The sequence below is a fragment of the Mesoplodon densirostris genome, chromosome 3 (genome assembly GCF_025265405.1).
Source record: "Mesoplodon densirostris isolate mMesDen1 chromosome 3, mMesDen1 primary haplotype, whole genome shotgun sequence".
Lineage (NCBI taxonomy): Eukaryota > Metazoa > Chordata > Mammalia > Artiodactyla > Ziphiidae > Mesoplodon > Mesoplodon densirostris.
Window position 1 is genome coordinate 79,484,138 of NC_082663.1, and position 72,089 is coordinate 79,556,226.

Below are 72,089 nucleotides of genomic sequence, written 5' to 3' on the forward strand. Positions count from 1 at the left end.
TAATAATTTATGCTTGGACAACAGAGATAAACTGAGCTGTACTCAACAAATTGGGACGATGCCCACTCTATCTATTATGGACATGAGTGACTGGGTAGGTTCCCTCTTTTTTTCTCCCATCTCACTTGTCTCCCCTCATGAAGATGAGTTCCAGCTCTCCCCAGGGATCACTGTGGGTAGGCTCTGACTCATCTCCTCATTGATAACAGTTGGCACACGTTTTCTGTCAGCTGATGGGTGCTGTAGCACTTTGTACTGAGGCAAGGAGAAGGCATGAGCTGTAGAGTCTCAGAAAGAATCAGGCATGTGGTGATTGTAAGCCGTACCTCTGATAGAACCCAGAATCATGCTGGGAAAGTATTAACTGGAAGTAGTGTGCTGGAAGGTCATGTCTCCCCAAGTGAGCTGAGAGAACACTGGTCCTGGAAGATGGTCCAGGAAAAAGGGATTCTGTCTGGAGGAGTACATCTGCCTCTTGAAGAGTTAGAATGCACAGCATGGTATTGAGAGGACTTCTGAGAACTCCTACAATAAGGGAATACAAAAAAACTCAGTTTTTCATGCACTGTTTCACAACTGTACATGACCAGGGAATCCCTTTTTAACACACACAGACACACACACACACACGCCACTGATTAATATGCTGAAGAATACACTTTCAGGGAAAAAGGGTACATCAGCATCAAGGCAGGAAGGGCAAATAAAATGGCCCAACATAGTAGAAAAGTCCTAGAGATCATGCCCAGACCAATAACATCCATTTTCAATATGTTTTGGCAGCCCTTGGGCTGGACTACACATAAATTCATGTGGAGTTGATTCTTGATCCAAAGGATGCCTGAGTTATTGGATTGGACTGTTGCTCTCTTAAGAGAAGAGCTTTGGTTCATTTCAAGATAGGTCATAGAGTGATTACTGATAAAGACAACTGCCTCTCCCAGTTTTAAATTTATTGAGATTTGAAAATTTGAAGTAAAGAAGCAGTATAAAATCTATCTAGTTGTTTCTGGAAGCATAAGATTGTCTATTGAGGCATCAGTTTGAAAGTTGGAAGTACAACCGAAAAGTTAAACAGGATGGCATAGTGAAAAGATGGGGTCAGATAGACCAGTTTTAAAATTTTGGCTTAGCTGTGTGACCTTGGGTCAGTGACTTAACCTCTCTGAATCTCATTTTCAATATCTGGAAAAACATTTCCCTTGTAGCATAATGCAGGCATTAGAAATAGTACATCCATTCTCATGAATTATTATCTCATCATTGTGAAAATATAGAACCTATGTGCTTATCATGTAGTAAATGTTCACTTAAAGCTATTTCTATTAATTCTAATAGAAAAGAACTAAGACACATACTATTCACTTGATTCCCATACTATAAATATTTTCTCAAATCTATGTCACCTTTTTGTCTTTCTAATATAAGGCATAGCCTGGGGTCTAGAATTACTGCCAGGTTAAAATCTCAGCTCTACTACTTGTTATCTATGTGACCTTGAACAAACCACAGTACCTCTCTCTGCCTCAATTCTCTAATCTACAAAACAAGGACACTCATATTATCTATCTCCTATTTCTTTTACAATTTTTGTGAGAATTCAACTAAACAATGCACTGTGCTGCAGATATAGTTTTTCATTGTTGTTAGTATCAACATTTCTCAATGCTTTATAAAATGTTTGCATTTGAAAACTCTGACTCATTGCACACAGAAAAAGTGATTGGACATAAGACAAAATGTAGCAAATGATTTCTTTATTTCTTCATCTCCTTTCTCTTCACATGTCACCTGTGGCTTTCCTTGGCCTTGGGTAACCGCTGTCTGAGTCTTAACTGTCACTTTGACACTGACTTCTCATTGCAGTCCAGTCTTCGTTGGCTACAATTAAATGGTTTCCAATATTGCCTTAGGAGAAGAAGCTTCCCATTGGAATGACAATTTCCAAGGCAACATCACCTTGACCAGTAATAATTTACCATATTTCCATCTTCTTCATTGATTCTAATTTTTTCTCCTTTCTTGAATTTGTAGGTAAGAGCTGCAAATTCAAATCTATTTGGCTTTAATGTCCATTTTCTTTTCACAACACCACAGTAATAATAAGAGTAACAGTCTCACTAATTATAAAAACTAAAATTTATTGAATATTTATTAGGTCAAGAACCATACTAAATTATTTATCTCCATTATCTTATTTAATTCTAACAGTGAACCTATGAGCAGTAGACTTCATTGTCATACATGAAGAAACAAGAGCCAGAGAGGTGAAGTAACCTTCTCAAGGGCACACAGCTGGGACATTGTAGAGCCAGAATTCAAATTCACTTGTGGCTGACTCAAGAACCTATACCTTTAGCCACTTTGTGTTGCTGTTGCATTTTCAGACTTTTCTTGCCCTTTAATAATGATGATGCCAGAACTAACTCTAAAGGATTGAAGGCAGAACCAGATATAAAGGCTTCTCTCCTCACATCAAAGCAGCATCTAGATTTATAAATCATCTGCTGTTAGGGCTACTAGGGACAGGGATAAAGGAAATGACGATGGAAGGGAATAGTCATGACAGTACTGCAGGAATAGACCTGAGAATGTTTCCCCCTACCTTCTCCTATGAAAAAGACCCTTTTTGAGACTGTGGCCCCTTCCCCAGGTAAATATTCAGTGAAAATACCTACAATATGGGCTTCTGTGGAAGTGGAGGGTATGTGGGTGTGGATGAGAGTGAAAGTCCTTTGTGGAGTTCCAGGCAAGTTGTCTGGAAGGAGCACGTATCATAGAGATCCCGTATAGAAAGTGATTTTTGCCTCCCTTGCACATGCCCTGAGAATGGTGGACACATAATGACCATAGTCACCTCTTTGTCCATACACTGATGATAGATTAGTGCTTACCTAATATCTACATGTAGCAATACACAGGCAACACAAATTGTACAGATGTACAAATTGCAAGCCAAAACCCAAGTGAGCAAAAGTTACTTCATTTTTTTTTTTTGTAACAGAACTTTGTTTTTGTTGAAAGTTGCCTTTCTAATAAGTGGTGTCAACTTGATCTCAGCCAATCAAGTTTTCTTCCCTTATGCTGGGGTTGCTTCTGAGAGCAGCTGGTGGACAATGAAGGCATTGGATGGGGTAGGGATGGGGGAGAGAGGGGAGCATAGGTGTCTCCTCTGAGCTACCTTCTACCAATGCCATTGTTAGCTGAAACATCCATCCTAGTCTTTGGGAAGTCTTGTGCTGATCAGTGTTACTCCATGCTCCTTGGGAGTTATGTGAGAGTCATTTTTGCTCTTGACTATTACCTCCTAAATGACTACCTGTATGCAGTTGTTCATTATCTGAGGCTCTGCTTCCAGGTGGAGCTAAGCTTGGGCAGGGTCTTTGTTTATCTATTGGATCAGCATTAAGAGGTGCATGGCTTAATACTGGCTCTTTTTTTGTACTCTAGGCTCAAGAAGGCACAATTTGAAAGGGATGGTATTGGTAGTGGAATGAACAAATGGAACTTTTATTAGTTTTGTTGATATAGTAAGGCTGTGTAATCAACTACCTGAAGACTCAGTTGCTTACAACAAGCATTTATTCTCAATTCAACTTGCCAAGGTGACAAGTTCAGTTTATTTAGGCTGCACTCATCTGTACAGCTCTGGTTCATGCTGTGAGATGGCTGGGTTTTGTTCCAGAATGTGGATCTGCTCCATATACATCTGTTCTGGAAACAGGCTGAAGGGGCAATAGCTCCCAGGAACATACTCTTCTCATAGCACTGAACCACTGAAAAGTAAGTGCCAAGCCAAACTGTGAGCAGATTTAGGGCCCTTACTTGCACCACGTTCACTAATATTTCTTTGACCAAAGCAGATCAAGCTTAGCATCCATAGGCCAGGAAAGTACACTCTGTCCACTGAGGCAGAAAGAGTAGAGTGAATAATCATCATCGTGTGTATTAGTGCTATATAGCCTTGTAAAATTATGAGGCAGTTAGGAAAACATTACTCTTCCTCCTTATGGGTTTACATTTATATTTAAGAATTAATGTCTGTCCTTGAGTCATGTGTGTGTATTTGTGTTTGTACTCACAACCTGCACATGGTTAGTCCAATAGTTACCAAATGGGCATTCAAAAGAAAACAGAGATATATCTTCAACCCTCCTGGTGGGAAGACTTTGAAGATGGCTGGATATGGAGGACAAAAGCCAGTTGAACAATCCTCTGGAATTCTTGAAAAACTATTTTAGTTTTACTGAGTATTGATAACTTAGGGGGAAGGAATGGGGTCTGGGGGAAAACCAACACTCCCCCTCCCACCCCCCAGTAGGAAGAGGTCAGATTCTGAAATGGTGGGTGGAAATTCCTGGGATGAAGGTTTGAAGCAGGAGAGAAAAATGGGCCTGAGAATAGGATATCAGAGTTAGGAATTGGGGGCTTCTAATGAGGGGCCCTCTGGGAAGGAGTTAATGCTTAGTTGCTGTAATCTGGCCTATAAACAATGTCATGATTAGTGAACTGTTGCAAATGACTTCTCTCACATGCAGTCCCTGTAGTTTGGGGTTTTTGTTTTTTTGTTTTCTGTTTTTCCCTCAACACTTCAGTTAATGCTCAATCATACAACTCACAGAGTGAAAGACGGGGCTATAAAGGAAAATGAAATATACCTATTTAAGCAGATTCTTAAATTACCGTCAAGAAAGCCCATTTAGGGACTTCCCTGGTGGTTTAGTGGTTGAGACTCTATGCGCTTCCACTGCAGGGGGCTTGGGTTCAATCCCTGGTCAGGGAACTAAGATCCCACATGCCCTGTGGTGAAGCCAAAAAATAAAGAAGAGTAATTAATAAAAAAGGAAAGAAAGCCCATTTAACTTCTTAATGTAAACCTTCACCTTTTCCTTTTTACAGTTCATTTGGGAAATATAATAAGTAAGAGAAGGAGGTCCTGTTTTTGTTGGAAACATAAGCTTTTTTTTTTTTGACTTTGTGAGAAACCATTTATTCTTTTGATTTATAAGCATATTGTACATATTCTAGTTAATACATCAAGTATATAATGTGGGAGTTCCTTTAAAAATGCTAAGATCATACATGTTAAACTCAGCTACACATTATATTAGGCTACTAGACAAATGTCATTTTTAATACCACAACACGTATATATTACACTTTTTTTTTTCACTGACAGAGGAACATGCCTTTCAAAAATATTTTATTGGATGAAACTCTCTTATTCTCAGGAAAATTTTGTTTTATGATATAATTTATTATGCCTTTTAAAATTCTGTTTGATAAAAGCATTTGGTAAAGCATTATAAATACCTGTAAAGAAAATATAGTTTAAAATTCTGAGGGAAATATTATATAAGTTTCCTTTTCTACATTTTCACAAAAATCCACACAGGCAGTAAGAAAGACTGACAAAAATATTTTATGTCTGACCAGTATGTTCCAGGTTGGAAACATTCAAACATGACTTTATTTAAACATTAAAGCTTCTCTTGATTGAAACTTTGGCTACAATCCAATGGTTGGTTGGGGTTTTAACCAGGAAAAGATACTGTCAGAAGAATGAAAAAGAAAGCTTCATACAATTAGCACTAGGTTAGGAATGGGGATAGGATGAGTTTTCATTTTTTACTGTTAATTGGCCTCTCTGGGCCTTAGCTTTATTTTTTTAGTTGAAAATTGATCTAGTAACTCTCTGGTACTTTTCAGCTTTATTTAATACTTTTTGATGTGCAGAAATTTTCAAAATTCTATCTAACACTATGTATCAAACAACATGTGATACTTCCAAGGACAGAGTGATACTGCAATTCTTTCAGGAGAACATCCTAGATGCATCATGGATATTGCTCTGGAAATACCCTCATTCTTCACAAATTCAAATGGTAGAATTGAGGGTGAAAGTTTGTCTTACCAAACACACTTTAAAGCAAGTGACAGACTCTAGGGTTCTTTTCCTGATCTAGTTCAATGTAGTTCTCTTCCTGGTCCAGTGCATGTGTGGCCTTATGAAGTTCAGACTTCATGGAAGAATTGCAAACAGCAAACTCAGTGGGAGAATGCCAGTATTGTAGGTGACTGGAACCTTTGTGAGCATATAGGGAGTGGGAAGTGAGGGGATTGGCAGTTAATGAATTAGTATAAATGAGCATCTGGGTAAGGTGAGATTAAACACATAAGTCAAACAAGATTTCAGAGCTACTTTCAGGGGTCTCAAATACCTTTTTTTTTGCCTATAAATTAGATCATGACAGATTCTTATAATTATTGATTATTATACAGGTCCTACCTGAAAGAAGTTGGGGATATTTCTTTCCTAATGCATTTACACTTTGTACATGTTCATTAGTGCAGGAAAGGGTAAAATCAAATGCCTGTTGAATGCTGACCTGTAAGGTGCCCATGATAAGCAGCACAGAACAGGGTATCATGGGGGCATGTGTTCAAGTCTAGCTGGGCAGCTGCTACTCAGCTCCAACCAACTGTTGCAATGAGGGAAGATGGGTCTGAGAATTAGGTTTGATGTGAAATCTCATATTTTCAATAATCACTCACATATTTAAAACATTTAACATGCCAAACAAAATCTAGCCTTTGGGCTGCCAGCTTGTGTCCTCTGAGTTGAAGCTTGGAAACAATTTGGTGAGAATTTGGATACTATCATCTATAAGACTGGAGAAGGGCCTTTAGTGTCAAGGAATGAACACTGAGTTTCAAAGATCCAGAAAAATCTGCTCTAATGAACATAATTTAAAAAACAAATGAAACCTCCCACTGGCTCTCCTTATTATGAATATTTTCCTGTTATTGGTTTTCCATGTTATGAGTGGTTTCCTATTATGACTATTAAAAATATTATGATTAGGAATTTGCCAAGTCCCAAGTATAAGTTTGTTCTAAGAAAGTGGTATCAGTAGCTCTCTCAGTATTTAGTTTGTGGCTGAGAAAGGAGAAAGTAATGAGGAAGAGAGGAAGGCCAGAGCTCACAGCATGAGTCACAGTCACCTTTAGATCCATGGAGGCCTCTCCATGGCACACCAAGCAACAAAAAATGATCTAAAACTGCTCAAACCAGAAAATGCAGGGTTTGAGGCCTGTTTCTGGATCTAAATAACCCAGCCTTTCCCCAGAATGATCTAATGGCCACTTCCTGAATGAGCAGTACTTTGGAGTAGAAAGACCCAGGGTGTGAGTCTGATTGTGAACTCCTTCATTAGAGACTTTCCAAACCTTTCTTTGGCATCAAAATTTGAATCACCACATGGCAAAGACAGAGGACAAGCTGTTAAGAATAGTCTTCCTTCCTCTTATTTTTTGCAGATTACTTTTTCAAATTAACTGTTGCCCAGGTTATGCCTTTTCTTTTCAGACATGCAATGGGAGGCCTGAGGAGGCATTCTCATGTGGTATGAGGACCACGTGTGAACCGTGGCTCCAGAAAGAACAAAACATTTGACTTGTGCAGGCAGGGAAGATGTGTTTTGAAAGAGCTATAATCAATTCAGGAAGTTGGATTTACTGCTTGAGCTCATAGCTTTCAACTATCCAGGTTGGAGAGAAAAAGAAAAAGTACCGCAAAGGATATTACAAGCAGAAGAATCAGTGACAACAAGCACTTCAGACACAGGCAATATCTAACGGGAAGGAAAAAGCATGACTATTTCCAACTTAGGACCACCACTCATTTTAATTTTCCTTCCTCAAAATGTCCACCAGAGCTTGCAGCAGCCGGTCATCCCTGTGCTTATAAGGTTTCGTGTTATAGAAAACATCAACGTAGTCATTATACAGACTATCCTCAGAGTCTTTAAGCTGGGAAGGTTTGTTCAGCCTTTCCAGGGCTTCATAGAAATTTTCGTAGGGGATGTTGAGCTTTGCACTTGGAGACTTCTTTGGTGATTGCTTTGGGGGTGAGTTTTTGCTGAAAGCGCTTTGTAGGAGTTGTAGCATGGCCTCAGAAGGGGCTCCCTCTGCCAGCTCATCCCTTCTGCCCCCCACACCGCTGCTGCTGGGGCTTTTGGATGCCAGAGTGTTCACATTCAGGTTCTCTTGTGTGGGCTGTTCCTGAAACACAGAAAGCCACCGGCAAAGGGGAGAAGGCTCATTATTTAGGAGCAGGCAAGCCAGCTGCAGCACACGCCCACTGCCTGCCCCTCGAGAGGCAGTCTGGGGAGCAGAGAGATCACAAGGCTTGGAATCACACTATCTCGGAGTTCAATCCTCATTTTCTCATTTACTGAGGCACCTTTGGCACCTTTTTAATCTCCGTGAACTTCTCCTGTAAAATGGCAATAAGAATCCCTCTATTTCTGGTGGTTTTGAAGACTGAACGAGATGATGTATGTAAGCGCTCATACCTATTTGTCTCCTTCACTTGTCAGCCTGCTGTAGTAGAATTCAAGTTAGGGAATTTAACAATATTGAATTCATTAATTTTAATGTCTGAATTCTGGATGAAAAAATGAATTTTAAAAGATAGTAGGGGGCTTCCCTGGTGGCACAGTGGTTGAGAGTCCGCCTGCCGATGCAGGGGACACAGGCTCGTGCCCTGGTCCGGGAAGATCCCACATGCCACGGAGTGGCTGGGCCCGTGAGCCATGGCCGCTGAGCCTGCGCGTCCGGAGCCTGTGCTCCGCAACGGGAGAGGCCACAGCAGTGAGAGGCCCACGTACCGCAAAAAAAAAAAAAAAAAAAAAAATAGTAGGGTTTCATCCTATGGAAAAGAATCAGTTTACCACTCCCACTCCCTTTCCTCCCACCCATGTTTTGGGAAGGAGCTGATATTAAAATAGGTAATAACTCGTACAGAGGCACCAACAGTGCTGTCGTGTGGGAATAGCTTTCTAGAGGCCTCTTGCTCTGTCAGGAGCTTCCCTTTCAGCCTCTGAGTTGTCAGAAGGGCCTGGGGAGAGACTGGGGTGGTGGGCGGGGAAGGGGGGAACTGGAGAAATCAGAGAAGTGGCTCTTTGTCAACGGTTGTGGAAGCATTTCAGTATTTTAACAGCCAAATGGTCCTGTTAATACCCCTTAAGGAATCTTGGAGGAAGAAATACCCACAAGGTCCACCTGCCTCCAGAATTGGGAAGAGGAGGCCTCCAAGGTGGAGTCCCAGAGGAAAGCTGTTCTGCAGAACGTAAATGGGGCTATAATATGAGCTGAGGCCTTCTCACAGCTAGTTTATAAATTTCTTGAGTAAATAATGTCTTTGTACCTTCCAAAACACCTGTCACAGAGCCAGACCTATTCAGGAAAGGACATTCTGGAAATTCTGATAACCTACCTACTACATCTGAGGCACTGTGCTAGAGGCCTGGGGGATACAGAGATAAAGAAAATGTGCTTTCTTCCCACCATCTGATAAGGGAGAAGCCAGCAGCCTCAGTAGGCTGAGACCTAGAATGTAACTGACTGACTTTAGCTTTCCTTGGCAATTTTCTGAGAGAAACTGTGATTCTATAGCTCCCCTTGGAGTTGCCAAGAAGTGTCAGTTAAGGAATTAGTAAAGAGAAGCCTGCATGATTTGGTCAGTTGAGTCTTGGTCTTCTTTCTGTAAAATGGACATAGTGAGGTCTATCCATTCTAGGTTACAAGGATTATAAGTTAAATGAGACAATGTGAAAAATGCTTACAAACTAGGTGCAATACAAATGTTGGCTATATGTGATCACACAAAAAGACAGCTCTCTTTAAAATTTGATATTGTTATAAATGGAGAAAATTCATGTTAGAGAACTGAATAATTTTGAATTCATTCATTTTAATTTCTAACTTTCAGATAAAAGAATAAATGAATGAAGCAATTTCCTGTGGAAAATAAACAGTTTACTCCTACTCCCTTTCCTCCCAACCCATGTTTGATTCACTTCCTGCCTAAAAGTTAGGGGCAGCTTCACCCACTACATTGTCTACTACAGTTCACAAAAGAACATGCCAGTAAGAACAGAGCCACACAGACCTCCCCCGAATCCACCATCTTCTCCACCCCTCTTCGGTCATTCTGAACGGTGTTGTAGGATGTGTACACTCGGGGCTCTTTCATGTGTTCTGGTTGAGAAGAGGTCCCATGCAGAATTAGCTTCCAGTTCACGATTCTTCCTTCATTTTGCATTCTTCCAGACTAATGAGTAAGCATACATAATTTTAGTGTATATTCTGAGCAATATAAACTCCTTCAAAATAGCTAAATTTTATAGTTTAATTTTAAAATTCTGTGCATTTTATGTGTAGAGCTCTCGGTACAAAGACAAAAATCACTGGACTCACTCTTCCTATGAAAATAGATAGTTGACAGGTTCAAAGATTTAAAAACTGATTAATTGCCTTCAATTAAAAAAGGAGAACTCTACGTGAACCTTCTTTTCTATACTGGGTGTGTCCTTGAAAAGTTGGCTGTATCTTATATAATGTGAATTATATTTATCAATTATCAACTTGTAGAAACATTCCATTGGGGGAAAAAAAAAGTCTGCAGAGTCATATAAATAGCCTTCAGCCTTAAGCAGTCCTTAAGAACTGTATATTTATGTGAAGAGTAATAATTTTCACAGGCTCAACAATTATGTTAAAAATAATGCTGAAATCTAAAATATCTTTAAAAAAATCTAAAATATCTTAAAAAAAATCTAAAATTGTAGAGTCAGATTTTGCAGACTTGGTATAAAATAGTCCCATCTTGGTAAACAGATTTTCTTAGTTTCCTTATGGTGAAACTGAGTTAAAGAATGGAAGCCAAGGTCAGGAACAGGACCATAAACTAAGAATGTTTTCTTGTTCTCCCTATGAGAGCAGAAATTTTTACAACTTCCAGTGCTAAATCACAATTTTAGCAGTCTTTAGCTGAAAGCTATTCTCAGAGAAAAAAAAGTAACAATGACTGTAGAATTTTTATTAATTTAATTAACATCTCCAGGAATTTAAAATCATTTATTTTAAAAAAGTTATCTAGACATTGAATCTGGTGCTACTGGTACTTATAACACTGCTAACTCAGAATAACTTGGACCTGAAAAACCATTCATTTATATGCTCACCTATAGAAAATGCTGGAGAAATGATATAAAAATAAATAATTCAACTGTATTTGGCTTTTTGCTCAGACACTTTATTTTTGGGACAGTGTGTTACAATTATAGAAGAAAATCAGAGTGTTAGCAAACAGAAAGAAAACTGAGAAATGCTTTTGTTTCATAACTGAAACAAAACCAAAAAAGTCATATTAAATAAGATATGTTATCTAACAAGTAAGCTACTTTTAAATAGCCACTGCAGTAAATATTGGTAAGAGTTCTGTCATATGACCCCAGCAGAGTGTCATAGCAAAGTTGGTGTAGCATTTAACTATGGTTGAGAATACAGCTGATTCTGGTGGCTGAGTAGGTCATGTGGCTGGCTGTGTTCTGACATGGGTATACCTGGATTTGCACCACAGTCTGTCACATTGTGTATCAAAATATCTTTTCTCCCTTCTTATATGGCTGGTGCCTAATTTTTTAAAATTTATTTTCTATATAGCCAAGTGGGCAGAGCTTGAAACACTAAACTTTCTCCTTACCTCCATAAGGAGTGATCAAATTTCCTTTGGGCCCTTTCTTATGCACTAACTTTAAAACAGCTTCAGAGTGTTTAAAAGTGAGCTTGTGGTTCTATGTCCTTTCATTCATACTTACAATGTCTGTAATTCCCAAAGTCCAAGTGCCTATGGGATTCTCTCCCCACGTGTGAACAGACATGAAATCCCAATTCTTAAAGCCATTAGGAGATGTATCCCGCTCTCTTTCAGCCAACAGTACGGTGCTGGTTCCTGTTTTCATGCAAGAATCACAAATTAACAAGTGTCCTAACAGATCTGATTGTAGGCACACTTTAGCATTTGATAACTGAAAATGGAAGCCGGGAAAAACTAGCCCTCTTAATTTTCCCTTTGAGTATAATACTAGGATGGAGACATTCTCAGGAAATAAAAAAGTTTTTATTCACAGTACTTAGTGCATTGCCTGACATATAATAAGTTGTCAATAAATATTGTAGAAAAATAAATAATGGATGAATATATTGAGTAAGATTTATCTGAATAAGGAGAACTCAGAGAACTATGTTTATGAACTACATTAAAGAAGAGCATCAAAGACCTAACATACATATTAATGGAACTATCATTTTGAAATTTAAGAGGAAGTTTTGAAAATTTAATAGGTGCCTGAGTCTATAATGTAGCATAGACATAATAAAATAAAGCCATATATAATTTAATCTCTTGTCATATAAAAGCTACTATTAAGAGTAGTTTACTAGTAAGAGTAGTTACTCTAAATTTTCAAATCCAAGTTCTATAGATCAATAAATAATATTTTTAAGAGAAAGTATCAAATGAACTATAGGGCCATTAATGAAAAAGCATTCTGCCAATATTTCCAGCCAATTCCAAGGTATTAAGGAAGTGTAATTCCAGAATTAACAGAACTTACTCCAAACCTCTAGGAAGTTCATATCCTGGAAGGGCATTATAGAGATAGTTCATCTTTCTCATACATCACTTATGGGAATTAAATTTAGTCAGTTGAATCCTACTAAAACATGAAAAAGGATTAGGACAGCTTCTCCTGGTTGGATCGTGGTTTATGTTTCACAAGCTCTTTACCATCTATGATCTTGTCTGACTTAGTAACCTTTCAGGAAAGGACAAATGTCCATATATCATATCATATGCCTCAATCATATAATTGTGGAAAAATTTGTTAGTCTCCTCAACTCTCTTTCATGGATCAGAATTCTCTGTTTTTCCACTTAATTCCTTGGATGAGACTGATATATCTGTAGGCTTAATTATTAGAGTAACTTTCACTAATGTGTTACCTGAGAGAAATGAATGATAGATAAGTGACCTGGGATAATGAGCACAGTTTGAAAATGCATAACTCAGAAGGGTTTATTAATTGGTATTATTTGAATAGGCCTCATTCTTTGCTTATCTAAGGATCAGTTTGAATGAACAGAGCAGAGTTCTGATGCAAAACAAACAAACAAACAAACATATATTTTAAGACCTGAAAGTATCTATGGGAAGGCTTAGGTCTATATATAAAGAAAAATCAATCACTGATTTGAAATCATTTAATTTATACTGAAAAATTTAAACACATAATTTAGAAGAAATTGAATTTTGTTTTTTGTGGTTTTTTTTTTTTTTTTTTGAAATTTACCAGCAGCAGAAGTGAGGGTGACATGAAGGTCTCCTCTGCGGGAATATTCAATTGTTGCTTCAAATTGCACATGTTCCAGTGACTTGATAGCATTTTCTTGTCCTTCACAAGCTCTTGTTGGAATTTCTATGATAACTTCTCCATTAGCTTTCAGGGCTCTAAATACATTAAAGAATCATCACTGAACAAAGTGTATCTCTTCTTCCTTGCATTTTATGGAAATACATACACAACACTCTTAAGGAGATACTCAGCTAGGCTTGTTGTCTCTCTCTATTATGAGTAGAAATCAATTCAGGATTAGGTATAAAGTAATTTTAATGCACAAGAAAATGATAAGGTTTTTGTGGAAATAGAAAAAAACAATTCTACAATTTATATGGAACCACAAAAGACTATAAATAGCCAAATCAACCCCAAGAAAGAAGATCAAAGCTGGAGGAATCACACTTCCTAATTTCAAAATATAATACAAAGCTACAGCAATCAAAACAGTATGGTACTGAAGGGGAAAAAAGCACTAATTTGAAAAGATACATGCACTCCAGTGTTCATAGCACCATTATTTACAATTGCTAAGATATGGAAGCAGCTTAAGTGTCCCATCAACAGATAAATGGATAAAGACGATGTGATATACACACACCCATATGATGGAATACTAACCAGCCATAAACAAAATGAAATTTTGCCTTTTGCAACAACATGGCTGGACTTGGTGAGTACTATGCTAAGTGAAATAAGTCAGAGAAAAACAAATGCTGTATGATATCACTTATATGTGGAATCTAAAATACACAACAAACTAGTAAATATAACAAAAAAGAAACAGACTCACAGATATAGAGAACAAATTAGTGGTTACCAGTGTGGAGAGGGAAGTGGAGGGGCAATACAGGGGTAGGGGATTAAGAGGTATAAACTCTTAGGTATAAAATAAGGTATAAGGGTATATTGTACAACACAGGGAATATAACCAATATTTTATAATAATTATAAATGGAGTATAAACTTAAAAAATTGTAAATCACTATAGTTTACATCTGTAACTTATATAATATTGTACATCAACTATACTTCAAAAGAAAAAAAGTATAGTACTGGCATAAAGACAGAAATACAAGCCAATAGAACAGAATAGAGATCCCAGAAATAAACGCACCCATTAGACCTGAAACTGTAAAACTCCTAGAAGAAAACATAGGGAAAAAGCTTCATGACATTGGTCTTGGCAGTGATTTAATGCATATGACATTAAATCACAGGCAGCATACACACAAAAAATAAACGAGTAGGACTACATCAAACTAAAAAGCCTCTGCACAGCAAAGGAAACAATCAAACTGAAATGGCAACCTGCAGAATGGTAGACAATATCTGATAAAGGGTTAATCTCTAAAATATATAAGAACTCCTACAACTCAATAGCAAAAAAAACCAACAACCTGATTCAAAAATGAGCCAAGGACCTAAATCAACATTTCTCCAAAGAGGGCATACAAATGACCAACAGGTATGTGAAAAAAAAAAAAAAGTTTACCATCATTAATCATCAGGGAAATGCAAATCAAAACCCACATCAAAACACCTGTCAAGGGACTTCCCTTGTGGCACAGTGGTTGAGAGTCCGCCTGCTGATGCAGGGGACACAGGTTCGTGCCCCGGGAAGATCCCACATGCCGTGGAGCGGCTGGGTCTCTGAGCCATGGCTGCTGAGCCTGTGCATCTGGAGCCTGTGCTCCGCAACGGGAGAGGCCACAACAGTGAGAGGCCCGCGCACCGCAAAAACAACAAACAAAAAAAAAACACCTGTCAAGAGTCAGATGACTATTACTTAAAAAAAAAAAAAAAAAAAAAAGACAACTGTTGATGAGCATGTGGAGAAATTGGAGCCCTTGCACAACTGTTGGGAGTGCAAAATGGTACAGCCACTATGGAAAACAGTATGAAGTTTTGTAAAAAAAAAAAAAAAAACTGCCATATGATCCAGCAGTCTCACTTATGGATATTTATCAAAAGAATTGAAACCAGGATCTCAAAGAGATATTAGCACTCCCATGTTCATTGTAGTATTATTCACAGTAGCCAACACCTGGAAACAACCTAGAAATTCATCAACACATGAATGGATAAAGAATATGTAATATTCCATACATACAATGGAATATTAGCTTTAAAAAAGAAGGAAATTCTGCTTTATGTGACAATATGGATACAACTTGAGGACATTGTGCTGAGTGAATAAAGCAGTCAGAGGTAGATAAATATTGCATGATTCTACTTATATGAGGTATCTAAAATAGTCAAATTCATAGAGTCAAAGAGTGGAATGTTGGTTGCCTGAGGCTTGTGGGGGGAATGGAGAGTTCCTAATCACTGGGCATAAAGTTTAAGTTAAGCAAGATAAATAAGTTCTAGAGATCAGTTGTACATTGTACTTATAGTTAACAATTATGTATTGTACACTTAAAATTTAAGAGGGTAGATCTCATGTTAAGACTTCTTAACACAATAAAATAAAAAGGGAAAAAAGGAAAAAAAATGTTAAGGAAGACACAGATACTTAAATACAAGCTATTTGCCGTGGCATTGAATTCAAGCAGATTTGCCTTATAGCCATCAAAAAGTGGTCCAATACTGAAATATACCCTCTTAAGAAATGATTTTCTCTCCCTAATGCAGGCCCTCCAAGCCTCCCACCCTTGGATATTTTGTGTGAGTGGGTCTTCAGTACAATTGCAGTTGCCTTGATACGAGATTCTGCTTCCGTAGCTAGATGTAGTGGGAGAGGTGTAGTCTAATTGAAAGCCATATGATAAAAGATCCTTCACGGAAGGAAAGTCATGAATCACAAAGCACTGTGGCATGAAGCGAGGTTCTTTTGGAAATAGGTTTGGGGTAACACTGGTTGGCAAGTACTGCATTTCATCATTTCTAAGATGCATTAAAAAAACCATTTTAACATCTTTGAATTTGGAATGAATATTAAAGAACTGATGGTTGGTAATAGTTTAACTGGCAATGATTTTTCTTAGTGATATATAAATCAATTGTGCACATTAACTTACTGCTATCTGGTTGGTAGGCTATGAGAGGAAAATACAAACATGTTAACAGGATTTGCAAATCTTTGATCTCTGTGATTCCTCATGGACACACAGGGAACACTGACAAATGCCATCTCCATCTACTTCAGAAGGGTAGGTGAGAAAAATTAGGCAGAGTGACAAACGTCATACTCAAATAGTGCCTTGGGCACACATTTGTTTAAAATTCCTGGAGACGCTTACCTGGGCTCAAAGTCATTGTCCTTTACAACACACTCCTTCTTCTCAGACACACTGCTCCAGGTCCTGGGATCAGCTAAATCCACCAGAGCTTTGGCATTTAGCAACCCAAATCCAAATCGACTATTCACCATCAAGCCTGCTCCATTCTTTTTCCATCCAGGGTTATTGGCCAGTGGGTCATACTCAGAGGTCCAGACAACCAAGTGCTGCATATCTCGCCAGGTGAGATTTGGACTGGAGAGGAAGTGACCCAAAGAATCTTTCAGGGACAAAAAGAAGTTTCCTTGCAAAATCAAGTGCTAAAAACAATCATCTCCATTCAGAGATGATGACGTATCTTTTGCAACTGTACTTATGTAATTTTTGTGTGTATCACTATTGTTATGTCTTTCATTCATAATTAAAAATACAGTCTTGAAAACTTCTCCTCATACTGCATAAGTTACGATCTTAGCATGAGTAAAATTCGTTTTCAGCATTGTAGAAAAGTAGAACTTGGTCCCTGATTCCTATGTACTTACATTTAACTGGAGCAAAATTTAAAATGTTAGCACTTCCTTTGTGCCCTCCAATCTTCTGCTGTTCATTAACAGTCTTAGTATTTTCAGCATTATGAACCCACAGTTCCTTCTTAGGAAGACTCAGATTTAGACATGGGCTGGCTACCTACTCTTAAATTTTTTTTTTTTTTTTCTGTACATGGGGCTCTCACTGTTGTGGCCTCTCCCATTGCGGAGCACAGGCTCCGGACACGCAGGCTCAGCGGCCATGGCTCACGGGCCCAGCCACTCCGCGACATGTGGGGTCTTCCCGGACTGGACACGAACCCGTGTCGCCTGCATCGGCAGGCAGGCTCTCAACCACTGCGCCACCAGGGAAGCCCAACTCTTAAATATTTTTTAACTCTTTTCTTTATATAGCAAAAGTGTCAAGAAGCTCTTAGCTACTTGAGATCATTCTTACAAGGCACCATGCTGAATAGTGTGGGGATATTCAAGGAGGTAGTTCATGTTTTTAAGAAGTGTACAATCAAGTAAAGGAACTAAGTCTTTCAATAACTATAATATATCTGTTGAATGCTGTATTCATAGCATAATGTATTGTAGAACTTTGAAGAGAAAGAATTCTTTTGGGATGGAAAGATCTAGGAAGGCTTTTCTAGGAGGAAATATTTGAGTTGATTTTTAAAGGGTGGGTAGAATGTCAAAAAGTTGAAAGAGAGAGAACAGGGGATGAGACAATGGGTCAAAACCTCTGACAGGGGAAGGATAGGATGTGGCCAGAGTACAGTGAATAGTCTGGTTTACTGAAGCAAGGAAGAGGTGGGCAGGAGTACTGAGCCAGATGGTGAGGACCTTGAACGCCAGGAAAAGGAGCTTATACTTTATCGTTTGGGCAAGGGGGAGCCATTGAGGATTTTTGAGCAAGGGAATGGTATAATGAGGAGTCTTGGCAAAATTAATTTAGCAGCAATATAAAGATAAATCAGAGATGCATGGGATTATCAGGTCTGTTATAATGAATATGAAACCTTCCCTGATCACCCTATTTTTTTTTTTTTTTTTTTTGCTGTACGCGGGCCTCTCACTGCTGTGGCCTCTCCCGTTGCGGAGCACAGGCTCCGGACACACAGGCTCCGCGGCCATGGCTCGCGGGCCCAGCCGCTCCGCGGCATGTGGGATCATCCGTGATCGGGGCACGAACCCGTGTCCCCTGCATCGGCAGGCGGACTCTCAACCACTGCGCCACCAGGGAAGCCCCTGATCACCCTATTTAAGATTTCAATTCTCCCCAAATACTCCTGAGCTCTCTTACCTTGCTATACTTTTTTTTTCTTTTATAGTGCTTATCATCTTCTAACATACTGAGCAACTCATTTGTTTTGTGTATTATTAATATCTGTCTCCCCTGCTAGAATCAGCGGGGAGAAGGGCTGAGATTTTTATCCATCTTGTTCTCTGATGTGTACCAAGCACTCAGAAGAATGCCAGGCACAGGGTATATATGCTGGGTAAATATCGGTTGGTTGGATGATTGAATGTGTGTAAGTGTTAACTAGCCTTAAATACAATTTTAAAACTTACTGCTATTAGTCATTAGAGTCTTTCATGATCTCAAGCTTTTCCTGAGCTTTAAGACCTGCATTGTTTCTATCAAGCCAATCAAGCATTATTTATTAAATAATAAATGCCTAAGTTTTGAGTCTTCAAGGTTTCTATCTTACCACTTGGTTGTGAAACAACCATCAGGGGAATCTGGCTCAACTTGCTATTTTCTCCCCAGAGCCCATAATGGACTGGTTTAACAACCCCCTGGTGACAAGTAAGAGGCAATACATTCCTAAACACTGAAGAGTCTGTTGCTGGCTAAAATCCTAGTCCTCATCATAAGCATTGCAAAGGCTCTATCTGGTGGGCCTCATGGGGAAGCTGTCCTCTCTCCACACCAGTTTGAGTGCACAGCCCGTGCATCACCATCTCTGAAGGGAGCTGCAGTCAAGGACTCAGGCCTTCCTCCCCCATCAAGCTCTTCCCATATTTACATTCCTAGGCCCTGTGCCTTCATTCCTAGGTATCCTTATCTGAGGCCTTGGGCAAAGCTCTTCTTCAGGCGCCTCAGCCAAGGCCTCCTAATGGGGGGAGGAGAAGGAACCTTGAAGATACTTCTCCCCACTCTGACTCAGTACCCAGTACTTCTCCACTCTGAGCCTTCCCCCTCACCCCACCCCACCCCAGAGTCCATAAAACTACCAGAGCCTTCTGTTGGGGCTTCCTCAACAGTGAGACAACCCCCATGTCCATGCTTTCACCTGACCATCAGCTGGTGCACCTTTCCATGGGGGAAAATGGAATAGGGAGAGTCAGTGTTTTCTCTGGTTTTAGACTCTGGCCTTTACCATCACAGTAAGTGATGAAAGGCTTAACTCTTTCATTTTTGGTCTGTTGCTTTAAAGCTACTTTGACCCCTGGCAGCTCAATATGCTTTCTCTCTGCTCAGCTGAGCTCCTGACAAACAACAGAGAGTGACTGATAAAGGCCTAAACCCACTGAATCAAAATATCTGAGGGTAGGGCATGATTTTGTATGTATATTTGAAAAAAAACTGTCTAGGCAGTTTTATGTTATACCTAAATAATAGGAGTTGGAAGAAAGAATACAAGAATATAACTAATTAAGACAATTAGGGGTCAGAATAGGGAGTAACAGAAGGCACATTAAATTATATTCTACTGCCAAAGACCTGTGTGACCTTAAGCAAACCAATTCATCTCCCTGGGCCTGAGTGGACTCATCTATAAGATGAGTGGTTGAGTATGACAATCTAGAAAATTCCATATTATTCAGAACTCCAATCTGCCCATATCATATATACTTCATTGTAGATCTTGTTTCCACATTGGCCATCCCACACTGAGGAATAATTAACTAGCTGAGCAGAAATGGCTTATTTTCTGAATGTGGAAACTAGTTCTGGCCTATATGGCTCTTTATTGAAATTCTTGCTTCCAGTCTTTTAAAGGGAGTTTTAGGTAAAAGCCTCTTATCAAGGGGGTCTCTGGGCAACACACCAATTTCCCACTTGGACTCTCAGTGTGGGCAGGTGTGTGTGTGTGTGTGTGTGTAGGTTGGGATGAGGATATGTAGTAAGGAGGCATGGTCTTGATAATCATGATAATCAAACACAAAGCAGATTTTCTACATTTCTATAGTTAGAGAATTATGTTTTATTTAGTTGAAGATTTTATTGTTTTTTAATTTTCTTTTACCTATTCTTTGCAAAATATTCAAAGAGCTTCATTGTCATGCAATTAGGAAAATTAAGCCTATTTTTCATTTGAGTGATTGCATTTCATAAATGAAAAGGAGCTTCTAACAATAGTGCTTCTCATTCCTGACAGTCTTCCTCTGTTAATTAGCATCTCACTCCTCAATGGCATCCAGAATAATTAAAATTTTTAAAACTACATTGGGTTGCTAATTAAGGATGTGTTTATAGAAAATAAGGGCTTTGGAATTAAACACTGAAATTAAGCATTGCTTCTAACTAGAAGAGTGTAGGTAAAGTAATCTGGAGACAAAATTCTAAGGTGAAAAATCTTAAAGGCTACATGGTTTAGCCTCTAATCACAATTAGATAAGCCTAAATGTTGAAGATTTTCTAACCTAGAGATTTTCCAACATTTCACAGTCCACTGAGTCAAGGATTTCTTTGATGTGATTTATCCAAAGGTTTCATGCAACTTTGAAAGTCCGTTTCCCATCCTCTAACCTTTAATGAAAACAGAAGATTGGTTCATCTGTTTGTTTAATACCTCCAAAGGTGTGAAGGGATTCAATGTTTCACTTTTTGCTCTTTATTAAAAATTATTCTGATTCTTTGCTCTCCCCTCAAAAGACAGGTTACTGTCTGCCATCTTTCTTAAGTATAATAGTACCACAGGCATTTATCCAAGGAATTCCTGTCTCTCTTAGTGTGTGTGTGTGTGTGTGTGTGTGTGTGTGTGTATTTTATATATATATATATATATATATATATATATATATATATATATTTCCAGGATATGCCTATTAAGTATCCTAATGGGCATCTTCACAGTCACAGCCCAATGAGGTTGTAGGAAAATAGAGTTGTAAGGTAACCCTTCATAGCAGCTGTTTCTCAAATTTTGGTTAAGGTAACTACCAGCATAAACATTGCCTGGGATATCAGAAACTTCTGAATCTGAGTCGCTGGCATTTGGTCCCGGGAATCTGCAAACTAAATAAACACCCAAGGTGATGACTGTATGCTGGTGTTTGAGAAACTTTCTTCTAGGGAAGGAAAGTATTCCTCTATACATTTGATCCAGAAACTATTCTTTGAGCCAGAAATCATTTTTCTCCTTCCCTCTTCTCTTCCCATTCCCCAGAGTCCCATATTTAATGCAGCGTAGTAAGTAGTCTGCATGACAGGAGCCTTTTATTCAGAACTCATAAATATGAGTTAAGATGTTTCTTTATCAGTCTCAATCTTCTTAACTCCTCTTTCTTTGAGGGGATGAAATTTCCCCTCCCTCACAGGACTATAGGAGGCAGTGTCCTGTAGCTGCTGGTAGTACAGGCTTTGGGGTCAGACAGACCTAAGTTTGAATCTTTTGTGGGATCTTGGTTACATTTCTCAACCTCTCTAAGTCTCAGTTTGTTCCTTAGTAAAATGCAATTAATAATTTCTGTGTCACAAGACTGTTGTAAGGATTAGAGTTGGTCTTGTATATAAAGAGGTTAGCACAGTGTCTGGCCATGGTAAGAGCCTGATAAATACTGAATGTTATTATTCTTGATAAATTTAGCCCAGAGTTGTTCTTCAGTCTCCATAGTTGTTCCTTGAGGAGAAACACATGGTAAAATGATTCTTCCAATCTTGATTGTCTAGGGACTCTTCTAGAAATTCTGGCATTCAGATTTTCTGAAATAGTCATTTGGGTATAGACAATTGAATGGAGCTAAGAAAACTGCCCAGTTGAGAACAGACATCCCAATAATCTGTATGTACTTTGGCAGGAAGGTTATAAATGTTAAGATAGATTATGGCCATCTTACTGATGATTGAATCAAAATGAAAAGAATTAAATTCTTATTACATGCACCAGGGAGATCATAGACTCTTAATGTCTCTTAAATCATGAGCAGTGTGAGAATCTGATGGAACCTACAAACCATTCCCCCCAAAATGCCAGACACGCACTCTCAAACATTTCTGCATCTAGTTTCAAAGAAGTTCATGGACCCCATGTATTTCATAACAATCCATGCAGCCCCTGCTTTATAAATAGTCCATTAGGAATTAACTGAGATTAATGAGGCTAGATCATTCTTAGATCACTTTCTCCTTATACAGAAATAGAAGGTTTGAAACTTTAGAAGTCAGACATTACACTTTTAAAATTTCAGTTCTTAGTCAAAATAATATTACATCTGTTCAGCTAGATGGGTGTTTCTACTATTCTGGTCACTAGACAAGGATGGGCTAGGTCTGGCTAGTTACATTTGCATGCATCTGATAGGTGTTGGGTAGGGAAGACAAGATTTTACGGAGGGTTTTCTTTTATTTATTTATTTATTTATTTATTTATTTTATTTTTTTCTGCGGTTCGCGGGCCTCTCACTGTTGTGGCCTCTCCCGTTGCGGAGCACAGGCTCCGGACGCGCAGGCTCAGCGGCCATGGCTCACGGGCCTAGCTGCTCCGCGGCATGTGGGATCCTCCCAGACCGGGGCACGAACCCATGTCCCCTGCATCGGCAGGCGGACTCTCAACCACTGCACCACCAGGGAGGCCCCCGGATGGTTTTCTTTTAAAAGCTCCCTGGAGCTAAAAGCTTATATCTTAAAATCATAAATATCATGATCTTGTTTCACTACCTGTGTGTAACTACTTGCCTTTAGAGGACCTTATTTCTTTCACTCTGGACCTCTTACCACCAACCTCAGCAATTCATGTTAGATGATCTATATATGCTGATACCTTCAGTTTCAAACTGGAGGATTTTATAAAGGGAAAAGTTTTAAAAAAAAGATCTGATCTGACCCCTCCATTCTATAGATGATAAATTGAGCCCTCTTAATTTGCCTAAGGTCACATAGCTAGTGATACGCCTAGAACTTGAAGCCAGGTGTTCCTTGCACTTTTCACTGCTTAGATTATCTTTCCTCAAATTTGATTTGGGTCTGCTGATGCCAGTCAAAGCTTGTGTCTTTAGACTTTGCCCTCTGTCCATCCCCTTCCTGTTACAACTGGACTCAGATTCTGAACATAGCTTTTCTGTTGGATTCAAGAGCTTCAGATTTCCCTGTTTCTGACTGGGCATCTGGATTTGCTCTTCCTTTATCAGTATCTTTCCAGCCCCTCCAAGTAGGTAGACTCTTGATACAAGCCTTACTAGGCCTATCTTTCTTAGCCGCTGTGGCCGTTTCATAGCTGAGATACCAGGGACTAAACCACAACTCCACAGGTGGCTCCAGGGCTCCTGAAACAATGCTGGACTCTCCTCAGCAGCTGCAGGGCTTTTCCAGCTATGGCCCAGGCCAAGGAGTTCTGTTCTTCTACTACTGTGAACCTCAACTCATCTACTGAACATGACATGAAGGAACTGCTTTGTCCTCTCTGTAGAGAATATGGATGTTCTTCTAAGATAACTTCCTTATTAGGAAGGATAATAGTAATTTACAAGTTTTAACACGTCCTCTATCATTGCAACCATAGCACCTGACTTAACATTTAAAGATTTCTCACCACACAACATCGGAACATTTTTTCCCTCTGTATTAAGTATTAGACTGTTGAATAACTATTATGAAGGGGAAAATGTTGCTAAATCTCTTTTTGGTAACATACACTAAAATAAATTCCAGGGGGATTTAGAGCATAAATATGGTAAAGGAACCATAATAAAAGACATATAAATAAATGTGTATATAATTTGGAGTTGTAAAGATTTTTCTGAGCATAAAAAGGAAAAAAATCCTTAAAGAGACTGACAAAGATAACTGTATACATATTAACTTCATTACATCAAAAATTACATGTAAGTAAAATTAAAAGGTAAATGTCAGACTAACCAAGCATTAGTAGCTTTTCTAACTAAGGCCATAAAACAAAATCAAGGTCATAAACAATCACAGATGATAAATGGCAAAAGAATATAAAATATTGAACTTCATTAGTAATGAAATAAAAGCATATAGAGATGAGATGCCATTTTCACCTATCAAAGTAGCAAACATTTTAAAAGATAATAAAAGTAGGTTTGATAAGGGTTTAGGAAACTGGCACTCTCACACATATACCGCTGGTGGGAATACAAAATGGTACCCGTCTTTATCGACAGTAACTTGTCAATATGTATCAAAATCATTAAAACATGCATGCCCTTTGACCCAAAAATTCCAATCGTAAGGGTTTAATCTTAAGGAAATTATCAGGAATGATAACTGATATCTATGGACAAGGGTGTTGAGCATGAAATGGCCTTAATAAAATTTGCATTTATATAATGGTATACTACAAAAAGATAAAAGTCCTGTTTTTAATTCTCATGTCCCCTGATGTGTTATATCAGCTCTAGGGTGGGGCTTATATAATCTAAAAAAAAAGGATGTTTTTTAAACTTATTATTCCTAACACTACCCACAGGAAATTATCTGGACAATTATCTGGACAATCTGGTGGGAATAAACAGAAGTGAGAAGGCCTTATAGCTGAGTGGTAGGAGGACTGGAGGGGACTGAGTGGGAGGAGAGCATGAGTTTTTAAAAGTCAAGGAAGATTGATTTAGATATGAGAAAGTGCTTTAATATAGGTAGATTTAAAAAATTACAAAATAGTGTGTGAATTAAGATTCCAATTTTGCAAGATAAGTGTGTGTATTAAATCTACATTGAGATGTTGACAGGAAGAGAGCTTATTTTTTATTATTTTTTGTAGTTTTCCACTGTAACCATATATTCAGAAAAAAATATATGCTATGAAAAAGAAGGAGAAACAGCTTTTTACAGGTGATTAGATGGTTTCTGGGCCTTACTTTGCTTCCAGGGCCAGAGCGAAGATGCCAGCAGCCAGGGGTGCTGAGGCAGAGGTGCCTGTGTGGGTCTCTGTGCAGTCGTTGTGCAGGTCAGCACTCGTCTGAGGGGCACCAGGAAAGAAAGAAACATGGGAGAACATGTGAGGAGTGTGATCCTGTCCCCGGGGGTTAACCCTACCGAGGGCTGCATCTGTTAGGATCAGGAAGCCCAGCTGATTCGATTCCCTACTTCCTCCTCTAAACTACAGGCGGATGTTTGCCATCTGCTGATATTTTAGCTCACTCTCCTCTATATGCAACTTGTCTATAATTCTGGCATCAGAATGCCTTTTCTGGGGATGAAGTCCTCCCACTATGAATTTTTTTTTTCTCTTCTGAGATTCCCAAATGAAACGCTGTCTGTAAAAAAGGGACTATTTCAAAATCACTGAATCATGCTGGCCCATTAATCATCAGGTCCATTGTGTTTGGCCTGGCATATTTAGAAATTTTGCCTCATGCACAATTCCCTTTTGCCTTCAGATTGACATTTGACTGCCTCTTCAGCACGAGGAGGGAAAGCCATCCTGATTTGGGCCACTTGAACTATTTGCACAAAATGTGTTTAGTGTGTAGTTTGCACTCACTGTTGATGTAATCTGATGGCCATGAGTTAGTGTCACATTTGTACTTCGATGAACATGGCGAGTTTTTCAAATGAAAATGTGCTGGACTTAGATCCGGGCTCAAATTCTAAACCTGCCACTCAGTAGATGTGTCCCACGGGCAAGTCACTTGGTTTCCCCATCTGTCAAATGAGGTTGATATTTCTTGACTCATATTCTGAGGCTGAAATGAGATCCTGTCTGTGAAAGCATTTTCACACAATGTGATTGCACATAAGGAATTACCCAGGCTAATTTTAGCCTAGTGAAGAGGTTGCTGAGATGAAGGGAAGAAACCAAAGAGACTTCCGATTAGTCTGACTTGAGGACCACAGTGTTATTGGTTGAACAAGTACTTGGGCCAAAGGATTACTAACAAGACTCCCACCCAGGCTCTCACACTATGATTTTTAGCTAGAGATTTCAAGGTGTGGGAGGGAGGTGCAAAAAAACAGTTAATTCTATTATCACCTCCTTTGGCTTCCCACTTGGAGTCGCTGAATATCTCAAGTTCTGGTGGCCCTGTTCCTCTGGGGGCTGCAGAAGCAAGGTTGCCCTTTTTACCTGTTGACGCAAGTAAGCCCCAGAGATGACTGTGCTGAGGAAGAGGTTTGCGTAAGACAAAGTCTATGTTAGTGCAATTGTCTCAAATAGAATCCACCAGCTGTCTCTTCTATGGCTCATTTACCTACGGAGCGATCTTTACAAAGATGGAAATTCTTCCTCCTGCTTCACAGCAGAGTGGCTCAGATGAGAGACCGTCTGTGAAATGGTGACTCTGAAATGGACCACAGGCCATTTTTTGAAAAGCCACTCTGAACACCCACAGGGTCATCAAGAGCCAGGGGCTGTGAATGCAAGTGGGGCACATGTCTGGTAGGCTCCTTTACAGCAGGGTATAAGATATACCTGCCGTAAAGAACCCCTAGGTAGAATGTTACTGTCTCTTTGAGTAATTGAAGATATGGGCATGAGAGGTAGGCCAGAGTTTCTAAGTTGAGACCATAGTTTTACTGTCTAAACTAGAACAGGCAGTTCCAGAAGAGTGATCCTGCATGAAGATCGTAGTTCTGACAGTTTTGTTGAGATGCCATTAATATGAATTTTACACACATTCCAAAGACTAATTATTAGGCAGGTTACCCACAATCTAATTGGATCATGACCTGGTCTTTTATTGAGATTAGGATCTACATACTTTAGCCGGTTGGTTCTTTCTGTGTCAGGAGTTAAGTTTGAGGCTTTCAATTTTTAAATTAAAAGAAGTGCCTCTCTTTGTTCTCAAAGCCCCTGAATGGGCCTTCATCATCATGCCCTTGAAGGGAAATCCAATAATTGCCCTTGGCAGTCTGACTCATGGAAGTGAAGGCACAGTCAAGCGGGGGCTGGAGATGTTCTCTGAGCATATAACCTTCCTAAGCTGCTTATTCGGATGCTGAAAAGTTCACCTCAGGGGAAATTTAGACTGTTATTTTCCTGTAGGTCGTCCATCCTTAGGAGACATAGCTGGTGTATGCTCTGTATTTTTATCATCTGCTAAAGGGCAACTCAGACATTTTCCCTGCTATTAAAGGATCAACAAGTACAAGGGTGATAAAGCTCCAACAACCCTAAAATCTCCTTTAAGGCTGTTTTCAGGGAGGCATCACACAAGCTGAACAGACATTTGGAGTCTCGGCCATATGTAATGACAGATTGGTGGCTTCTCAGGGCTGAGTTTAAAAATGACTGAGAGGTGACATCATTTTGGCAGAAGCATCATTATCCCTGGGAGAGAAAGCTTCCCAATATATACCCACCCTTCAAGTGAGCAAAGCGTGAGTCTCCCCAACTGAGAAGTGAAGCTTAAGCAAATCGGTGTGACCAAAGGATCCTTCTGAAGGCAAGCCGTGTTCTCCTACCTAAGCAGAGAGAGTTAGACAAAAGCAACCTACGATTCGCTGGTCGGTGTAATCCCCGCTGCTGTACGAGGTGGCCAGCGTAGAGGAGCACTTCTCAGCGTACCAGGGGGATAAGCCTTGCTGCGAGGCACTGCTGATGGAGATGGTGTAGATACTGTCCGTGTACCCATCACAGTCACAGTTATCTCCCTGACGCCCCCCATTCCCAGAAGCCCAGACGAAGATAGAGCCCTTTCCTTGTCTCCCCTAAAGGAAAAGCCAAAACATATCACGTCTATTAGCATCACTGGGGTCACTGTCACATCCCAATAAAATCCCCAACAAATATATAAATACACGCATGAAGTTCTCAGAAACAGTAATTTGGAGTCTGTTTCCACTCCAGGTCCTCCAGCGTCGATGTTGGAACTCTCACGAGACTGTATGTTATAAGCCACTGAGCTCTGGTGCTGCCAACCCTCCTTCATCTGGGCCCTCTCTGGGATGGCGCTGAGTGAGGACTTTTCTTTCTTTTCTTTATTATGTGGATTCATAATCTGGCCTTCAGCACTCAATTTTTTTCACTGTTCCCTTGGCTTATGTCACTACGCTTGAATCTTTGAACTTCCTCTCTTTCTTTCTGCTTGAATCTTCTGGCTGACTGATAGAATGACAAAATCAGGCATTATTCAGATCTGCTTTGCAGCTGCATTAAAAGGGACTCTTCAATTGAATGGAACTCGTCAAGGCTACCCTTTCTATGATTTTTCAATTTGTGCTCTCCAAAATTTCTACTTTTGTTTCATCCTGTGCCGAACGAGGCCTTAGAATCCTGGCAAGAATGCACTAAACCCCAGTGACAGAGCAACACAACCAAGGCACAAGTATTCATCAGGCACGTGCAGAGAGGGAGGTGGCACGTTGCTATATTTAAGGCTGCATTTTCAGAGTATTTGAAAGAAGTCTGGGTGTAGTTTACCTCGTGTAGAAATCCAAAAGCAGCAGGAAAATGAGAAAGGACATATCCAGAGTATTTTTGAAAGTAAATATTCTAAGACTAATGAATATCTGTTGAATGTCAGACCCAAATGGGGAAAACTTTCTTAACCCTTAACTTCCATCCCTCTGAAGAACGATTTGGCTCTCTAAATGCACTTCAAACATAACCAATAACAAGAAGTTCACAACCATTTCTTTGCATATAAACTAAGTGTTCTTCCCTTCTCCTCATATTCAAATGGTCAGGTTTCATTTCAAGTGGGTCTGTGTTAAGCATCTCACCTGTTTGACACCGTATTCAAAAGCCTTCTGGGCTAGTCGGCCAGGCCCCTCCACAGTTTTCCCATCATCATTAGGGCCCCAGCTCGCACTGTAAATATCCACATGTCCAGGATTAAATCCAATTGAGCTGGCTTCAATAGCATCCGTCACAATGCCGTCGAGCATTCTTATCCCTGAACAGCAAAACAGACAAATAACGTATGTTGATGTCAGTGTGTACATGTAGAATGCACGATGCTCTTAATATTCATTTTTTTAAAGGACTCCCAAAAGAGTCAAAAGTAGGTAACCAGTGTATGTCCCAAATGACTGTGACCCAGCTGCTAAAAGCACAGCAGGATGATCAAGTCACCGCCTCCATAAGCTTCCTTATGTGCTGTGCTGTGCTGTGGCCATGGTTGTTGTCGCTTACAAAATGTCTCCCCTCCCTCTGCTGCCCTGATAACCTGAAAATGACAGGATAGCTTTCAGAAAGAGGCATCAAACAGCTCTCTCTCAACATGGCTGCTCGTGACTATACCACGAATGGCTGTGGCCCAGTCAGTGCCTTACAAAGGACTCTGTATGGGAAACCGTGTAACTTGAAAAGATCTACTTACAATAGGAAACTCACAAATAGGGAAAAAACTCTTGTTTCTAAGCACTGATGAAAACTAACCCAGAGGCCATTCTTTTATGTGTTTGCTAAGAAACATTTTCAAGGAACATGCTTCCTTTTCTTCTAAATAATCTCAAGGATGAAATCATTGCCATGGATTTTACTCCTGAGGGGGAATCCGTTTTCATCAGGAGAAGGCAGATGCAGTGACTCTTTATGCTTTCCAACAGGCTGTCACCCATCATCAGACTCATGTATTCAAGAGCCAGGAAGGCAAAAGCAATTTAGACAGATACAGGCAGCTACCTGGTTATTCCTGGCTTCAGGCTAATGATGCAATGGAGTGCACAGCTTTATATTTTCACACTATTATTTATTATGGAGCTTGGGTAAAAAAACATGTAGTTGACATGACTAGTAGAAGTTATATTTATTTTTTTTAATTGTTTAAAATGCATTTGGGAAAAAAAATCCCAGCTCTGCTATTTACTAGCTCTGTGATCTTGGGCAAGCCACTTAACTTCTATGTGCCTCAGTTTCTTCAGCTGTAAAATGCAGATGATAACAGCTCGTGGGCATTGAGGATATACTATATGCAGCTACCATTGTACAGGCCTTAAACATATGGACTCATTTATCCTTATGACAACCATCTGAGGTGGGTGCTGTAATTCTCCCCATTTCACAGGGAGAGAGACTGCGGCCAGAGAGGGACAGGGACTTGACCAAGGCCACACAACTTGCAGCTGGGAAGCTGGGACTTGAATCCCAGAAATCTGGCACTCAAATCCATCCTGTTCACTTCCAGGATGTGGATAATGTCTTGGAAGGTAAATGATGGACATACAGTGGGTGTGTTTTGGTTTCCTTGAGAATCTTGCTTCTGATTCCTCCTCTATAAAATGAAGGGATGAGATGATTCTCCCACAGACTATAGCTACTTAGTTCATCATTACTTAAAAAGTGCATTCTTTTTCTAGGTGATTATGTAATTTGTGCTCCTGCCTCCATTTTCTTTAAATTAACATGGCATTTTGACGATGCTGGTATAAAGGAATCAAGAATGACCCTTAAAATCTAGGAGTGTGGTGTAATAGTGAGAGATGCATTCTATATGCTAGGATGTATACTTATTTGATTTCTGAAACGGAATACAAAGCCAGATTCAGGGTATACTCAGGTAGAACTTAAAGGAGTTTTCCTGTCATTGCCATGTTCTACAGTGAATCGTTTTTGTTGTGGTTTTAGAAAACAAACTAAATGCAAGGTTCATAGTATAACCATGAAAGCCTGAGGCAGGGCTAGTGTGAAGAGGAGCGACAAGTGTTTTATTCTCTGTGAGCCCCTGCAGATCCACTCTGCACCCTGCTTCACGGAAACGTGGATGGCAACAGTGGGTTCTTTTGTCTTCCCATTGGTTTCAGCCAACTGAAACAGCAGCAGGAGGTTTGGGGGTGAGAGGAGAGTGAGGTACTCATTCCTGGATCCCCCCTGCTTAGAAGCAGCTCCGTTGTTGTACTCAGGGCCACAGCTCCTGTCCAGTGGCTGTCTCACGTGGTCACAGCTTTCTGTCTCCAGTTTCCATGACTACTCCCTCCCCTTGCTCCATTAAGTCTAAAGGTGGTAACATCTGCTTACATCAGTTAGTCCCTTGTTGGTTTCTTTTAACTCTTGTAAATAGTTCCTTTATTAAATTGCCCTGATGGAACTTACCATATGCTTACCTATAAAGACACTGAAACAACCAAAGCTTCTAAATTTTTGCTACCACAGATAACCTTTGGCTTCTTACTATAAGAAGTATGTATTCTTTTTATTGTTTTTAACTGTTCTTTGTTATGAACTAAGGGACTACAGAATTGAGGGGCAGGGAGAATCTTTGCTTAAATTTACCTCCTCCTTCTGTCTCTTAGCAAGCACTCAATAACAAACTCTTCTAAATCAGAACACAGAGAAAATTAGATTTGCTTCAAAAGCTATTCAACCTTTCCTTTTCCCACCCAACAAAGATGTATGGGCTGTATTCAGCTATCATTTTCTAAGAATCCAGATCCATTGATTTGCTTGCAAATCACATTCAAGTCGTGTAGCAAATTTTGCATGGAGTTCATTTCTTCCTCTGGTTGTTGAAAAGTCCCCCCACACCACCCCATTTACACCAGGTAGTGCAAGACTCAAATTAAAGTGCAAAACTACAGGAACAACCCTTTGCTTTACCTCCAACTTTGGAATTGTATGCAACTCCGACCCCACACTTGTGATTATTTGCTTGCATGGCAATTTCTCCTGCACATCTGGTCCCATGTCTGAGGATTAGAAAATAGGATTTATAAAACGTAAATGAGGACAAACATTGGTGTTGCATATGAATCCATGGTACATGGATATGTTAACTTTTTGTCAGGCTTGTTGCTGGTTTTCTTCCCATCGGTATTAGATGAAATGTAGGTATCAGATGAAGGGAACACATACTGAAGCCCAAGTATATGAGTTCAAGTTCTAGCTTCTGCCACAAACTAGTGATGTGACCTTGGGTAAGTTACTGGTCTTCAAAGAATTGTGGCATCCCATGAAATATTGTATGCAGAACACTTAGGAAAGTGGCTGGTATATAGTAAGAACCCAGGAAGTGTTAGCTATTGATACCATCTCAAAGAAGTGGTTTCTGCACCAGAATTTTGGTGTTAAAGTGACTCCTCCCTTCCCCTCACTAGTGAATTCCTTGGATTAGTTTAACCTGTACAAGTCCTAGTAGGATGTGTAAAACAGAGCCCCCTCTCAAGCCCTCCTCTCCTCCTCTAACCATATACCAGACTAAAACATCTGAAGGTTTCCTGGTACCAAGAGGATTTTGAAATTTTAACAAGACACTACAGGCTATTTGGGAAACCAGGGTGCTCCTGCAACTCTGACTGGGACCAGAAACCTGAATAAGACTAGTTTTGCAACTAGGGACAATGAGGGTAATTTATGATTTCAGAGCGTTTGGGGAAAAAAAAAAAAATCCATCTCTAAAACAGACCAAAGTCCACCATTAAAGTATCAATTCTGAAATTCTAGGGATAGTGATTGTCTTTTCCCATCACTTGCCTGACCTCAGGAGGGTCAATAAGTTGAGAGAAACTTTAATGTGAATTTGTTTACTTCATGACTTTATTCCATTGTGGAAGCTCCTGGGAGCAGTATGAAGGCTGTTGGTGCCTTGGAGGAGCCACTGACCAGATATGCTGACATAGAGGAAAAAAGAGGAAGGGTTAGCTCTGAGCAACTCTGTCAGCCAGCTCCCTTTGCACACTACTGTACTAGACATCAATTAATTTAGCCCAGCATGAAATATAAAAATCCTAAATTGACTGGGTCATTTAAAATAAGCCTGTTTCAATCCCTCATCTGGGAAGATCCCACATGCCACAGAGCAACTAAGCCCGTGCACCATGACTACTGAGCCTGCGCTCTAGAGCCCGTGAGCCACAACTACTGAGTTCACATGCCTAGAGCCTGTGCTCTGAAACAAGAGAAACCACCGCAATGAGGAGCCTGCACCCCGCAACAAAGAGTAGCCCCCACTCGCTGCAACTTGAGAAAGCCCGCACGTAGCAACAAAGATCCAATGCAGCCAAAAATAAATACATTAATTAATTAATTTTAAAAAATTGCCATCTCTCAAACCACCAAAAAAAGTTTTTAAAAAATCTAAATATTGATACTTGATTTATTCAATACTTGTATTATGAATTAAAGAAAGAATAATTCCTAAGGAAAAAAATAAAATAAGCCTGTTTCACTTATTTTTTTTTCCCTAAAATACCAAAGATGATTTCCTATTCTCCTTCCACTAAATGATGTTCCTCCTTTATGTTACTACTGGATAGGAGTCCTAAGTTAGAACAATGTAATTATCTTTAATTCATAGTCTTCCCCAATGTAGCAGACACGCACTTCTTTTTGGTCTTCTAGCATTTCCCCCTTTTAGGAAGTGGCCCTCGCTTACTTCTTGTGACTCTCTATCATGAGGCTTGTCCTCCCAGAGAGCATTTCAAGAATTGATGCAGATTCTGGGGGAAAGAATTATATTCTTTCTCAAGAATCTTCAGCTTTAAGTTCCACGTGAGCCATGTGGATCTTGCTACCAGGCAGTGTTCTATTGAGAATGAAGCTAAATGGAGGTGAGCAGCACTAGGAGATGGATACAGAGTAATTGGTGTCCTGATGGCATAGTATTTGAGTTTCTGGATCTTACAATGCCTGAAGCTGAACATCTCTTGGGTAAAAATATTTTAATATCTCCATTTTACTTAATCGTTGTGTTAGGATTCTCTCACTTGCAACTGAAGCTCTCCTGACCAACACACCCATTCTCTGAGAAATGCATGCATATTGAACACATAGAAGGCACCTTATGCCTGTGGATTAGCCTTCTTTCCTTTTGTGGAAGGGAAAATTCATTTGCCATCATCGGGGAAATATGCTACCAGAAGTCACCACCACCTGTATTTCCATTTAAACAAGATGGAAGACAGCGCCCAAGATAACAAAGTCTCCAGGTAGAGCCTACAGAATCAACCTGTTGGCAAACATCTCCAGCATTGTACCTCTGTCCTAAAAATGATGCAGTATGACACTACCTATTATTTATCTCTCTTTATATAGTGTTTATCTCTCTTTACATAGTACTATTTTCTTAAAAGGTGCAGGATCGTGGTACAAATAGGGGTTGATATCTTTGCCTCCTCTTATCCTCACTTCTCACCTCCACACCTTGAGAAAAAAAGACTTTATTAAAGTGGTTCTATATCATTCTTCCTAGACCTGCAGTTTTCTTTCCTTAAATCAGGCTCTGAGATAAAAGAACACTCTATTATCTTAGACCAATGGTTATAACTGGCATTTAAACAAATTGATTTTTTAAAACTTATTCCAGAAGATAATTTAAAGATTACTATTGTACTAGTTAAAATATCCTTGCCACACATGTTATAAAATAGAATAATCTGTAATTGGTGTTGAAATTCTGATCACAAATTCATGCCAGATTAGTAGTAAGAGTTATCTGCACTTTTAAGATTTTGTTATTTAGTGATTCCTCATTTGATTTGCAGAGGAGAATTCAAATGTAGCTTTTATTAACCTCATTTACATAGTAATAGAGAACAGCAGCAACACAGATAGTTTGGAGAAATAATGCCCTTGGAATTGGGAGATAATAGGTCTCTAACTGCTATAAAGGCCAAGACAAAATGGGGCCATTCATTTTCTAAACCTAAGGGATTTATTTCTGACAATATGCTAGAAGGGTAACTACTTTTTATTATACCTTTTGAAAAATGATGGGGATGCTAGCTTTTTGGTTGATAGTCAAGAGGACCCTGAGAGATAGCTGCTTATTGTGTAATTTTCGAATAGCAGATTCTGAATTGGCTTAGAAAATTGTCTCTGCTTCTCCTTTTATCAGATGATACTATTCTTGTCATGCTTTTTTTTCTCAGTGAAAGGAGGTCTACCTTAGTTGCTAAATGAAAAGCCTTGATCATTATCATCATCATAGCACACATTTAACTTTTTCTGTATACAAGGCACTATCCAAGCCAATTACATATATAAACTTATTTAATCCCCCTAAGAACCCAATGAAGTAGGTACTATTATTACCTCTTTAGTAGATGATAAAACTAGTCACAAAGAAGTTAAATAATTTGCTCAAGGTCACTCAACTATTAAGTGGAAGATCTAAGATTTGATCTAAATCTAGCTGCAAAGTCTGTGCTCTCTTGTTTGGCCATGCTACACTAACTCTATGCTATGTGCAAGATCCACGGTCTGCTATGCTCTGGAAGCTCAGAGTTTTCAGGCACAAAATACATACAATTATGGGTTGCTTCCTTGGGGCCTTTGGAACTCCGAATTGGGGGAAATGTGGCTATTATCAGTACCATAAGTTTAGAGTCCCTTTTTTGGGGGGGGAGGGAAGAGGGACATCTGAATTCCCCTTCTCATGAGTACAAAACTCTAGAGAATGTCATTTCACCCGGTATTCACCTATCATGCATCTACCACACAAGTTATCACCCACTTTGGATCCTGGGCCGGACCCAGTACACACTGCCTAAGAAGGAGGCTGACACCTTCAGCTAACAGTCTCCTCAGCTGTGCCCATGTGGTCGGGAGCAGATTTCCCTCTTAGTCTTGATCAAGGGGATGGAATGAGAGTTGTCATTTTTACTTCATTCTAGGAAGAGTGTCCTTTTCTTCCAAGCACTTATTGCCCAGTTCCTTAGGAAGCTTCTTTTAGGAGGGTAGGGAACAGATACCTTGTCATCATTTTAGGAGACGAAATAAAAAATAGAGGCAGAGTGAGATGAGTGATTTCCTCAAGGTCATCCTCCCTCCTGGTAATTGGCAAAGCCATCACTACCAGGCAGGCTAACATTACAAGGTCATGCTCTAAAAGAACATGTGTTCCTCCTGGTCTTGCACTGCCCTCACTCAGAAATATGGCTGAACGTTTGTCTGGTGCGGGGGTGGGGGGTCCTGCTCTAAGTTCCTGAGATATCCCACTTTCCTCCAAGGGTGCCCTCTCATGGTTCCTTTTGTATTGTTACTGGAATGTTCTAACCTCAAGCGCTGTTTGCTGTTGACCCCTTTAAGAGATAAACCCTAAAAGAAGTAAATGGTACTGAAAGAACCCTCCCCAAGCCTCCCCTTCCCCTCAAGGAAGAAATATACACTCGGAAGTTGAGGCCAAGTCCTGGAGCCCAAGCCTCCCTTCCTGGGGTTTGTTGGCCTTCTGGAGGACAATCCAAAGTAACAACTTTAGGTCAACATTACTACACCAGCCACATGGGAATTCTGAGAAAATAAGGGAGAAGGGGAGAGGGAAATTGAGAGCAAGAGAGAGAGAGAACTCTATTGACCCTAATTGGTTAATAATCTGAGAGAGGAAGAAAGAAAAGGGAAGCACTTTATGGGGCATCCACAAAGAGCTTTTCACTACTTTTTCTTTCTATCCCCACTTGTAGCAGCACTCATTTTGCCTTGGCTTTCATCTGCTTTGGTGCAAGTTTCTTTTGGGTGGAGCAAATGAAGAGGAAAGTGTCTCCTTGAAGTCTGTGAGAGACATCATTATGCACAAAGATGAGTTTTCACATGGGCATTGACACTTGAGGCTGTGTGCCTAGAGGGTGAAGTTCCTCTGGAGCTAAGAAAAAAAAGGTCAAAATGTCTCTTGCCTTTGGGTCTTTATTTGGCCTCTTGCTTCGGTGGGTCTGGCTCTTGGCCTCACTCGTCACCTTGTGGCTGCTATGGAGAGTTAATTTAGGAATCAGAAGATATCCTTTTTCTCTTCCCTTTAGCTTTAGAATACCCAGCAGAAACTCTGGAACAGGCTACTAATTAGCCCAATGCCCCAGAGACTGTGTTGGATTTGAGGGCCAAGCCCATGGTATATTTCTCGTATGGTGCCTTGCCATATTCTTCTGAGGGAACTAGTGAGCATGGTTGTGGCCAACATAGGAAGTCATGAGGATTTGTTACCTTGGTCATCTGTATTTCTCTTCATGACTAACATCAAGCATGTTGCTAGTAATAAACGATTCATAGAGGAATCGGGGGCAGGGGGATGGACCCAGATTTTTATTCTTTATGTCTCAAACAATTGTTTTTAAAGCCGTAACTATTCAGTAACATTTGAGGGGAACATTTCATAATGTAAGAAGAAAGTTTAATTGAAATATGGTTCTATAAGCCCAAAGGAATATATAAATAGAAACTTTTGTTTCTGTTTTAAAAGCAACGAAGTATTGTGGTATGGATGGTGTACATGAACATTTTCTGAGAGCTAAAATGTGGATCATATTTATAGTGTAATTTTCTCAAGTAAGATGAAAGCATTTTAAAGCACTTACCCCCACCCCCAAATCCACATTTACTCACTTGTTCTCATTTGTGGGATCATATCGGGGAAATGGATCATGGTCATTATCGTTAAAATCATAGCTAGCCTCTGGATCCTAAAGAGAAAACAAGAATAACACTGTAGCATCATAAAAAAAAGCAGTACTTTCCGAGTCTTCTATCCCTATCCTATTCCCATCCTGGCTGATAGCTCGAAAGCCTGCATTTTAGAGTTTCTGGCCCAGTTGCTGATCATTTATCATCCCCATAAACCAGGCAGAAGTGATGTACACAGAAAAGTGAGCCATCATGCAATTCTCAGTGAATGTTTCCAAACCTCTCACTCATAGACTCTCATAGGATATCAGAACAGAAGGAGTCAAAGTTTACTTAGTTCAACCACCTCATTTTCCAAATGAGAAAATTGAGGCCCAGAGAATTTGAATGGCTTAATTAAGCTAGAGCACTAGTTAGTGACATTTTGATGCTCATCTTTCTTAAGAATATAGGTGCAAAGAGCTGGCTGTGGGCTGGGGCTCAGGTCTACAGTGATCTCCTTCAGCCTCCTCAGTTAAAATAAACATGTAATTTAATTAAAGAGGCTGTGTTTGGAATTCAAGACAAGCTTCCAGGTCCCACCCTCTTTTGCAATCAGATTGCTAAACTTAAACATCTTCCACATAGGAATTTTATCACCACTACTGCTACTTCTCTATATTTTCCATATCTTTTAATAATTCCTAATCTTTTTCATCTCTTCTTTTCCTTCCTGTTTCCTTTGCTCTTTAGCTGGGGAAAGTTGGTTGAGTAGAAAGGATGAGAGAAAGACAAGGGGCAATATTCAAGATGAAACACTGATTTAAAGACCTAAAATATAATGGAGAACTTCATAACCAATTAAGTAAATAAGTTTCATTTACTTATTTCCCATTTTTAGTGAACTTTTCTCAGCTTGTCATTTTTGTATTGTGTAGTGCACACTTTGATTTGCATGGAAGGAATCACATTCACATAACTTCACAATGTGAGAGATATTGCCCCATAAGGGGTGTGAGCAGGGAGACTGTGAAAATGGTCTCAGATATTAGGCTTGATTTGATTGCTTTCATGTCCCCAAATACTGAGTGGCATAGAAGTTGAATGGCTTTTAATAATTTAGCTGATGTTAAGTGCCTCCCCCTACCCCAAGACACATGCTTTTGTATAATCCTTGGCTCCAGCAAATTCTTTCAATGCCCAGTGATACCAAAAAAAAAAAAAAAAAAAGTTTATGTGCACTGGCAGAAGGGTGAGGGAAGTGGCAAAACTGTGGCCCGTCATTACCAGGGCTGACATCAGAGTAGCCTCCTGCTTGAGGGAAGCAAAGTCCTAACTGTGTGTCCCTAAGTTGCAGCAATGGGAGGGCTTAGACTCACATAGTTGGCATAGATGTCTGTGTGATTCCACTCCAAGCCATCATCCAGTACAGTGATAACAACTCCTTTGCCTGTGATGCCTTTTTGCCAAACAGGTATCACATGGAGGTCCAGCTTGGGCAGGGCTGCAGTCATCCTAGTATCTTGCTGATAAAGAAAGACAAAGAAGCATTGGTAAAACCATGATTTGTTTGCTGCAAAATAAGAACTGAAGCTCCAGTCTGGAGACCCATCTTCTTCCTGGGGTCACTCTATTCTTTAGAAGCAGGCAATTAGATGAAATAAAAAACAAAGTTAAGGGTAAGACCAAGTGAATCATCAGAGTGCTGCTCTTTTTCCAGTTGTTCCAATGGAAAATCACTCAAAAGGATGAATCACCCTGTGGCCCTTGTCTTTGAGCTGTGTGGCTTTGAAGAAGTTCATCCCTAAGTTGCTTTCATTTATAATTACATGCTCAAGCTTTTCATCTACCAAAGCTTTATTTGATGTCCCATGTTTCCATCTCCCCCCAAATCCTGAGCCTCCACTGCCACACTGAATGTACTTTATATTGTCTGGTTCACAACTCTTCATGGATGTTTTTATAAATTTTCTAAAAGAAAAGGCAGAACCTGGAATGCCCAGGAGGCTGTGGTCTTACCAAGACTTGCAATCTAACTGCCTATGTCCAAGTATGAGTGATTTAGGGAGTAAGTATCTGTGAGAGAAGATTTGGGATTTGTTTTCAGATAATTTTTCTGTTAGTTGCTGTATGTGGGACTGTAAGGAAGAAGAGCTGGACAGCAAGGGAACACAGATACGAGCACATCCCCAAGCATTCAAGAGAGATGCACTAGAAGAATGCCAGCTTTTTAGTGAAGAGGTCAACAAGGAATTTATGAATAACAACAATCAAAAGTGTCAGTGAATGCATTGGCCCCTGGCTGATGCTCCTCAGAAAGAGGTGGGGCAAAACAAGAATTTACTAGGCCAACATGAAGCTGAATCACAGGAGGCTGGAACTACACACAGATTGTTGGCCAACGCCAGAGATGAAGGACTCTCTGTCAGTCAGAAGAACAATCATAGAGTGTGGTTGTTAAGAATATGGCCTCTGGAGCCATGAATTATGGCCCCTCCACTATAATTACATGATTTTGGCAAGTTATTCAACTTGCCAATGTCTCTGTCTCTTCATCTGATAAATGGGGGTACTTACTATACCTACAACAAAATGTTGTGTGAGAACTAGATGAGTTAACTCATGTCAAACATTTAGAATAGTATTTGACACATAGCAAATGCACCAGTGTTAGCTAGTGAGTCTCTTCTGCTGCAGTGAGTAGGTATCACCTAGGTTAAGAGAGTTTCAAGAGGAATTGCTCTCCTTTCCCATCCATTATGCAACAAGGATGTCTAAGCGTTAGCTTATGGTTGTCATGAAAATTCATCTTTTATAATATTCTCAACAATAAACACTTCTATAAACATGTATTACTACGATAGAGGCTTAACATTAAAACAGAGGAGGGCCTCCCTGGTGGCGCAGTGGTTGAGAGTCCGCCTGCCGATGCAGGGGATACGGGTTCGTGCCCCGGTCTGGGAGGATCCCACGTGCCGCGGAGCGGCTGGGCCCGTGAGCCATGGCCTCTGGGCCTGCGCGTCCGGAGCCTGTGCTCCGCAACGGGAGAGGCCACAGCAGTGAGAGGCCCGCATACCGCAAAAAGAAGAAAAAATAAAAATAAAACAGAGGAGAGCGCTCTGCAGGCAAGCAGGAACACTTACAGTTTCTCCACTAGGTGCCTACATTCCAACAAGGATTTGATAACTATCTTAAAGGTAGAACTGGTTCGCAAGTCTAGACATCTGCAGATAGATGCCTTTTGTCTTTCCTTGTGTTCCTTCCTTTAGCCTAGTTCAGAAATTCTCACCTGTTAAGCATGTACAAATTGCCTCTCAGGGCTATATATACTGAATCATGTTCACTGTACTCTTTGGGTGATTTAAAGTGTTCTCAAGAGTAACTTTGATCAAATATGTTTTTTTGTCATGAGTACTGTTTTGGAACCCCTAACTTGCAAGACATGATTCTTCTGTACTTATTCCAGATAAACTTAAGAAGACAAAAGGCAACAACGCTTCCTCTCATAGTAGCTAAAGATCTGTGTTTCAGACATCCTCACATAGTAAAACAGAAGATCCAGATCATGGAAGGTCCCATCAACCCTAATCTCTAGGTAATACAGCCCTCTGCTGAATTATCTATCATTAAAAAAATCTATCGTGCAGATATAACAAATAACCCAGGTCCTACACAGTCCTCCTGTGGGTACTTACCAAGTACCACTGCTGATTCCACATCGGATCATTGAAGAGATCTAGTGCTGAGTCTCTTAGAACTGAACGTTTACTTCTCTCTTTTTCATACTGTTGTTCAGCCCATAGCACCTACAGGGAGTTTTAGAGCAAAAAAATCAACAAATAGGCCACCTCTGGTGTAATAATCTTCCCTCTAACTAGCTCTAGTACTCTCTCCATCAGAGTTCAGGCAGCTCCACAGTGTTTTCATTTGACTATAGATCAAACTGGCAGCTCAGTGAGAAGAAGGGATTGCCCACTGGGGAGATGAACATTTCCTCTATTACAGTAAAATGTACCTTTAGGGGGAGGAGAAGCAGTCAGTGAAGTGATGATTCCCTCAGATTATTTACACTGTGATTACAGTGGAAGTAAAAGTTCAGCCTGCTTTCATCAGCAAATGGACCATATTACTCACTTTTATATTGAGGTTCCAGGGTTCTGTGGCAGAAAATTTGTGCATTTTCGTGGAATGAGTCAACAAGCTAAGAGATCCTAGAGACTGCTGTTATGTTGCTCTTACAGCTTAATTTCTCTTTCTTTATATACAAAAATAGAAATTGCAAATGTGACAAAGACAAGAAAGGCGCTACATCTTTGCAGATTTGAAATTCTGCCTCCTCTATTCTTCAACCTTCTGCTTAAGTGTATTTAATATGAGAAACAGATCCAGGGTGACGAATGAGCACTACTGACCATGCACACTTACCATTGATTTAGTTTCATGTATTATGCAAAGGCACCTGACAATACAAAAATTACCTTCCCCACATTTAGAGCATAATCCTGTTATACTTGAGGCCCTGAGTGGGTGAGGGGCTGCCTTGTGGTTATATTCATTATGAGATAATACCATGCTCTAATTTTGCTGAGCAACATGACTCTTTCCTACCCAAAACATATCCTCTCTTCTGTACACATGGTGATAGTCCATGGTGTGATAGGATATTGTTAATGTGAGAATACTAATGAGTCAGATCCAAAAATAAAAACTGAAAGATAATTTGCAACTAAAGGATAAAACCATCCACTAAGACTGTCCTGAATTTCCAATTAGAAAATATACTGCAAACCTATTATAAACATTGGGAGCGACTTGAGAGTTGGAAATCAGGACATATATAATTTATTTTTAAAGTGCCTGTATTTTCAAGCTTAAGTGTTTTGGCTTAAAATACCTCAGTGCTTGGAATATACTGCCTGTCTTCTGAGTTGGTCTTTGGGAACTGGCTGCTAGGGAACAAGTACTAGTCTTTGAGAGAGAGAGTCACTTACAGTTGGAAATTTCATTAACAGACTTATAAAGATAGCTTACTGCTGCATTTCAGAGTGCTAATTTGAAAGAATATCATCCCTACCAAAAAAAAAGGAGCAATAAAATGAAAATCAAAAGCAATTTTTAAAAAATGGAATATAAGAGGAGGCACTCTGTCATCTGATCAGATAAACATCCAATTGTTGGAAACAGTGTTATGATTAATGTCATTAACTCCAAATGCCATATTAATCTCTGTAAGAGCAGACCAAGTGGAACAGAGCAAATTAATGGTGTCCTTCTATTATGTATATAATAAGTATCATGTACTTAATTGTAAATAATCCTTTTGATTTGAAAAGGGAATTAAAAATCATCTAGTCTAACCTCCTACTGCAAGCTTCAGTGTGTTCTAGGGTTTTTCCTGAACTAAAGTTCTTCTGGGTATAACTTTTCATAGGATTATATAGACTCCTTTTTTATGAAGTTATGCTTTAGAGTAAATTCTTAGCTCTTCTTCCTTATGCTTTGAGATTCCCCCCCAAATCAATTATTAAGGAAATATCTAAAGAATAGAACTGGGCCATCTGTTCATTTTAATGAGATACTTGAGTAACAGTAACAGTTAGGTCTGCTCCACTCTATCCAATTTCCTCCTATTAAGATGAGAAGGAAGGTCAGTTTGACTTTCTTGTGCATTAATGTCAGGCATGTATTTAGACAGACAAGCAAGTCTCTCTCTTGTTTTGCCCAAGGACTAAGCCTAGCCAGAGTGCTAGAAGTTGCCCTACTTTCAAAGCCCACGTACAATTAGCCATCTGCCTTGGGACAGCGAAGAGAAGATTTCACTGGGCAAGAAACATTTAAAGTAACGTTCAGGGCCTCTGATTAGGTCTCTCACTTCTAGCCATTAACTTGGGTAAAAGCCAGCAATGGTTGTTTGTGAGCTGTGGTGTTGCTGTCTGTGGTCCTGATACAGCATTCTTGGTCTGGGTTTGGTTGCTTCTTTCATGTTTGAACACTGGTAACCCAGGCCCAGTCATTTCCTACTCTCTTAATTTGTCTTCCTTTTCTTCTTCTTTTTTAAATTCTATCAGTTGCATAACAAATAAAATAGCAAATTATTTTACAGGGTTCACGAATTCCTGTACTTTAAACAGTTCTGGCACCTTTCTGTCACTTATATTTTCTTTATGGGAAGTTAAAAGTATGTGTTTTATCTCTCACAAAGCTTCCAGAATTCTTTAGAATGGACTAGACAACAGAAATCATGTACACAGATATCAGGCCAGCCAGGATAAGTTTTCACCAGTATGACACATTCTTGAGTAAAGGCAACATTGTGTGTGCAGATTCCAATACTTCAAATTTCTATTTCATCTCAACATTCTGTTGGTGTGTTTGCTGACCTTGAAAACAGACTTCAAAATCAAAAGGTACATTAGATATACATGAAATTGGCTCCACACTTTACCTATATTCATTCTAGACATTTCCTGCTGTTGCCTAATCATTGAATATGTATACAAACCAGATAAAAAGAGATCAAATACTTTGGATCAGACTATACAATACTTATAGAAACATTTGCCTCATGAAGACATGGATTTAAAGCTCCTTCAAAAGCACTAGTTCCCTACATAACCAAACCAGACAGAATGGCAGAATGTTTTTTCAGTTACACTGAAATGTTATTAAGAACAGGGTTTACGTATTATATTTCTTTGGCATCATCACATCGGATATCAAAGTGCTTGGTACATAATAGGCCTATAATAAAAGCTTGTTGATTGATTGCACTGTCAGACAGTTCATCAGTGCTGCCACTTGATTCTCAATATTCATTTTCATGCTCTTAGACTGGATTTGTGAGCTAGTGTTTATATGTATAGGGTGTGTGTATATATACTTTATATATATTTATACATATAAAATTTAGTCAAATTCAATCTGATCCAGTTATTATTATGTGCAATTATAACCCTATGGAAATAATAAGAAACACTACAGATTTTGTGAACACAATAAAAAAAAATCATATTTGCTTTTGCTCTTGTTAGCAATCACAAAGAAGGCAGATAAGTCAGGTTACTGGTTTGAAGACAAATGTACAACACTTACACGATCATCATCAGATAATCTCTTAGTGATATGAAGGGCACTCCTTCGAGACCTCCGAGGATGGTTTTTATGTTTGAATAAGTAGTGATTTTCAAGTGACCCAATCTATAAAAGAAAAAATTAAAATAAAAATCCTCTTTCCAAAATAAGTATCTATAGGTTAGGTTGAAACACAGCTAACTTGGAGACAGGCAGCTTTTGTTAAATCCATTTCTTGTACTGAAGTTAACTTTTTTCTTCATCAGGAAGACACGGATAAAAGCCCTCCCTCTCAGTGTGTTGAGTGAGATGAGCTTCATGATATTATCACTTGGGCTCACAGCATACTTGGGAGCTGATGTGCTTCTGTTCCACATATTTCAGAGGAACTACATTTGCTTTTCTAGGTGCTGTTATTGTGTAGATAGACATTTCTTTAAAAATATTCATTTTGACAAATTTATTCTGTCAGAGAACAATAATTTGTGGAAGGCAGGCAAACCCTTTGGTATGATATATAGGCAGTGCCACATTCAGCTAGAATAATTTGTTATTGTTATGAAATATAGCCATTGAATCCATAGTGATAATTATTATAAGCTACTAGTAGTGACCATCTGACTTTCCAATAGTTCAAGGCTGTGAGGAAGAAGCCAGCATCCCACATTTAGGACAGGTGTTCTACCTGGGAGTGTGTAAACTTCTCTGGGTGACTATCAATGCATTTGGTCCATTTAGAACTAAGTTCATTATTCTTTTAAGCTAGTTTCCCTTTATTCAAAATGGTACTTAATTTGAACTTACCAAATGCTCTAGATGCCCTGTATGTTTTTAAACTGAGACAAACAATTGACAATGGGTTATTTCAGAAGAACTACATTCTTTAAATTGGTGTTTCTTATCACCTAGAGAATTTTTTAATAGAGATGCTTAGGCCCTGCTGCAAGCCTGAACCTCAGGGGCTGAATCTGCTATAAGCTTTACATGGAGTTGGGGAGAGAGAATATTAGCCATAAGAAAAGATCACCAGTGCTTAGCTCTGTTTCTTCTATCAACTGGTTTTGCTTCTTGTCACCCCTGCCCCCAATCCTAGCTTTTGAGGCCTTAAGGAGCTCAAGATAGTGATGCTAAGTTAAGTGTAAACAAAGGAAGAAATAAGCAGAGCCAGGAAAGCACTATCAGTCTTTTACAAAGAATTATTATTTTAAAAACATTTATTAGTAATGCCATTTAACTGGAAATATGCATATGCAAATCACATGCAAGTATAGATAGGTTTTCCCACTATTTCTAAAGACTCTTGTGACTATGCCACCCCTTCCTCGAAGATCCTACCAAGAGTACTGATTTATTGTTATTTATTTATTTATTGAGACTTGTGATTTTGAAAGACAGTCCGCATAATGAATGGTCTGGGTTTGGATGTATGTCTGGGGCTAATAAGGTGAGAAAATGAAGAGGGAGTTATTTTTTGCTCTCTCCTCCAATCTCCTTTCACACAATTACCAATGCTATTTAGCTTCCCAAAAGATTAAGTTCCCAGTTTTTTTTTCCCTCATAGGACACACAAGATTTCCATGATGCCCACAGTACCCACCCATACAGTTCCACCCACTACTCACTCTCTTTTTAGATCCCAACAATGCCTTGCAGTTTCCAGACTTATAAGTAAGTCACTTTCTTTTTATCTCCCTGGTTTCCCACAAGTTGTTTTCTATGCCTGGAGTGCCTTCTCCAATGTCATCATGTTCTCCAGGGCAAGCTTTGATTCTTCTTCCTAAACCCGTGCAAGTGTTTCCTCCTTGGGCTGTCTTCTTTCACCTCTCCCCAATTCCCTTCCATCCTCAATCCTTCAATCAATAAGTATTGAGGCTCCAGGAACGGCTTCTTTTGCTATACCAATTGCTTGCAATTGCAGTCATTTGTTTCTAAACCAGTCTCTAGACTCTTGATTCCTTGAAAGTTTATTTTCCTCCTATTATTCCTCAGCCCCTAACACGGAGCCTAGCAAACAACAAGGACTGGGCAAAAGCAAAAGTATGGGTCTGCTACTGGGACACGGAGAAGAGAATTCAATATGTGTATTGACTTCCCTGCTGGGGATTTCAGACAGTTTGGCTCATGAAGTTGGAGAATGAAGCCTCTGGCAAGGAAAGGCACATTTCCCAGTGGATCTGGATCTATGGAATTGCCAACGCCCACACCCCATTACTCATCCATGACTTCAGCTGCATCTCTACCACCACCTCTAGAAAAAACGCGCCAAAATGTTTTACAACTCCTTCCTCCCTCCCACCCCCCGTTTCCATGCACAGCAATTTACAAGGCAAGGAATGAGGGCTTGATTCTGAGCCAAGGGAAAGGAAAGCTCAGATTAGAACTCACACCCCCTGCGGTGCACAGCTAACAAGCCCCCTACATAATGCCTTAACGCTCCCCCACCCCCAGCTGTCTATTAACCCAGGCCTTGCTTGGACAGGCAACAGTTTTTTTCACAAGATGAAACCCCTGGAAAGCTAATACGCATTTGGCTGGGGAACAAGAAAGAAAGCTATACTTTCCCCAGTCACTTCGGCAGCTTGACCCTTCAGGGGAACTGACCGAGCAAAGTTGTGAAGCTCGGACTTTGCAAGTTTCCATTGAGAATCCAGAGCTCGCGGTAGAGGCCCGGAGAGTTGGTCCCATGTCGTTCACCCACCTCATCTGCCACTCCATAGCCCCCGGGTCGGGAGGCCCGGCCACTGACACTCTCCCAATGCCCTGGGCGTATCCTCGAAGGCTGCCGGCGAACATCTCCAAGCCTGCTTGGCCCCTTGCAGCAGAACTTGGATCTGATGCTGCCATATTGAAAAGAATGAAACAGCCAGCTCCTGACGCAGACCCGCTGAGTCTCAGGGGACAGAGCGCACTGCCTCTCCTCTGGGCACTGGTTGGTAAGAGCCTGCATGCATCTCAAGTTCCGTGAACAAGCGTGGAGGGATTTTTCTTCCACACCGCGCGGGAACGGATTTCAATTCCAGAGCGGACAGCAGCAAGACTAAGCTGTACCCAGCTGCAGCGGCTTGGTTCCGCCTGGCTGCGCCCAGCCCAAACAATAAATAAGGCAAGCCTTCTCCAAGCGCGCCAGGGCCGAGAGCTGGAGGAGCTCCTGCTCTTTGCCACTGTGCTCAGGAGAGTGCAACCTGGGACTCCCACATGGGAGATTACGCTCCAGTCCCGCCAGTCCCCTCGAGCCCCAGAAAGTTTTTTGAAAGTGCAAACTCTTACCTGACCCAAAAGGTCATAGCCCAGCTCCTCGGCTATCGCTGAGGCTGCCTCCGGTCCCCCGGGGATCTCCGCCGCCCATTCATTCACAAACTGCCTCTTCGCTTTTACATTATTCAATGCACACCAAGCGCAAAAGAGAGTGAAAGCAGTACACTGCAGAGTCCAGGCTCTTGGCTCCATGGCTCTCCCACTCGCTCGCACACGAGTGGGAAGGAGAGCGGGGATGAGAAGCAAGATAGAAAAGCCAGAAAGGATCGACCCTTCCACCCTCCGGCTCTGGTCCACTTCTCGCTCCCGGTTGTTCTGCGACAAGACAGAGACGCGCAGGAGAGGCAGGGCGGTGGCGAGCGCTCAGTGCAGCGCTTCGGTCTCCCGGTCTCCCGGTCTCCCGGCAGAGTGGAGCCCCAGCTCTTCCGAGTCGGAATGGAAATCAGTGTTTACACGTCAAATCTACGAAAGCCATCTCTTGACGTCAGATCTACCTGGACTAAGATCTGGATGGTATTCCCAGCGGGATGGAGAAGCGGCTAAAATAAGCAACAGAGAAGAAAAGGAAGGAAACGTTTGCTCGTATCGGTTAAGTCTGCGCCCGTTCTGATTGTAAATTCTGTAGCCGTGAGAAACACCTTCACTTCTCAAAGAGAAGTGCCCCATTTGAATATAACTACCAGGAATCAAAGATCTGGAGTGCAGCACACTTTCCTTGCCTTCTGTCCGTTTTCTTTATCTTTACTTGATTATCTTGTGTAAGAGGAGAAGGGAGGGAGGAGGATTCTTATAACGGCCCTGTGGATATCGGCACCTGCTATGAAGAACAGGGCTTTTCAGTCTTTCAAATCGGACAGAGGCTGGGAGGGCAGAGAGAAGAAGGGAAGCTTCTACTGCCCGGATTCTAACCTAAATCGCCTGGGATAAACGAGCACTTCTGGAAGACAATGCTAAAGCAATACTTCTTAAAAAGTATTTTTTAACCGTTCAAACCACCTTAGTTAACAAGTTTACATCCTTCTCTCCTGTTTCTCAACCTCAGTAAAACAATATCTATAATTCTATCCCAGATATTGCAGGACCCACTACCACCCACTTTACAGTCCTTATCAGAAAAAATGATTAATCTCCTGATTTAAAAATTTTATTTATTTTTATTCACATGATTTTTAAAAACAGAAAATTATTTCCTTTATTTATAAACAAGGGAGTGTAGGGACCCAAGTGCTGTTGTGTTGCCTCAGGGAGAGGGAGCAGGTTTCATTAACTCTGAACTTTCCATTCTGCCTTCAGTAGAGCTCTTCACTTTGGTGTTGAACTGAAGCTATGCCATTACTTTCCCATAAAATGCACAATTTCTTTTTGTGGAAGGGTGTTTTCCCGTGGAAAGAGAATAAGCAGACGTCTAAATGGTTCTCCCCGCCACCCACCCCTCCCCCCCCCCGATCCCAGAACAGGGAAATGGGTACAGTGCACTGTGGCTGAACCTATTCTGATCCTGAGGGGTTGAACCTGGAGGGAAATGCCAGGATCTCCATTCAGCACCGAGGAATGGACAGCGCCACAAGCGCTGGCTGCTGGAGCTGCTCTTCTGAGCTCCAAAAACTGTCGTCTTCCCGCAACCGCCTAGAGCCAAACTGTTTCTCTTTTGACTGGTGCCTTTCCTCTCTTTAAAATGGAAAAATAAGAAATTGACCTCAGGGGAGAAGGACGGTTAGGTAATGATCGTGACTACTTGCGTCGGAGTTCGCGGGAACGCGACGGTCTCAGCCCAAAAGTAAAATTGCAGGGGATTCAAAGTCTTGCCTGCGAAAGGTCTTTTTCTTTTCTTAAGCTCCCAGCCGCCGGGGGGCGCAGCCTATTCTAAAAGAAGAAAAGAGATAAGAGTGGAAGAAAGCATATGAGCTTGTGGAGAAAGGAAGCAAGAGATAACTCTTTACGGGAAGCAAATGAGATGGAGGCTTGGTGGAGGATAAGGCTGAGAAATGCATTTGCCTCCATGTTTGCAGAAATGTGGAGTAGATTGATAATTTCTTTAAACATAAAGCTTCTTAACAAAAACAAATTCCAACGTTAATAAGCCATGTGATGCAGTTAAGTCTATTACTATAATGTAACTCTCACATGGGGTGCTGTAGAATGGGCTCAGACTGATAGTTCTTCTGTCAGCTCTGTAAATTCACATGTGTGAATGTTGGCGGCTGGGTGAACTGTCTTCTTTTCTCTTCGTGCCTCAGCCTGAGTTGTGGCCTCAAACTCTCTAGGATGTTTCATTCTCACAACAGACAGATGCTAACTGTGTGCTAGCAAAGCAAAAGAAACTTGTGGCAAATATTTAATAATGGTGTTTCATTATTAAATATTTTAAAATATTTAATATTATTTATTTAATAAATATTTAATATTATTTAATAAATATTATTAAATATTTACTGTCAGTTTGACAGTTCAAGTAAATCGTTAGTGAGGCCAGTGTCTCAGTAATGAAGAATCTGTCTTAAATGGAGCACCCTACACACCTGGAATAAACATTTGGTTGATATATTTAATAGGGCAAACTAAATTCTCACAGTAAAAAGATAATATCCCCATCCAAACTATATACTGTATGTATATATATATATATATCAGTAATTTATTTTGAAATTCTCTGAATCTTATCTGATGGACCTTATTTGCCACAGTTTCTGGGATGCAGAAGAAATGAATGTTTACCAAGGCTGGAGGGTGCAAATAGATGTAGAATTCATCTTAACTTTGTCATATCAAGGGCTAGTCTTCTCCTGCTATGTGGATCATAGTAATAACCTCCAGGCCCATCACTGTCATATTTTATATCATGAATTAGAAGAGCCAATTATCACCCTTAAGTTGGTTTTAACAGCATTTGATTCATCTGATTAATTTATGTAGAAAACAGGATAATTCAGAAACCGAGGAGGACTATGTTTCTATTATGAATTATTAAGTAAGTGTCATGCCTTTCATGACTGCTCCCAACTGCCCAGTGATACAGTTAATCATTTATTAGGTTTTCTTGGAAAGTAATAAGAGCAAGGCTATTATGAACAGGAAGTAAGAATATGTTCAGAGATGACCGTATCTCTTTAGTCTTAGAAAACAAAATGTTTAAACCTTTTGTTATACTGAAATAAACTATGTACACTAAAGTGCACAAAACCAGGTGCTCAATAATTTATCACAGCAAGAACACTATATAACCATTCCGGTCAAGAAAAAGAGCATTGCTAGCCCTCCAGAATAATATTCCAAGTTTTTTTTCAAGAGGCATAGGAGAAGGAGTGAGGAAATAACTTAGGTTTAACATTTTCCAATTGTTATGTAGACTTACCTGTTTTCTTTGGGTAGTAGTAGCTATATATTAAGACAAATATATAATTAATTAGTCTGTATACTAGAAGATATTTGATAACAGAACATATTATAGAGGAAAATCTACCTATAGCAGTGTTCCCCCAAATAGAAAATTACAATATTTGTATGACACACTGGGGTAAAACTGGAGGAAATTTGGGAATATCGGTATGGTACTTAGTAACAATATTCATTACATTTTTTTATATGATACAGTTTTGACAAGAAAATAAAATATAACATTTGGAGCAATATATTAAAATTGAATATAGATAACATTAAATTGAGAACTGTGAATATACTTCCATCAATATAACTTTTTATCTCAGGTTTTATGCTTGAAGGCCTATATACCATTTCTAATCAAAACATTTTAATGTAAGTCTTTTTGAATTGTTGATGGTTGCTGTCAATGAAAAAAAAATTTGTACAAGAGAATAAAGATTTTGAAACAAGTTTTACAACCATTAAACAATTTGCAACATTTGATTTTAAATATTGCAACTCTTCCTTTTAGCTCCTTGCCAAATTTACCACTGGAATTTCATAAGAGGATGCTATAGATTTAGAATTTACCTAAACTTTATATGTCAAGTATTACAAAATCATTTTTCTAAATTGAAAAATACACATACCTTTTAGAGATGTTACCATGCACCTACTTTGCCACAAATGGATAAAAGTATTTAATGTATGGGAAGACTGATATCGGGATCATCACCTAAAGATACACCTGCCAAAAACCTCTTTCTTTCTCATTGTCTATCCTCCCATGGCCAAATTTTGGTGGGCATGCTATGCTAGTGAAGCATTTAAGACCTGAACTTCTCCAACAGATCCACAGAGCCTTCTCCTAGGATAAAAACGGACATGCTTGCAGCAAGTTGCTGAAGTTGATATCAAGATGATAGACACTTGGCTTGGTTGAGCTCAATGTCTTGAGGCCAGACTAATGAGTGCTAGGTGTCACTCACTAATCATGATTGACTAATTGCCAACCTGGTTGGGTCTTCTTCCCAGGATCCCAGGATCAAGCTACTTGCCTGGCCTTCCCAAAGGATAAGAAGACCGAATATCTTGAGGGACATGTATAATTCTACCAGCTGGAAAGCCCTAATCTATAGAAATGAAGGTAAGAGAATAATAAAGCAAAGTCAGTACACTGAAAGGCTCTGGAGTGGATGGATAATTATAAAGGACTTCTGTTGAATGAACTAGACAAACACTTAAAGTCTTGAATTTAATATAGATTTGGATTATTAAAATTGAAGAAATGAGTGCTATTAATTCTGATTATTGAACATGACTCATCACTTCTAATGAAAGTGGATAATTAAATGTAGTCATATACAAGTATTTATAAACAATTTTTCTTACCTTAGAACAGGTTCCTTAAAAATATGCATTTACTGAGTAAGTTTTGGAGTATGGCTGCTTCTGTTTCCAGGCAATGCTCCTGCTTCCTGTATGAGCTCAAACACTGCCATTTTCATATGGAAAACACAGTATATAACTGCTTTCTTTGTTCCTGAAGTGTATTTTTTTAATGAAAATTATAGACTCTCAGTATCAAAAAGTAACCTTAACAGTTATCTTCCTTGCTTCTCAAAGTGTGGTCCATATACCACATGATAGGCATCACTTTGGAGCTTGTTAGAAATTTAGTCTCTCAGCCCCCACCCCAAAACTATTGAATCAGAATCAGTTATTCTAATTAGTCCATGTCGATTCACATGCAATTAAAGTTTGAGAAGCACTGATCTAGTCAACACGTCCCTAAATACATGACACTCCTCAGGAATAGTCCTTTTCACCATTGAGAATGATGTTAGCTGTGGGTTTGCCATTTTATTATGTTGAGGTAAGTTCCTCTATTCCCACTTCTGGAGAGCTTTTATCATAAATGGGTGTTGAATTTTGTCAGAAGCTTTTTCTGCATCTATTGAGATGATCATATGGTGTTTATTCTTCAGTTTGTTAATGTGGTGTATCACACTGATTGATTTGCATATATTGAAGAATACTTGCATCCCTGGGATAAATTCCACTTATCATGGTGTATGATTGTTTTAATGTATTGCCAGATTCGTTTTGCTAGTATTTCGTTGAGTATTTTTGCGTCTATGTTCATCAGTGATATTGGCTTGTAATTTTTTTGTGTGTGTGGTATCTTTGTCTGGTTTTGGTGTCACGGTGATGGTGGCCTCATAGAATGAGCTTGAGAGTGTTCCTTCCTCTGCAATTTTTGGGAAGAGTTTCAGAAGGATAGGAGTTAACTCTTCTCTAAATGTTTGATAGAATTCGCCTGTGAAGCCATCTGGTCCTGGACTTTTGTTTGTTGTAAGTTTTTTAATCACTGTTTCAGTTTCAGTACTTGTGATTGGTCTGTTCATATTTTCTCTTTCTTCCTGGTTCAGTCTTGAAAGATTGTATCTTTCTAAGAATTTGTCCATTTCTTCTAGGTGGTCATTTTTTTTGGCATATAGTTGCTTGTAGTAGTCTCTTATGATCCTTTGTATTTCTGTGGTGTCAGTTGTAACTTCTTTTTCATTTCTAATTTTATTGATTTGAGTGGATAAAGGAGATGTGGTACATATATATGATGAAATATTACTCAGCTATAAAAAGGAATGAAATAATGCCATTTGCAGCAACATGGATGGACCTAGAGATTATCATACTAAGTGAAGCAAGTCAGACACAGAAAGACAAATAGCACATGATATCGCTCATATGTGGAGTCTAATAAAAAAATAAAGATCCAAATGAACTTACTTACAAAACAGAAACAGACTACAGATATTGAGAACAATCTTATGGTTACCAAAGTGGAAACGTTGAAGGGGGGAGGGATAAATCAAGAACTTTGGTGAACACACACACACTACTATGTATAAGATAGATAACCAACAAGGGCCTACTGTATAGCACAGGGAACTCTACTCAGTATTATGTGATAATCTATATGAGAAAAGAATCTAAAAAAGAATGAATATATGTATATGTATAACTGAATCACTTTGCTGTACACCTGAAACTAACACAACATTGTAAGTCAACTCTACTCCAATAAAATTGAAATTTTTTAAAAAAGGAATATTTCTATCAAGTGGTTAGGTAATTCAAGGTCTTGCAAAACAGCCCATTTCTTTGGTTTGACTTGGCTCAAATAGTTACAAAGCCCTTCCTTATAATGACATAAATCTTCCCTCATTATCTGCCTCTAGTCATGTTAACTTTGCCCTATAGTACCACACTGATAGGTTTCAAGCTCTTTTCTTTATGACAGCTCTTCTGACCTGGAAGACAGATTATTTTGTCTTGTCTAAGTTTTTTCTACTCTAGGTTAAACATCCCCAATCTTTTTAATGATTTTGCATCCTGGTTACTCTTGTCTGAACAGGGTCTTTTTAACATACTTTTAAAAATATGGCACCCAGAATTAAATGTAATATAGCTGGCCAAACCTGTGTTGATTAGAGCAAGAATTTTACCTCTTTTTGGAACTATCCTTTTGTCACTATAGCCTAAAACTGAGTTAGCTTTACTTTTTTCTTATTGAACAAATAATTTACTAGAATCGCTATTTGTAGTCACATGTGCTGCTATTAAGTTACATTTCCACCCTGATTTGCACAGTTTTTATGTTTTTGTTATCTGTGTATATAGAGGCAGGGGGTTAAGTGTTTTCCTTGTTGAGTTTCAGCCTCTCAGAATTTTTGGAATCTTGATTTTTTTCATCCATTGATTTGCTCCTAGCTTTATGCTATATACAAATGTAGTCAACTTTCCATTAGTATCTTCATTCAAGTTATTAATAAAACGATTTAAATTAATTAATTAAAAGACAGGAGAAAAGATAGAACCATTAGAAACCTCCCTACAAATTAAATGATTTAATAATCATTATGCTTTAGAATCAGTTACAAATTTATCTTGCCGGTGACTGTTCAAAATGAAAGCAAAAAGACCTTGTCACATGACATGCAGAAGTCCAGATATATAATGGCTATAGGACTGACTCTATGTCATGCTGGGTGTCAGTGATCAAAATTTATTTTGTGAGTAATAAAAACCAAAACTTTAATAATTTGTTCTGAAATTGATGGTAGTCCTCTGATCTAGTTCATAGAACTTACTTCTTTTTCATTCTTGGAACTGAGAATTTTTGACTATCTCATCTTTCAGTACTGATCTTTTTTCTGCTTTCTAATATTCTTCAGTGATCTTTGACACTGGTTCAGGTGTCTCATGTTTAGAATAAATTTATTCTTAATTGAAGTTTCTCCATATTATCTGTCCCCTCCCCTTGAATTAGTCCCAGGTAGTAGTGGTATAAACAGAATCATCTGATACATGTAACATTTTTGTCTATCAAAACAAAACTAATCTTGGATGAATCAAAATTATTTTGGTTTCAAAAGACAAAGAGCTGTATCCTAACTAAAAACTAGCTTAAACAAGACAAAGGAAATACATTGGCTTATGTTATTAAAGCTTGAAAAAAGAAAGATAGAACTGGCCCAGGAGACTGGAATCAGAGACTTAAACAGTATTATCGAGTGCCATCCCCACCCCCTCTCTCCTCACTTCTCAGCTTCTACATCTTCTTAGCTCTCATTTCTCAGGCTTTTCCAAAGGGTAAGATACACAACTGTTGGTACTTCTGGGATCACAGTTTTCCAGTTCGTAATCCAAGGAGAAAAAGAGGACCTCCTTTCCATCCTCAACATGAAAGTCCCAGAGCAAAACTCTGGGTGCTAGGTAGGTTTGGGTGATATGTTCGCCCTGGGCCAATCAATGTGGCCAGGACGTTTTAGTGTTGTGATTGGCCAGATGTAGGCCATGTGGCCAACGTTGTATTTGAAAGTGGGAGGAGGGTGTTAGCTTTACTACGACTTGTAGCCGCATCATTATTTCAGTGTTTTCAGTAAGGAAAGAGCAATTCCCCAAAGGAAGGGTGAAGTGGAGGTCCCTATAATAAAGGAAGAAAAAGTGTTTAGAAACAAAAGGAAGTTCCCATAATAAAAGGAGAAAAAGTGTTTAGAAACATAAACAATCACCATGCCCTTCAGTAGGCAGAAAGCAAGTAAAGAATCGTCATTGACAATTCATATTTTCCCATTCTGCATATTATCTGTCCTGTTATTGATGCATTTAAGCATCATTTAACATTTAAAAGCAAATATCAATGTTGAATTAGTTAATTTAGACAAAATAATATAAATATAGCATGTGATAAATTTAAATCCTTAAAAATTGTTTAAAGAAGACTTAGGGGTAAGGTTATAAAAACAAGATAATATCTTTTCTAACTTTTCATCTTGAAAGTTTAGATTTACAAAAGGTTACAAAAACAATACATAGAACTCTTATGTACCCTTCACTCAGCTTTCCCATCTTATGTATCTATAGTACAATTAGCTAAACCAAGAGATTAACATTGATACAATACTATTAACTATTCTACAGAATTTCTTCAAATTTTCTCATGATTAGATTGGAATTATGCATTTTTTAGTAGGAAGTGATGTTATGTCATTTTCATTCCTGGTATCAGGAGGTACAGATATCCACATGTCTAATTACTAGTAATGTGATCTCTGATTACTTGAATAAAGTGGCATTGGCCATGTTATCCTCCACTATAAAGTTACTATCTGAGAAAGACTATTTCAATGCAAAAATAATTGTTGAAGTCATGATAAAAAGAACCAAAGTAGGGCTTCCCTGGTGGCGCAGTGGTTGAGAGTCCGCCTGCCGATGCAGGGGACACGGGTTCGTGCCCCGATCCTGGAAGATCCCACATGCCGCGGAGCGGCTGGGCCCGCGAGCCATGGCCGCGGAGCCTGTGTGTCCGGAGCCTGTGCTCCGCAACGGGAGAGGCCACAGCAGTGAGAGGCCCGCGTACAGCAAAAAAAAAAAAAAAAAAAGAACCAAAGTAAATTAATAATATCCAAATTTATTTTTTTGAGAAAATAAAGATAATTTCACTTCCACGGACACTTGTACTTATGATCCTCGTTATTTATTTTTCCACATTCCAGGAGGTTGCTTTTCAGCCTTACTGATTGTATTTCTTGCTTGTCATGTCTGAGATCAGGGTTGGCCCACTCTTATAACCACAATTAGAGACAATTGTTTGAGGCCTGCTTTTCCTTACCTGTTTACAGCAGCTTCAGTGCAATCCTTCCTGGATTACATTTGTTTAAACAATAAACAGATTAATTCCAGCATTCACTGGAGGGAGATGAGAAGCAAAGGAAAAGTTAGGTTCACTCCATTGTTGTTTATCCCTCACTGGCCCTGCTAGAAAGAAAGCCTGAGGATGACCAATCCTAAAGCTGATGCTGGGGGATCGAGGAGGGTCTTAAATTGCCAGCCTAACACAGATGATTCAGTTCTCAGCTGCTCTCCTGGGCCTCTTTGACCACCGCTCTCTGACTGGAAAGAGAAAGCAAATCTGTGAAAGCAGAATCAGTCCATAGCATATTACTTTAAAATTCTGAACTGGTTTCTGATGCTCAAGCTCAGGAGATGTCTAATGCAAATAGGGTTTTCTGGCTTCTTTTAAAAACTAGAAAATATGGGTCTGAATTCCCACCGTTCTCAGACACTGAGACAAAGTGTCAATTTCTGCCATTATGTTTACCCCTGCTTTTGTTTTCTTATGATAGAGTTCAAGTATCCTTAACTGTATCGAAAGTGGGAAAACAAAGCACAACAGAAGGAATCAAGTATTTAAAGACAACTTTCTCTTATGCCTGACTTACTCGTTCAGCTATGGTATCTGCCTATCTCCTCTGAGTATTTGTGTCTGCAACCTTTTCCCTGGAGTCTCCTGAAGACTCTTTCCTGTATTGTCCAGAACTGGCCACACTGCGGCCATACCTCTTTACTCACAACAAGAAAGAGGCAAAGGACAGCAGGTCCAATAGCTTAAGAAAACGTGTAATTGGCCAGGTCTGGGTTGTTACATCCCAGGAAGAAACTAACAGGGGGCAAGAGTTCATTCCCAGCCCATGAACTTGGGAAAGAGATGGACTTGTGGGTGGGTGTGCTGGTGGGGATGGAGGTGGAAGGTATGTTAGCAAGGTGAAGGGGTCAATTCAAGGCTGCTCATGGTTTTCTGACTCTCCAGTCCAGGTTAATCAGGATTCTAGGGTGAGGTCACACCTACACATGGGGAAATGTGGGGTTTGGCACTGGGAAAGCTGGGGAAAAATGGGCATGAGAAAGTGTTTTGTGGTGTGTCGTGGCTGGTGATCCATTTTCTCCTTCCCGGTACTCTGTCGCTAGAGAAAGCAGAAGCAGGGCCTTTAATTTTATTTGCAGGGTTAGTTGAGAGTTGACTGAAAAACTGACACCATTTGACAGACTGGCCCCAAACTCTACATGGACACTGTTTTGAAAAGCAATAAGCACAGAGGTAAGAACAGGCTCTGGAGCAGACTGCCTGGGTTTGAATCCCAGTTCTGCCACTTATTAGCTGTGATGTTTGGACATGTTTTTGACCCTTCTGTGCTTTAGTTTCTTCATTTGTAAAAAGGGCTATAATAGTAACTTACGTGATGCAGGTATATAATATACCTAGTGCAAATAAATGATAGTTATTTTTATTGAGAAAATAGCACTTTGGATATACCACAGTTTGTTATAAAAGTGTCTTTTCAATGGGGAGGAGGTTGCGGGGTTGTGGAAGCACACTGGTTGTGTGATTGCAGTGCTTAAACCTGCCTGGCTCTGGCACCCAATTCGCACATCACTCTCTTCTGTTCCTACTCACTGGTCTCCAGTGTGCTCCCCTCCCTCTTTTCTTTCTTTCTATCATAAGCTTGCATATTCTCGGTAGACTTTTCCCATAACCCTGTTGAGAGAAGCAAGACAGATTTGATTAACTCTACTCCACTGAGATGGAGAAGAGTGAGGTAATTTACCTTGGGCTCATGCAGCTGACATCACACATTTGACTTTGGGTACCAGCTCCTTCCTCTTTGAGCACTTGGCATTTGATTTCATGGTGGAGAATAAACAGTCGCTGAGTTAAGGGTATTGGGAAGAACTAGAAAGTTGCTCCTCTAAACACAGTCTCTAAAAATGGCACTTTAAAAAAATGAGGTACTATGTTGACTTGATATGTTAAGTATGATGAAAATGTATTGTGTGGGGCTTCCCTGGTGGTGCAGTGGTTGAGAGTCCACCTGCCGATGCAGGGAACACGGGTTCGTGCCCCAGTCCGGGAAGATCCCACATGCCACGGAGCGGCTGGGCCCATGAGCCATGGCCGCTGAGCCTGTGCATCCGGAGCCTGTGCTCCACAATGGGAGAGGCCACAACAGTGAGAGACCCGCGTACCACAAAAAAAAAAAGAAAATGTATTGTGTGAAAGCTTGAGCCAGTGTATTCTACAGTCAATATCAGGAGTAGTGGTCAGATTTTGAGGCACACAGAGAAAACAAAGGGGCACCTTTTTAAAAACTTTACTTCACCCCTCCACCTTGTCCTCCTGCTATTAGAACCAACCTATGATTCTACCTGTGTGATTGGATAGTAACAAAATTACTTCATTTCTATTTTCTGACTTCATGTGGGAAGATTTAGATCTGGCCTACGTGCACCATGATTACAGGAGTATAATGATAACTGGCATTTATATGGTACCTTATACTCTTGATAAGGAGTTAACATCTACAGGCTTCTCACTACACCAATACCACAATCCCATTTTACAGACAACTAACCTAGGTCATAGGCAGGTGAGGCCACCAGAGTTTGCATAATTAATCCGATAGAGCTAAAGTGAGAACACAGGCCTGCAGTACTTCTATCTTCCTTTGCATGGAATATTTTGATGTTTAATAGTTTGAGCAGTTGAGGATATGTGTCCTCTTACTTAAACTGAAACTTCAGCTTCCTCATCTGTGGTGTAGGGGAAATAATACTGACTACTCTTTATAAGAACTGAAGGTGACTCAGGCATGTAAATCGCTTAGAACAGGGCTTGGTGCAGCATGGTAAGTGCTCAGTAAAGGCTATCTGTCATGACTGCTGGCCTGTACTCTCTGGTCATTTTCTTGGCCTTGAATCAAAGAGAACTGCCCATGGTTTGAGAGTAATCCTAGAAACACTATGTCCCTAGGTTTATATTATCTTAAAATATTATTACCCTTTGTTGCTTTGGCAAGACTGGGAGCTCGAAAAATAAATGAGTTAAATTGGACAGCATCCCTGGCATTAGTACCAGGCATATTTTAGGCCAGTAATTTTCAAACTGTTTAGTTTACGTAAAGCTCACCTGGGGTGCTTGTTTAAAATGCAAATTGCTAAGCATCCCTCCTCCCATTCTGATTCTTGGATAGCGTGGGGTGTAGGAATCTGCAAACTTTAACAAATACCCTTGGAGGTCATAAGAAACTCTGAAAGGCCCTTAACCAGTGTTGACTCCTACCCTGCTGTTGCTTCTCCTGCTTCTCTTCCTTCTGTTCCTTTTTTGTTTTTGTCATGGTGATCATCATCCTCTTAATCCCCTTGTCTTCTCTATCTTCTCATTTCTTTCTTCTTTTTTTTTAGCCTTTCAAATAGATTGCCTGAGGTTATTTTCCACTGTTAAGCTAGCTATATTATTATCTCTTTAGAGAAAATGCCACTGAACCTGGGGGAAAAATACAGAGTAATTACTCAAAGGGAAAAAATATATACATATAACTTCCCTGGAGCCAATTAGGAAGACTATTATTTAGTTGAAGTGATCATTTTGCTCTCACATCGATGTAGGGCTCTGGACCTCTCACAAAGAGTAAAATAGCCCATGTTTGTTTCCAGAGCTTATTAACATTAGAACCAAATTTAACGCCCTGACAGTAGTTTTAAAGTCTTTCCTATTAAGATGCATAACTAGGTATAGGATTATTATCCATACAATCCAATAGGAATCTTACTTATTTGATATTTTTGCTTCAAATCAGCCAGGCATTCCAAGAAATATGTTCTTGGTCCTCTCTCCCCATCCCAACTCCCACCTGATTGAACCTTATTGCTGAGAAACCAGAAAAGAGAGCCAAGTGCCAACTATAAACCACTTAAATGAACAAAGTATGGTCACCTATTTGGATACTATATCTGTACAGCTTCAAAGAAAGTAGATATTTAGCGCTTACCAACTTTTAAAGAAATATAAATAGCTAATCCAAAGCATGAGTTTCAAAGTGTTTTTAGCCCAAAGTATAGATGTGATTATCAGTGGTTGTCAGTTCTTGCTGCACATTTGGGTCATTTAGGTAGCTTTTAAACCATACTGATGCCATGGACCCACACCCAGAGATTGTGATTGAATTAGTGTGTCCCAGAGCATGCTAGGAAGGAACTCTACTGAGCATCACGGGATGGTTATTAATACACACAGATCAGATTTACTTGACAACGGCAGCTCTCTGCCTCCCTCTGTAAGGCATAGGTACGGATTAAGATTAGAAGTAAAATAAAGCAGAGAATTTTAAGAACGTTTTAGTCTCAATTCCTGCATATTTTAGGGAAAGTGAAATATTAGGTCTAGGGCTTCTTAACTGCCTCAATTCTCCATTTCATTTTGCTAGGGTATACTTGACCTTGTCAAAATACTCTTATCACCTAGTAACATATGCAACTTCAAGGACATTCCAAGTGAATCTTAGCAATATGAAGAATGAAGGTAAAAAGCAAGTTAAGTCTGCTGGTCAGTAATTTCTCATGGCTGAATCAGAGTAGTCATAGAAGTAGCCAGAAGGAGTTGAGAGTTTATTCACCCCACCTCACCCTTTCTGGAGCTTGTGAAGATTAGCTGGAGAGATTTATGTAAAGAGGCTATTTTTTTACACTGGTCTTCAATTTTGGCTTAGGCCTTTTCAGCTCTCATTGAAAATAGGTGCATTGAGATCATGATTTGCCAATATGCCTCGTGTAACAGATTTTTCATTTTGTAGGTGCTAGGCATAACATTTGTTTTATTTAGAAAGATCACTAATAAAGTTCTAGTACTTGCTGTCTGCCTAGATGTTCTGGCACTTGGGAATAAACTTTTCCTGTTTTCTATATTTTAAAGTTTAAAGACCTTTTAGAAGTTGAATTCTTTTCTGATTTTATCTCATGCTGCAAAATCTGCTGGCTTATATAATTTAAAATCTTTCTTTCAAAGATTTCCACCAAATCATTGTCTATAATAGATAAAAGAAAAACCTTTTCTTTCTCATTTACAGTCTTTTTTTTACTACTATTTCTGGAAATTTTTTCTTATATTCCAGCTCTTCCACTGAGTTTCTTCATTTTCATTTTTGCCATCATATTGTTAATTTCCAAGAGATCCTTTTTGTTTTACGAATGTTCCTTTTTATTTGTCCTTGTTTTTCTCTCATCATTGCAAAATGTCCTCGTAGCTTTGAGAATATTCATGCCAGTTTTTTGCTTTTTTGAAGTTTCCTCCCCCTGTGCAGCCACTAAATTTTTTTGTTTTTTGTTTTTTTCTGTTTCTGCTCTGTCAAAGCAAAGGCATTCCTCAGATATCTGGCGATCCTTGATTGCCAGACCTTGTTTAAGAGTAAGGCAAGAAAAGGATGGTTGGAAGCTGTGATCCTTTCAAAGGGAACTGACAAGTGAGAACTTTGCTATAGGGCGGTCTAGCAGATAGTCGAGGTGAGAAAACTGATGCCTGAGTCTTTTAAATCTTTCCTCTTGGGTTGGTCAGGTGCCACGGAGAAGACTCCAACTTCCAACCCCCAGTCTGGAGGGAGAAGGGGTGGCTGCAGAGGGAAAAGAGCCCTGGGGAACTCATTATCCATTATGCCTCACTTAGTTCCATAGGAAAACTCCACCTTTAGCTGTGTTTGTGTCCTGGTAAATCCCTGTTTTACTCTCTGTAGGGAAGAAACCTTTAGTCTTTGGCTAGGGTGGCAAAAGAGTGGATTCCTGGTAGTGATAAGGGGATCTGGGGGTATAGTTGTTTCAGAAGTAGGCTTTAGAGTAATCCATTTTATTTTAGCATCTCTTTACATCTCAGCTTCCAGAGCCGTTTGGTGCCATCAATTCCCAAGCCTTAGGGGAATTCTGAGATGTAGAAAGTGTTAGTTCTTAGTTTTCCCTGCTGCTGGCTTAAGATTCAATTTACTTGGGTCCGCCAAAGTATTTGCTTTTCTGCTTCCATAATTTTATTGCTATCGCTTCCACTCCTCTTCTCATTACAATGAGTTTATGCCTTAAAAAAATCCCTTCCCTGTAGTTTTTGAGGGGTTTGGGGAGAGAGTGCATGTAGACACATGCATTTAATCAGCTAACTTTACCTGAAAGGATAATAGCCAAACAAATAAACACAAACTAAATGACCCTCAATATTTGACTAGTTAATAAACTGTAGGACTCTCATAAAATGGAAGATTATCTAATCATTAAAAAATTATGCCAATGAATAGTTATTGACATAGAAATATATCAATTTCCATGTGGTAAATGACAGATTAATATCATTAATAATAGTAGCTAACAAAGTACTTTTCTCTGTCCTCACCCTTTGCTAAGGACCCTAATGAATTTTTTTCATGTAATTTCACACAAAAAAATGTTATAAGGAAACTATCTTTATTATCCATTTTATAGATGAGGAAACTGAGGCTTAGATAGACTAAGCAATTTGCCCAAGGTCACAGTATCTTTGGCCCAGATTTGAGAAGACTGTAACTGGGTTCAAAAATGACAGAAATAGAACTCATAGGACCAATGAATTCTATTCACAAGCTGTATCCAGCATCAAAAGCGTATGAGAACAATATTGACAAAGATGCCTCTGACCAAGCATAGCCTCTGGTGTTCCTCTTCTTCCCCCAGGGATAAGGCAGTGGTCAGCAGCTTGAGCAGGTGAGTAATCTGACAAGTCTGAGAGGCCCAGGGCAAACAGTGGTCAGGTTTACTTCCTTTTATGCTTTCCAGGCCATTTCAATCCCCAGAAACAATTTATTCTACCATGTAAGGTAATACTTAGCAATCGTGCTACCTGGCTATGTCCAGGTTCTAGGTCCAGAGATTCTTATTATGACAGACTTTTGTGATTTACTTTATTCTACACCTGCACTGTGGGAGTCTTCCACTTATGTGTATTTAGTAGCTCTCCATAAGTAGGTCTGGTCACAGCCTATTTTGTAGAGTTAATAAGCAAAGTTTATAATATGTGATTCAATTTCTGTAAAATGAAAAGAAACATGCTGGGTTCTGAGAAAAGATGAACCCAGTTCTCATTGTTCTGTGTGAAATTGGGGTGGGGAGTAAGGGGTGCTGGGATTCTATTTGGAATTGCAAAATAATTTTGTGTCCAAAAGAACATCAGAGAACTCCTAGGATTCCCTCCCTACCAGAACCCTTCATTGAGTCTACATAAGAAACCCATCCTTCTGTTGTTAACTTGACTCTTTATTATGGTATAAGAACCATTTACTCATGACCCTAGGTTACATCACAAAGTACTCTACCATTAACATGAGTTTGAAGGGTACCATGGCCAGTTACTTCTCTCTAATTTCTTGGCCTTCTTCCATGTTTGAAAAAAGAAAGGACTGGGTAGACCCATCACTCTTATGGGTGTGGCAGGATAAAATTTTGAGATATTAGCCAGGGTCCAACATCCTCTCCTATTCAGTCATTAGCAAGCACTGCTTCAGAGAAGATGTGGGGTTTTATACCAAGAATACAAAAAGAAAATAAGCAGTCAGTGCTCAGCTTTTGAATGTCTAAAAATAAAATTTCAACCTGACTGCAAAGAAGGTAATCTATAAAGTCAAGGGTGTAGATATTCCAGTTTCTTTTGAGCTGCAAGAGGCCAAGCCCCGAAGGAAACTGGGCATAAAGTTTGTGCTATAAACAATAGAATAGGAAGAGAATACAGACCGAGTCAGAGTGCCCTATCCTGGAGACCAGATAAAGGTTATCTAGGCTAGGGGAAAAAGTTACCTTGAAGAAAAAGCAACAGTGGAATATGGGCATGAGACTTCAGCTCCTGGCCCCATCAGAACAACATCTAAGAGAGAGAAGAAGTGACTGAACTTTCTCTCATTTCGGAGATTTGAGAGTATAGTCATCATTCTAAGTATTTAACATAGCACAAAGATTGGCCAATTAGAAGAGATACACAATCAAACCAACTGATTATTCTGGTGCATGTTGGCTAAATAACAGGCCTGGACAGAGTGGAGTAATGCCTGATTCCCATTTGAGAATTCAGGGTGGCAGAGCCTTGCGTATGTGTTTCATAGGACAGTGGCAAGAGAGGAATAAAATAAAGTTAAGGCATGAGAAAGCATGAGATACCTGAGTTTCTTTCAGGCTTCCAGTAATATGGTGACAGCTGAAAGTGTGCAGCCCCAAGGGGTCTGGGAAGTGGCTGAGAACACCAGTGGACTCTGAGAAGCTTGAACCATGCTAGGACCTCAGGCAGTAGCAGAAGTAAGGAGCATAAGGGCCTATTTCCAAAGGGTAGGCAAGACAATTTAAATAGCAGCTGATGCCAGTAGAGAATAAAGAATGCCTATTGACCACACACACATGCACACACACACACATGCACATCCCTGCCAAGCCCTCTTCAGAATTTAAATATCATTCAGGGGAGAAAATAGAGAAAGGCAGAATCTTAAAATTGTCTGAGTTTGAAACTAAAATAGCTGAGCAATAATTTTACTATCCACTTGGGAAAATGTCATCAAATTTTCTGCTTTTAGACAGAAATGTGGATTTATGATAGACGTTACATTTATTTACAGATAAATAAAGAAGTACTTTACTTATTGGGTGCCTAATCAGGTGTGTGTGTGCACATACACGTGCACATGTATATAAAACCCAGATGTCAGCTGAGGGGGCCTGTTCTTTGAGATTCTAATTAAATTGGCTCACATGCTGTCCATCGTGTGGTGAGACCACGTATCTGTTCCAATCTCTCCAGAAAATACTCAACAAGAAGTAGAACGACTGCTCTGCTAGAACAGCACATGTCTACATCAGTGGTTTCATTTTAAATGGTAGAGATGTCCTGTTGGATGGAACTCTCATCTGTAAAAAAAGATAAAAGCAGGGCCCTCCTGGCTGAGTGGAGAGGAGGGACCAGGAAGCAACTCAGGGCATCTGTCTGGAGAATTTTCATGGGATAGGACTGCCCCTATATAAAGAACATCATTTTGAAAACTATTGCTCTACTATTGCAGCGCTGGGTGTGTTACAGAGAGTGTATTAACAGGTGTGGGAGCTATTAATCTTTTTAAAAATTAATTAATTAATTAATTAATTTATTTTTGGCTGCGTTGGGTCTTTGTTGCTACACGTAGGCTTTCTCTAGTTGCGGTGAGCGGGGGCTACTCTTTGTTGTGGTGCGTGGGCTTCTCGTTGTCGTGGCTTCTCTAGTTGTGGAGCATGGGCTCCAGGCACGCAGGCTTCAGTAGCTGTGACACGTGGGTTTAGTAGTTGTGGCTCGCGGGCTCTAGAGCGCAGGTTCAGTAGTTGTGGCGCACGGGCTTAGTTGCTCCACGGCATGTGGGATCTTCCCAGACCAGGGCTCGAACCCGTGTCCCCTTCATTGGCAGGCGGACTCTTAACCACTGCTCCACCAGGGAAGCCCAGGGCTATTAATCTTAAAGGCCTAGGTTTAATTCCAAATGGAACAGGAAATTTGTGCATAAAATGTTTCTAATTATGTCCCTTGGGCTTATAACTTCATCTGAGTCCTTGCCTTGCTGGATTTAATGAAGTGATAGCAAGTAACCAAATGTTTTACTCTGGCATATGCAGACCATCCTGTCAGCTGTCCCAAAAGAATTTGCTATATTTCATTCATTCATTCATTCATTCATTCATTCTTTCATTCAACATATGTTTATTATGCTTTCGCCTGTGCTCCACAACGGGAGAGGCCACAACAGTGAGAGGCCCGCGTACCGCAAAAAAAAAAATAATAATAAATAAATAAAAATGCAACCATTCCCTAGACCTAGACTCCTTGATAAATGGTGAAGAAAAATAGTACCTTTAAAAATATTTGGCGTTTTATTTGTATAAAGTTATACACGTAATTAGATCAACTACTTCTGCTGGACTCGTTGTGAAATGAGGAGTCTTCTGCCCTCCTTAGTCTGTCCCATTTCCAGTTCCTCCAAAACAACCCTTTCTGCTTTCTTGGCTTTCAGTATTTTACCTTCATTTTATTTCCACATCTCTATATTATCTTATTTTCCTCTTTCTTGATTTTTTTTTCCATTTTAAGCATTATCTAGCCTAAAAGCACCTAGTTTTCTTTAACCACATTTGCACTCCAGCCATACACAGTAACTTTTGTCTCTTCATACAGTTATATCACAATCCTGTTTAAACACATATTCAGTGTTTACATGACTAGACTGTGTAAAGTCTTTTCACCCGTGAGGCATATTGTCTACTATGATTACTTTTCCCTTCTTATACACTTTGCCAGGTGTGTTCTTTGCTTAGTGTTCTATGTGTTTATCACCAATTCATCTCTAAATTCTCACCCATTTGTCTAAATCTCCTCTCGTTATGTTCAGATGCATCAACTAATCTGTCCATCTCATCTTCCTGGGGATATTCTCCCAGAGCCGCCTGGCCTGTCTGGACAGGATTCGTCTCTTCATGCCTGGTGTATCTTGTACACTTTCATCATCATCAGGGATTCTCTTCACCACCCTCTTGAGTTAGAGCCAATTTCCTGGATTCTGTCTCTTTTGCCTTCTTGGTATTTCCCCTTGTGTGTATAGAGTACTTTTAAAAATACAATTCTGAAAAAGTGTAGTACGTGTCTGAAAATGCCTTCAATTTACCCTCACATTTAACTAAGAATTTAGTTGGCTGTATAATTTCCTGTTGGAAAAATGTTTTCCTTGGAATATTGTAAATATTACTCTAATTTCATACTACTGCCAAATGTTTTGTTGAGAAGTTCGAAGTTATTATGATTCCTGTTTTTTTTTCTTTCTGGAGGTCTAACATTTTCTTTTTAAAATTATCCCAGTGTTCTGAAATTTCACAGTGAAGTACCTCAGTGCAGATCTATTTTCATCCATTGTACTGGACATTCAGTGTATCTTTCAATCTGAAAACTCATGTGTGTCAGGAAATCTGAAGGACAATCTGGAAACTCATTTTCTTGCCATCAGTATTCCTTATTCTCTCATTCTGGACTTCTGTCTGTTATTTGGATGCTGGACCTCCTGGACTGGTCATTCTTATGGGCAGGAATTATCTCATATTCATATTTTTATCTCTCAGAGTCCCAGGTATCTTATCCTTAGCAGTTGCTCAGGAAATGATGGCTGAATCAGACTAAACTGAAAGAGCTCGTATTAAAAAAATTATCTCCTGCTGGGATGCCCTCCTTCTTCATTTACTGACATTCTGCCTTTCCTCCAAGATCTGACCTATGTCCTCTCTTCTGATTCTTCTACTCTTTCCCTGCAGTACTCCAGTGCACCTATCATTTACTTCTGTGCCATATATTTAACTGTTTATATGAATTCTACATAAGCTTAGATTGCAAACCCCTGAATGGCAAGGACCTAGTCATACATCTTTGCGTACCACCTATTACCTACATATAACCTCAAGAATCTAACTCAGTGCTTACCACTACATAGTTCTTAATAAACGTCTGTTGAAAGAATGAATAAATGAAAGTGAGGAAATTGATGCATTTTTAAACATCCTGTCACAGAAATAACAAGTAGCTAAGGAATGACTTCAGCCAATGAACAGCCATGACCCCCAACAGCTATACAGGAAAAAAAAAACAACTGTTTATTTCAGCTAAAAAAGAATGAATACAGAAAAATGGGCCTCCAAAGTATGATGAAATGTAAATCCTCAAAGTCATTGTTTCTGAATCTCTAAACATAGCAGAAACAGCTATTTAAAAATGCCATTTGAAAACTTAACCAAGGAGGTGAAAGACCTATGCTCTGAAAACTATAAAACACTGGTGAAGGAAATTGAAGATGATACAAAGAAATGAAAAGATATCCCATGGTCTTGGATTGGAAGAATAAATATTGTTAAAATATCCATACTACCCAAAGCAATCTACAGATATAATGCAATCCCTATCAAAATACCCATGACATTTTTCACAGAACAAGAATAAATAATCCTAAAATTTACATAGAATCCCAAAAGACCCTGAATTGGCAAAGCAATCTTGAGAAAAAAGAACATGGCTGGAGGTAGCATGCTCCCTGATTTCAGACTATACTACAAAGCTACAGTAATTAAAACAGCATGGAAAGACAACATACTGAACAGGAGAAGATATTTGCAAATGACATGACCAATAAGAGATTAATATCCAAAATATATAAAAGGCTCATACAACTCAATATCAGAAAACCCAACTGAAAAATGAGCAGATGACCTGAATAGACATTTTTCCAAAGAAGGCATACAGCTAGCTAACAGACACATGAAAAGATGCTCCACATTGCTTATTATTAGAGAAATGCAAATCAAAACCACAGTGAAATATCATCTCACACCTGTCAAACCTCAAAAAGTCTACAAATAACAAGTGTTGGTGAGGATGTGGAGAAAAGGGAACTCTTGTACAGTGTTGGTGAGAATGTAAATTGGTGCAGCCCATATAGCAAACAGTATGGAGATTCCTCAGAAAACTAAAAATAGAACTGCCATATGATTCACCAGTTCCACTTCTGGATATATATACAAAAAACCAAAAACAATAATTTGAAAATATATATGCACTCCAATGTTCAAAGCAGCATGATTTAAAATAGTCAAGATATGGAAGCAACCCAAGTGTCCATCAACAGGTGAATGGATAAAGAAGTTGTGGTATCCTAAAGAAGCCACCAGAAAACTACTAGAACTAATCAATGAATTTGGTAAAGTTGCAGGATACGAAATTAATGCGCAAAAGTCTCTTGCATTTCTATACACTAACAATGAAAGATCAGAAAGGGAAATTAAGGAAACAATCCCATTAACCATTGCAACAAAAAGAATAAAATACCTAGGAATAAACCTACCTAAGGAGGCAAAAGACCTGTACTCAGAAAACTATAAGACACTGATGAAAGAAATCAAAGATGACACAAACAGATGGAGAGATATACCATTTTCTTGGACTGGAAGAATCAATATTGTGAAAACGACTACCCAAAGCAATCTATAGATTCAATGCAATCCCTATCAAATTACCAATGGCATTTTTTACAGAACTAGAGCAAAAAAATCTTAAAATTTGTATGGAGACACAAAAGACCCCGAATAGCCAAAACAATCTTGAGTGAAAAAAACAGAGCTGGAGGAATCAGACTCCCTGACTTCAGACTATACTATAAAGCTACAGTAATCAAGACAATATGGTACTGGCACAAAAACAGAAATGTACATCAATGGAACAGGATAGAAAGCCCAGAGATAAACCCACACACCTATGGTCAACTAATCTATGACAAAGGAGGCAAGGATATACAATGGAGAAAAGATAGCCTCTTCAATAAGTGGTGCTGGGAAAACTGGACAGCTACATGTAAAAGAATGAAATTAGAACACTCCCTAACACCATACACAAAAATAAACTCAAAATGGATTAAAGGCCTAAATGTAAGTCTGGACACTATAAAACTCTTAGAGGAAAACATAGGAAGAACACTCTTTGACATAAATCACAGCAAGATCTTTTTTGATCTACCTCCTAGAGTAATGGAAATAAAAACAAAAATAAAGAAATGGGACCTAATGAAACTTAAAAGCTTTTGCACAGCAAAGGAGACCATAAACAAGATGAAAAGACAACCCTCAGAATGGGAGAAAATATTTGCAAACGAATCAACGGACAAAGGATTAATCTCCAAAATATATAAACAGCTCATGCAGCTCAATATTAATAAAACAAACAACCCAATGAAAAAAAGGGCAGAAGACCTAAATAGACAACTCTCCAAATAAGACATACAGATGGCCAAGAGGCACATGCAAAACTGCTCAACATCACTAATTATTAGAGAAATGCCAATCAAAACTCCAATGAGGTATCACTTCATACCATTTAGAATGGGCATCATCAGAAAATCTACAAACAACAAGTACTGGAGAGGGTGTGGAGAAAAGGGAAACCTCATGCACTGTTGGTGGGAATGTAAATTGATACAGCCCCTATGGAGAACAGTATGGAAGCTCCTTAAAAAACTGAAAATAGAATTACCATATGACCTAGCAATCCCACTACTGGGCATATACCCAGAGAAAACCATAATTCAAAAAGACACACGCACCCCATTGTTCATTGCAGCACTGTTTACAATAGCCAGGTCATGGAAGCAACCTAAATGTACACTGACAGATGAATGGATAAAGAAGATGTGGCACATATATACAATGGAATATTACTCAGCCATAAAAAATAACAAAATTGGGTCATTTGTAGTGAGGTGGATGGACCTAGAGTCTGTCATACAGAGAAAAACAAATATCGTATATTAACGCATATATGTGGAATCTAGAAAAATGGTACAGATGAACCGGTTTGCAAGGCAGAAATAGAGACACAGATGTAGAGAACAAATGTATGGATGCCAAGGGGGGAAAGTGGCGGGGGGCGGGTGGTGGTAGTGAGATGAATTGTGAGATTGGGATTGACATATATATACTAATATGTATAAAATAGATAACTAATAAGAACCTGCTGTATAAAAATTTCAAAATAAAAAAGAAAAGAAAACCCTAAGGTATGTATAAATTGGTTAGAATGAATAAGGGAAAATATTGAAGTTGAAGATACAAAAATCAATTATATTTCTATATACTGGAAATGAACAATTAAAAAAATGAAACAAAAAACTCAATTTATAATAGCACCCAAAATAATATACTTGGAAATAAATTAAATAAAAGATGTTCAAGACTTGTACACTGAAAATATCAAAATGTTACAAAATAAATTTAAATAAAGTGTAAAATAAAATGAATATGTGGTATATATAA

At 39.3% G+C, this 72,089-nt stretch overlaps 1 protein-coding gene across 1 annotated transcript; it reads right to left on the reverse strand.

Annotated features, from left to right (window-relative positions):
- Positions 1-7,686: 7,686 nt before the first annotated feature.
- On the reverse strand, positions 7,687-47,894 carry PCSK1 (proprotein convertase subtilisin/kexin type 1). The gene is made up of 14 exons (XM_060091821.1): positions 47,715-47,894; positions 44,469-44,573; positions 41,072-41,182; positions 38,756-38,902; positions 37,380-37,456; positions 31,668-31,756; positions 28,853-29,025; positions 27,626-27,838; positions 25,048-25,148; positions 16,490-16,723; positions 13,200-13,357; positions 11,667-11,800; positions 9,956-10,117; positions 7,687-8,064 (listed from the first exon to the last, which is right to left on the reverse strand). The coding sequence occupies exons 1-14, from the start codon at positions 47,892-47,894 to the stop codon at positions 7,687-7,689; spliced, it is 2,262 nt and encodes a 753-aa protein (XP_059947804.1).
- Between the last annotated feature and the right edge of the window lie 24,195 nt (positions 47,895-72,089).

Coding starts and splice junctions, on each gene's coding strand:
- PCSK1 (XM_060091821.1), bottom strand. CDS start 47,894: ATGGAGCCAAGAGCCTGGACTCTGCAGTGTACTGCTTTCACTCTCTTT. Junction 44,574..47,714: donor GCTATGACCTTTTGGGTCAG/GTAAGAGTTTGC, acceptor TTTCTTTTATAG/ATTGGGTCACTTGAAAATCA. Junction 13,358..16,489: donor GACAATGACTTTGAGCCCAG/GTAAGCGTCTCC, acceptor TAATGTATTTAG/AGCCCTGAAAGCTAATGGAG.